General features: G+C 35.1%; 8 protein-coding genes and 1 pseudogene across 11 annotated transcripts; 5 read left to right on the forward strand and 4 right to left on the reverse strand.

Moving 5' to 3' along the window:
• Positions 1 to 8678: 8678 nt before the first annotated feature.
• Positions 8679 to 10893, forward strand: APK3 (adenosine-5'-phosphosulfate (APS) kinase 3). 4 transcript variants are annotated; one of them, XM_078962586.1, is made up of 8 exons: positions 8679 to 8998; positions 9222 to 9434; positions 9638 to 9770; positions 9844 to 9993; positions 10095 to 10213; positions 10318 to 10402; positions 10504 to 10550; positions 10620 to 10893. In XM_078962586.1, exons 3-8 carry the CDS (start codon positions 9644 to 9646, stop codon positions 10716 to 10718), a joined length of 627 nt encoding a protein of 208 aa, XP_078818712.1. In that variant the 5' UTR covers positions 8679 to 8998; positions 9222 to 9434; positions 9638 to 9643; the 3' UTR covers positions 10719 to 10893. The 4 variants fall into 4 exon arrangements, with proteins under 4 accessions (XP_078818712.1, XP_078818714.1, XP_078818713.1 ...); XM_078962588.1 differs by having other exon boundaries at positions 9229 to 9434; XM_078962587.1 differs by having other exon boundaries at positions 9324 to 9434.
• Positions 10894 to 12770: 1877 nt separating this feature from the next.
• LOC145001884 (norbelladine synthase-like) lies at positions 12771 to 13518 on the forward strand. The gene is made up of 2 exons (XM_078961217.1): positions 12771 to 12945; positions 13053 to 13518. The coding sequence occupies exons 1-2, from the start codon at positions 12771 to 12773 to the stop codon at positions 13343 to 13345; spliced, it is 468 nt and encodes a 155-aa protein (XP_078817343.1). The 3' UTR covers positions 13346 to 13518.
• Positions 13519 to 24608: 11090 nt separating this feature from the next.
• LOC145001939 (norbelladine synthase-like) lies at positions 24609 to 25357 on the forward strand. Its single transcript, XM_078961268.1, has 2 exons — positions 24609 to 24785; positions 24866 to 25357. Exons 1-2 carry the CDS (start codon positions 24611 to 24613, stop codon positions 25156 to 25158), a joined length of 468 nt encoding a protein of 155 aa, XP_078817394.1. The 5' UTR covers positions 24609 to 24610; the 3' UTR covers positions 25159 to 25357.
• A 3422-nt stretch (positions 25358 to 28779) lies between these two features.
• LOC145003391 (FMN binding protein) lies at positions 28780 to 31100 on the forward strand. The gene is made up of 11 exons (XM_078962519.1): positions 28780 to 29091; positions 29296 to 29352; positions 29472 to 29558; positions 29652 to 29750; positions 29836 to 29931; positions 30023 to 30088; positions 30167 to 30257; positions 30365 to 30432; positions 30516 to 30632; positions 30716 to 30780; positions 30865 to 31100. Exons 1-11 carry the CDS (start codon positions 28846 to 28848, stop codon positions 30908 to 30910), a joined length of 1038 nt encoding a protein of 345 aa, XP_078818645.1. The 5' UTR covers positions 28780 to 28845; the 3' UTR covers positions 30911 to 31100.
• Positions 31101 to 33207: 2107 nt separating this feature from the next.
• LOC145002475 (L-type lectin-domain containing receptor kinase VIII.1 pseudogene) lies at positions 33208 to 34173 on the reverse strand (annotated as a pseudogene).
• Positions 34174 to 37734: 3561 nt separating this feature from the next.
• On the reverse strand, positions 37735 to 40077 carry LOC145002042 (G-type lectin S-receptor-like serine/threonine-protein kinase SD2-5). Its single transcript, XM_078961353.1, has one exon. It carries the CDS (start codon positions 39799 to 39801, stop codon positions 37735 to 37737), a length of 2067 nt encoding a protein of 688 aa, XP_078817479.1. The 5' UTR covers positions 39802 to 40077.
• A 2531-nt stretch (positions 40078 to 42608) lies between these two features.
• LOC145002476 (uncharacterized) lies at positions 42609 to 43190 on the forward strand. Its single transcript, XM_078961739.1, has one exon. The coding sequence runs from the start codon at positions 42609 to 42611 to the stop codon at positions 43188 to 43190; it is 582 nt and encodes a 193-aa protein (XP_078817865.1).
• A 7507-nt stretch (positions 43191 to 50697) lies between these two features.
• Positions 50698 to 52999, reverse strand: LOC145001279 (uncharacterized). Its single transcript, XM_078960648.1, has 5 exons — positions 52813 to 52999; positions 52302 to 52694; positions 51678 to 51978; positions 51021 to 51098; positions 50698 to 50847 (listed from the first exon to the last, which is right to left on the reverse strand). The coding sequence occupies exons 2-5, from the start codon at positions 52553 to 52555 to the stop codon at positions 50797 to 50799; spliced, it is 684 nt and encodes a 227-aa protein (XP_078816774.1). The 5' UTR covers positions 52556 to 52694; positions 52813 to 52999; the 3' UTR covers positions 50698 to 50796.
• A 10938-nt stretch (positions 53000 to 63937) lies between these two features.
• LOC145003139 (uncharacterized) lies at positions 63938 to 65299 on the reverse strand. Its single transcript, XM_078962277.1, has 2 exons — positions 64459 to 65299; positions 63938 to 64152 (listed from the first exon to the last, which is right to left on the reverse strand). Exons 1-2 carry the CDS (start codon positions 65140 to 65142, stop codon positions 64045 to 64047), a joined length of 792 nt encoding a protein of 263 aa, XP_078818403.1. The 5' UTR covers positions 65143 to 65299; the 3' UTR covers positions 63938 to 64044.
• Positions 65300 to 71574: the final 6275 nt, after the last annotated feature.

The following is a 71574-nucleotide window of genomic DNA, read 5'->3' on the forward strand; positions in this document are numbered from 1 at the left end:
TCGTACTCCAGACAACAGAGCAGATTCAGCAGGTTAGGCAGAGGTTATTGACCGCCCAAAGCCGACAGAAGAGTTATGCGGACAGACGCCGGTCCGAGCTGGAATTCCATGTTGGCGACTTCATTCTCCTGAAGGTTTCTCCTTGGAAGGGAGTGATCCGGTTCAGAAAGAGGGGCAAGTTGGGGCCCCGGTTCATAGGTCCGTTTCGTGTAATTGCAAGGGTAGGTCGGGTAGCTTATCGGTTGGAGTTGCCAGCAGAGTTGGGACAGATTCACAATACCTTTCACGTATCACAGTCGAGGAAGTGTATAGACGATGAATCGGCGGTGGTTCCGTTAGAGGATATTCAGGTGGATGCGAGCCTGAATTACGCCGAGAGACCAGTAGCTATCAGGGATCGGAAGATCAAGGTTCTGCGGAACAAGGAGGTACCTCTGGTGTTGGTTCAGTGGCAACACCGGAAGGGATCGGAGATGACTTGGGAGCCGGAGCGTGAAATGCGGGAGCAACATCCGGAGTTATTCGCAGAGTGAGACTTCGAGGGCGAAGTCTAGTTCTAGTGGGGGAGAGTTGTAACAGCCCGGAATTTCAGGTATTGCTTTAAAACTATTTTTGGGGAATTTTTAGGAGGGGACTCGGCGAGTTGGTGCCTGACTCGCCGAGTAGGACCACGGACTTGGTCGCAGATTCGCGACTGGACTCGACGAGTCCATTAGGGACTCGGCGAGTCGACGTTGTTCAGCAGAAACCCTAGCCGTTTGATTCTAGATCGTATATAACGTCTTTAGGGCCGTCATTGCTCGTCTTTTGGCCGATTGAGGATAACCTAAACGTCTGTGGGCATCTGGAGCAGGAGTGAAGGCTAGTGGAAACTTGAAGGATTTGTTAGGCAAGAAGAGGCGAGGTTGTGGTCAAAGGAGGATCAAGAGGATTGAGCTCTAAAGGTTGGGGACACAGAGAACACGTTTTCCAGGTAATACTCGGACCATTTCTGTTGTTTTGGTGGTGTACACGAATCTAGGGTTTATGAGACCCATTTGGGGATTAGATAGATTATTATGTTGTTACCCAATCGTTTATACCCCAGTAATAGGATGCTTAGAGGTCCAGAAAGTCCCATGGGTGCATGTCTCGGGACCATGCGTATTTCAGGAGGCAGATGATCGACTGCATGGCATGGACTCACCGAGTCCAATGATCAGACTCGGCGAGTAGCTTGAAGATTTACTGGGACTCGCCGAGTTGTTCTTCAGACTTGGCGAGTAGTTGAGGATTTATTGGAACTCGTCGAGTTGTCTTCGGACTCGGCGAGTGGAGTCGGGGTGGCCCCGCGATTCTTCCACGAGGACCTCGTCGAGTCAAGAGGGATACTCGACGAGTAGAAAGGGGAACAACAGGGAAAGTTGGGGAGGACGTCTAGACTCGTCGAGTCGCCTTTGTACTCGACGAGTCCGGTCAAGTTGACCGTTGACCAGAGTTGACCTGCATGTAATTTCGTAGGGTCAGTTGTCTTGTTTGATAAGATTATTAATAAGGGTATATGGTATTATAGGGAGACTGCAGATCGGCGGATCGAGTGCGAGTGGTTTCAAGAGTTTATAGTTTACATACTACGAGGTGAGTCTTCTCACTATACTGTACCCGGAAGGGTGTCTATGTGTGACCGGAAGGTCGGATATGTTGTGTGTTATATATATATGCTATAATTGGAAAGGTAGTTGCTATGTATGCTATATATGTTCTATGGGCCGGAAGGCAAAGTATTATGTGACAGAAAGGTCAGGTATGATATATGATATATGTGCTATATGTGTTTAAGTAATTGTACTATGTGTTGCATATATTTATGGGCCGGAAGGCAATCTGTTACGGGCCGGAAGGCAATATATATTACAGGCCGGAAGGCAAAATGTTACGGGCCGGAAGGCAACATGTTATGGGCCGGAAGGCAAAATATTATGGGCCGGAAGGCAATTATCTCATGGGCCGGAAGGCGTTGTACTTTGGACCGGAAGGTCAGGGCCTGGAAAGGCGTATGTGTGTAAGTGTATACTGGGGAACTCACTAAGCATTTATGCTTACAAGTTGTTATGTATATGTTGCAGGTACTAGCGAGGACCGTGGGAAGGCGCCGGCATGATGCATACACACTGCTGCTATTTGAGATCTTGGGGATTTTACATATGTATTTGTTTTGAAACATAAAATAAATATTACTGGTTGAATGAAATCACTTTATTTTAAATGAAAATTTTATTTGAAAATTTGCGTTGTTACAATAGCACTTCTGAAATCCAACAACCCTATGCGGCCCTTTAAACCAGATTCCCTGTACCGCGAGTAGTTAAAAAGATATTATAACGACACTTATACAAGTCATAATAATAGCTCAAATATTTATTATAAATTTATAATAACAATACTAATTTTAAATATAAATTATATTTAAAATAGGTTAAGCATAACTTACTTACAAGGGGATTTTAGCTAGGAGTCGGGCTCTGCAGGGGCAGAACTTCGTCGCTGAATCTTTCTAAGAAAGATTTGTGTAGCGCTTCAACGCTCACCTTACTATACTAAAACTACAGAAAGAGAACTCGAATCACGAGGAACCGAAATGCTTGGGGGATAAGGAGAGAAAGACTCTTGAATGAAGAGAATGGTGCAAGAAATATGAGAGCTCAAGCCTCTTATTTATAGTAATTGAATTTACAAAAATTACCCTCCATAATTACTTAATGACCTTATACTTATATAAACAACTAAACACCATTTCATAATACTATTTTAAATAGATTTAACGATATTTGCTCTAAACTAATGTCGAAAGAACTCAAAACTAGTCTTATAATGACCACATTGTCGATACCTTTCTAATGATATATACATATGTATATATATGTGTACGTATATATGATTTATACTTTATTTTAATACGTAATATGCTATTATCATTTGTAACTCGTTCATACGAACTCCGTTTTTGACGTTATTTATATCCACGTGTAAGTGGAGACGTACTCTACAACTTTCGTTTAGACTCCATCAGCTAATTTTGACTTTATTTTTAAAGTTATATTTTTAACAGGCCGGGACAGGATTGGTCCGTTAAAATCTCATAACTTCTTTATCCGATGTCCATTTTCGTCTGTCTTTTTATCGTTACGCTACTATAACGAGATCTTCGATTCTCGTTTAGGTTGTGTCGGCTAAAAACCGCTCGATCTAATACTCGAACTTCGGGTTGTACACCGCTAAGCCAAAACTTCGAAAAATCATAACTTCCTCATAAGAAGTCAGTTTTGGGCGTTCTTTTTATGGACACTCTTAGGTTAACATATTCTAAGACTTTCATTTAGATTACTAAGGCTAAAAGAATTTCTCTCATAAATTCACTATTTACGTCTTCCGGTGTCGTGCCGGTTTTGCTGTAAAACTTCGACGGGCCATAACTTCTTCGTTATAACTCGGATTTCAACGCTCTTTATATGTACGGAAACCTTGTAACATATACTAAAACTTGGTTGAGATTATTTATTCTTAATAATCTTTTGTCGAAAAGTCGTTTTCAACCCCTATTGCCTCTAACTTGACTAGCTCGGATCTACGAACGTTACAACATGCGACTCGCCGAGTCCATTCGGTCCTTTTTCCCATAAAGACATATTTTGAGCCATGCAACAGCTCCAACTCATAGATCCAAGCTTCTAGGGCATGCTTATCACGTAAAGTTACAAACTTTACGTGCATGCATGGCTATAAAGGCCCTAAATGTCTATTTTAAGTTCTTAATGGAACTTCATGCTCAATAGGGACCTTAATCACAACCAAGAATGTGACTTTATGCTTCTAGAATCCAAGGAGGGTCTAGATCTGAAGTTACAACTTCAGATCTAGCCCATAGCTCATCATACCAACTTGAAAATCCATACAAAGCTCTAGAACTCAACAAAAGGGAAAAATGGAAGTAAGGATGGCACTTTGATACCTCTAAAGGATGTCAGCTGAGGTAATTACTGCTTCCCACTCCTTCCTTGCTTCAATTTCCTTTGAAATCTTAGCTTCCTTCCTCCAAGATTTTATTCTCCCAGCTTCAAACACCACACCAAAGCACACACACGAATTAGGGTTTTAAGGGGGCTCTCAAAGACTGTAAAGAGGCTAAAGGAGGCTAACGCTCCTTTAAATAGAGGTGAAAACCCCGGGATTTAGGGTTTCCACTGCCAGCTCCTACTCGCCGAGTCCCAGAATGGACTCGTCGAGTAGGTCACTTAACACGCGATCCTTCTCGCTGCTACTCGATGAGTAGGTCAACCAACTCGTCGAGTAGGGCCCTACCCAATAACTCATATTAAACAATACCTGAGAATCGAGGCGTTACATATATATATATATATATATATATATATATATATATATATATATATCTTCCTATTTATCTTTATATCCATGTAAAATGGTGACAAGTATTTTAAAATAATATCAATTTTATCAAAATATGAAACTTATCACCTATTCACATGGGTATTAAGATAAGTATGAATAAAAAATATGGGGATATTTAATTTCTCAAGTCATTTATAAGGAGTGTTTATTTAGCAACACTCTAATTTTTTTGAAACGATACTTTTATTTGTTAAGTTGTTACTAACCAAAAACAAACAAAAATCTAATGTGGTTTTCAAGTTATTGTTTGTTCGATTATTTATTATTTGAATACGAGTATTTTTGTAAATATTTTATAATTCTTTAAACACTCCTGATTTTTCTGATATATATTTCTTTCATTTAATCAATTAAAGTTTTGGAGTCTTAAGGTTTTCATGCTAGGCGCGACGAGCCTTTACAGGGCATATCATGCTTGGGCACAAAGTGCCTTAAGTTGTGCGTAACACGCCCATGTTGATGGTCCAAATCCCTAGACCATGAGATTTGGGCCCTATTTAAATGCACAACTCCCTAGGGTTTTTCCATTCATCTCAACCTCCATCTCCAGAGAATGTCATTTGTAAAACCTAGCCCCCTCTATCTTGTATCTTGAGTTTTGTGTATTTGATTCTTGGATTGTGAAGCTTAAAGGTGAAGTTTGAGCTTTGTGGTGCATAGATTCTTTCTCCAAAGAAGATCAAACTTTCTCTTGTGCTTTTGAACCTTTTGTAAGTCATAAAGTCTCTACTTTTATGCATTTCTCTTATAGTTCAAGGTTTTGGATGTCTTTGTGGTCATTTGGGTCATGTTTATGTTGGTTGTTCTTGGATTTTGAGGTACTCTGGAACTTTGTTTGATTTGATTATAATATGCCTATAGAAAAAGTCAACAACACACTTATAGTTGACTTTGACCGTTGACTTTTTTAAACCAATTTGACTTTTGGGTCAAACTTGTTGGGTTTGATCTTATATAATGAGGTTGGGCCTCTGTTGGATCGTAGGTGGTTTGTGTTAGCTGTTTATTCCTCTAAGATTGTGAGATTGCAATTGTTAGTATCGGATGAGTTTTTCACTATACTATGCAGGACATTAGATGTCAATATATGATAGATGTTTTTGTGACCTTTTGTATGAAAGACAATGATGATGCTATAACACTTGTATGAAAGACTATTGTGGGGCTATAACACTTGTAAGAAAGACTATGGTGGGGGCCATAACACTTATATGAAAGACTACGATAGGGGAATAACATTTTTATGAAAGACTATAGTGAGAGCATATCAAGAAAGAATGCAGTGAGACTATAACCATAGTTGCTAAAATCGCGATCCTGATCTTAGGATTGTACGATCCTACAATCCTAACTAGGTAAATCGATCCGATCTTACTAGGATCGTTTTTCGGTAAGATCGTAAGATTGAATTGCAAGATTGTAGGATAATGACTATTTTTTAAAACAAAATTCTAATATTTTTTCATGGACTAACCAAGTAGAATAACAATTTTGAAATTGTTTATCACTAAATGATGTATTAGATATGTATTTTTTTTATCTTTTAAACAATTTATTGTTAAGTGAATGGTTAACAGATGGGTAAAAATGTATCTTTTATGTATTAAAATGCTTTTGGTAGGGCCTTACAGTTCGATTATTATGATCATGATCTTGCAAAAAAAATGATCTTATATAAGATCCCGATCTCGATAACCTTGACTTTAACAATGGAAGTGAGTGTAAGACTATGATGAGATCATATCGTTCACATGTGTACGTGGTATTTTGAGGAACTCATTAAGCTTTATGTTTACTTGTTTAAGTTTAAATGAGTTCATGTTGCTTCGACAACAAATGGAAGGACATGTTTAATTGCATCGCATTCATGGACATATTTTGGAGATTTACGCTTATTTGATTTTATTATCTTATTATTACTTTGGTTTTGATTATGATTTGTCACAGTTGTTTATTGCTTGTTTGAGAATGAGATTTACATGCCTATAATGACAATTTTGGTTTGAAATTTGTGACGTTACAAAAATATCATTGTCTCATATTTTGTTATTGTTTTTTTTATAAGATATATCTTTATTGTTTTTAATATTTGTATATCAATATACTTTGTTATTTGTTTTTAATTTAATTTTAAGACATCAACTACTAGTTTTTAGATTTTGTTTGTAGTTTGTTATTAAACTTAATATTATATTAGCCTTAGATGTTATTATTAACAACCCGACTTGAAAAAAAAAACTATTTTGATCCATTTGTTTTGTTAGGTCAATTAGATTGGACATCCGTAAGGTAAGTTCCAATCATGAATTCACCATTGAAATTAATTGTATATTCCTAATTTATATTTACAAATTTACTAGTCCATCTCAATTATTTCAACCAAAGTTACCAAATATCTAGTTGAAAATCCATTAAATTTCAATTAATTTGAAAATTTTTAGATCCTAAATACTAATTTATATGGAGTTTGGATTTGGAATAACGACTTGAAAGGGTAACGAACTTTCGACTTTTGTCACATTTAGTCACTAAACTTTTTTTCGTTGTCTATTTGCCATTGAACTATTGAAACTGTTCACATTTTACCCTTATGACCGGCTGTTACCGGTCATAAGGGTAAAATGTGAACAATTTCAATAGTTTAGTGGCAAATAGATAACGAAAAAAAGTTTAGTGACTAAATGTGAACAAAATCAAAAGTTCATTTCCCTCTAAAAAGTTCAATGACTAAATGTGAACAAACTTCCTATTGTGTTATGTTTTAGCAAAATTATTTATTTTTGTTTAATTATAGCAACATTTGTTGATGAAGAAATCTATGAAATAAAAAAACAAAATGTAACATCCGGATTTCCAGGTATGTTTAAGTATTTTTCTTTTGAGTTAAGAAGAGAGAGAATCGACGAGTTGACGCCTCAACTCATCGAGTAAGGTCGCGACTGATGACTCGGATTAATGAATGGACTCGACAAGTCGGTGAGGCGACTCGACAAGTCGGTGAGGCGACTCGACGAGTCCGCGCTGTTGGCAGAAACCCTAAATCTTTGGGCTCGAGCCAGATTTAAAGGCACTTATGGCCTTCAATTGCGACTACCTTTCCCATAAGTGAGAACCCTAGCGAGCTTGAGTGTGTAGAGTGAGAGGAAGAGCTATCTTGAGCTTTTTGGTGTGATAGATATAGACCCTTCTAGGTCCAGAGAGCCGAGAATATGAAGCTTTAGTAGAGTAAACCTTGGGGTTCGAAGTTAGGAAGCATAACCTTAACCAGCAATGTGATGAAATAAAATGATGAGAGATAGGTGATGATAATTAGGTAAATAGATGATGATGAATATGTGATGTAGGATGAAAAAAGATACCATAACCTTAACCAACAATGTGGCGATGTAGTAATCTACCAGAGTATAGATGGCAACCACGAACTATTCTAGACAACCCAGTAGAAACACCAGCAGGCCCATAACCTGTAGGTGATGAATTATGATTTCAAGCGATGTTGTAACTACGTATTCATGCGATGATACTCTAACCCCTTACTATGAATTACGAGTTCAGACGATGTTGTAACTACATATTCATGGGATGTCACAAATTTCGCATGCCAAACCAATGGTCATAATTCACATCAGTGAGAATGGTTCATTTTTTTGTAAAACCAAAATCAGATTGGAAATTTTGATTTTTTATTTTGGAAAATGTCAAACCATTGGTTTTTTATTTCGGTTTTGTTTTTTTTATTTTTTTTAAATATATTTTCAAGGTTTTTTTTTTATTTTTTATTTTTTTATTTCATAGATTTCTTCATCGACAAATGTTGCTACAATTTAACAAAAATAAATAATTTGGTAAAACATAATACAAGAGGAAGTTTGTTCACATTTAGTCATTGAACTTTTTAGAAGGAAACGAACTTTCGATTTTGTTCATATTTAGTCACTAAACTTTTTTTCGTTATCTATTTGCCATTGAACTATTGAAATTGCTCACATTTTACCCTTATGACCGGCAACAGCCGGTCATAAGGGTAAAATGTGAATAGTTTCAATAGTTCAATGGCAAATAGATAATGAAAAAAAGTTTAGTGACTAAATGTGACAAAAATCGAAAATCCGTTACCCTTTCAAATCATTATCCCTTTGGATTTTGGCCTGCAGATATACAACCCACCGACACTATAGGCCCGGTTTTTTTGGTAGGATCTTGTCTCTCTAAGCCCAGAGGCGGAAATCACGGAACCTAGCGCGCATTTTAGAGCGGGAGTTGCAAAAACCAAGGCAAATGGCATACGCGTAGGATAGTGAAAGAGAGTGAGAGAGAAAGAGAGAGGTTTGGTCATGAAATTTAAGAGATCCTATTTTCCCCTAAAATGGTTATAAGTCTTGCTTGGATTCCAAATTCCACCGCACTCACAACCAACTCATAATAATACCTGCAAAAACGTCCATATTCATTCATCAATTGCATTAAAACCTCCGCAAATTAAATCATCTTCTTCGCATTCAACGACTTCGATTCTTCAGAACCACCTCATTCCGTCTCCTTCAACCCCAAGGTATTTTCTTCAACCATTTCTTTCTTCCTAGGAGCGAATTACTTTTATGTTACTGTGCTTGTTGTTACTTACAATTTTATTCGCATTTCGACATTTAACTGGAGATGAGGTGTTACCGGATTTCTGATCTCGGTATAATTTTTTCTAGTGAGTTGCTGCTAAAACTCTGAAGTCTGAAGTTTTGTTTTTACTTTTTATGTGTATTTTTTGGAATTAACGGAAGGATATAGCAAACTGGAAATGATACGTGTGAGAAAATTGCATGAAAGCTTGATCAAACGGTTTATTAGTGCATAATTGCTTTTATTCCGGTTGGAGGTTTCAGAATCTGGTTATCAAAGGAGGAATAAATTGTCAATCACAAAATCACCTTTGATTCTTCAAAGACTGTAACTATCAGTAAAAAGAAAACTTGCATCAACTCGAATAACTTTAGGTGTGAATCTTACCGATCCTCTTTTTCTGATGCTTAGATACATCGAGTTTCTTATCATATAGCGATTTACTTTGTGATCAGCTAATCAATTTCCATATCTGTTTGTGTAGTTTTGAACTACTACTTTAACCTATACTTCTTAATCTCTATTGGCTTCAAATCAAGAAAATATAGTAAATTTTACAAGGTTTTATTGGATTTAGGGATCTATGATGTCTGTGATGAGCAATCCAACAAACATTTTCTGGCATGAAAGCACAGTAGGGAAAACCGAAAGACAAAACCTAATCAACCAACAGGGATGTGTTGTATGGATCACAGGTCTCAGTGGATCAGGTATATGCTCAAACACCCAACTTTCCACTTCCATTTAATCATATTTTCATCATTATTTTTCAATATTTTGTAGGTAAAAGTACACTTGCATGCTCATTAAACAGAGAACTACACTCCAGAGGAAAACTTTCCTATGTTCTTGATGGTGATAATGTTAGACATGGATTAAACAAAAACCTTGGATTCTCACCCGAAGATAGAACTGAAAACATTCGTCGTGTTGGTATGCATTTACTAAACTTAATCTACAATAAACTGTTAGTTTCATACAAAAAGATTTAGTTAATTCTTTATTAAAGTTGTTGATTTTTTAATCATATTTAGGAGAAGTAGCTAAGCTATTTGCAGATGCTGGATTAATCTGTATAGCCAGTCTGATATCTCCTTACAGAAAAGATCGCGATGCATGTCGTGCAATGTTGACAGATGCAAATTTTATAGAGGCAATTCTTCTTTTCTGTGTGTTTTATATAAAACGAGTGTGTATTTTTAGGAAAAAAAAAAAAAAGAAGCTAAATTTTAAATTTGTCAATATGTATAAATTCAGGTGTTCATGAACATGTCTCTTGAAGTGTGTGAAAGAAGAGATCCTAAAGGCCTTTACAAGCTTGCAAGAGCTGGGAAGATTAAAGGTGTCATTTTTATTTGAAATTATTAATTCTTGTAAAGTATATATTTCTATTTTTTTGTATTTTGGGTTCTCTCTCATTCATGAAATCTTGACAAATTGCAGGCTTTACTGGGATTGATGATCCTTATGAACCACCTTTGAATTGTGAGGTACATTTTGCAAGGTCGTTTTCGTCATTTTTGTGTACATTGTGTAAAATTGGATGTTTTTTTTTGTAGATTATGATTGAAGAAAAAGATGGAGTTTGTCCTACACCATGTGATATGGCTGGACAAGTAGTTTCTTACTTGGATGAAAACGGGTTTCTTCATGCTTGAAAATGGGTGATCAACTTTGACTTGTTTGACCTGTTGATTTTCGGATGAATATTTTGAAGTTAAATATGTGAACCTTTAATCTTGTAGAAATGAAAACTTTAGGTTGACTAAAAATTGTCTAATTGCATATTTGATATGTTATAGTGTGTGATGTCATTAGTATTTGAATTATTTATACCAATTGTATAAAGTATAAACCATGTCAAATAAAAGGTATTGAAAGTCAATATTGTAATAATCTATACATGTATCTATGTCCATATTTGGGACACCTAGAAGATAGGGTAAAACTCGTTCCGAGTCAATTAAGTTCAAAGTCCAAAACACTTCTATTAAAATCTCGCATATGGCCTTTTGGCAAACCGGATAAATCCATAAATAGTCAACTTAAATAAATGATTTATTAAGGTTTTTATATAGATTGAGACATTCTAATCTATTTAAAAGGCAATTTAGTAAATTAATATATGAATCAAGTTATATTTAAAAAATAAATAATTGTTACCTGTGTTATTTTGGCTATTTGGTTCTTAATTTATAAACAATCAATCCCAAAATTCAAAATAATAATTTGATTTGTTAAAGAAAAATCTTAATATCCGAATTAAATAGTTAGATTGGACGATTGAGAAATATGCAAAGTTACGTGTTAATGGTAGGCCTGACAATTAGGTTGAGTTCAGGTTGGCGGGTCATGAGTTGGCGGGTTGGTGGGTTAGAATATATTGATCCAACCCATATAATATATGGGTTGGTGGGTTGGTGGGTCATGGGTTGATTGGTTGAAAACATCAACCCAATCCAACCCATATAACTTGTATAAGTATATGGGTTAGTGGGTCAGTGGGTCGAACCCAACTCGTATAGCCCATTTAATAAGCAATACATTTTAAAATGAAATTAAAAATTACAAATAAACTGAAGTTATAAAGCCTTAAATATTCAACATAAAGTCATAAATAAGAGTTACAACAACAAGTGGTGTGCGACAGCCGGAGGACGAGAAAACGAGTGGTGTGCATGCGATACTGTGACAGTCAGTGACTCGATGCCTCAATCGACGGAGACAGGAAACATAGAATCATGAGTTTGGAGATTGAAGACTGAATTTCTTTTTGATTAGGGGATTTTTAGGGGCTAAGTACATTAATTCGATACGAAAATGTTTTGCAGTTTTGGAATTCGAAAAAACAATTAAACGATAATCAAATATTCAAAACTGATAAATAATTAAATATATTTTTTAAACATTATATATATATATATATATATATATATATATATATATATATATATATATATATATATATATATATATATATATATATAAGCGGGTTGGCGAGTTGACTCGTGAACCCAAACAAATAACCAAACTCAACCCATGAAATAAACGGGTTGGCGGGTTGGTGAGCCAAAAATCTCAACCCAAACCTGTTTATTTTCGTGTTGGGTCAGTGTCGGGTTACTGGTTGGATCGAAGATTGCCAGCCCTAGTTAATGGATCAATGATATCAACCTATCCACATAATGTTAATGTTAATGTGTTTGTGTTTGTATTTAACATTTACATGCTATGATTTGTAATTGTATGTATACAAACATTGTATGCTCTATAGCTATACGGCATAAGTTATATTTTACGAAAATAAACCTTGTTTTCTAGAATTATGTTGAAATTTTTTTTTGAAGGTCTAGTGAAATAAATTAAAACATAATTAATCTTCTTCAGTAGTCATCAGATATTCCAATTCGATCCAACTTATTCTATTCACAAGTATCCATCGTTTTTATATAATAAAAACCGAACGATCTTTAGTACGATAATAACAATGGGAATTTATGACTTGTTCTAATGACGTTGAAAACAAAAATAAAATACGAACAAAATAAAGAAAAGCCAGCCAGCCAGCTTCAATAAATAAATAAAGAGAAAAAAACAAAATAAAACACTTAGGAATCTTTATAAAACGAATGATAAATCAAATTTAATTTATTCCATTTGTCGTATAAATTCAACCTCCGAAGAACACTTTACATCAACTAATAACAAAAATGTTCGGAACATTATCGGAAGAAGCAGAAGTAAAGGTTCCGGCAATCAAAGCCTGGGCGCTCTACGGCACCCTCGAGCTCGCAAAGGCCGCCGCCGGAAAAATGCTAGAGGCGGTTGATGTGGAAGAAGGCGACGGTGGCGCCGGTACCATTCTCAAGCTTACTTTACTTCCCGGTAAGTGATCATCGTCTAAAAAGACGATCATTCTTAACAAATAACAAACAACAGCTAATTGGAGTAAACGAAATCATGATTCATTAATAATACGATCTGAACTGCAGGGTTAGGGTTTAAGTATTACAAAGAGAAGTTTACGAAAGTGGATAACGAAAATAAGGTGAAGGAGACTGAAATAGTGGAGGGAGGATTTCTTGATATCGGATTTATTCTTTATAGGATTAGGATCGAGATCAAGGAGAATCCAAAAGACGACACTGGTTCATCGTGTGTGGTGAAGTTAACGCTTGAATATGAGGTTAAAGAAGAGGCTGCTGCTAATGCTTCTCTTGTCACCAATGCGCCTCTCCTTGCCCTTTTGAGCGTTGGAAGTGAGCATCTCTTGAAATCTAATTGAAGCAAAAAACGTTTGTTCTTGTGGTTTTATTTAACGTGATTATTAAGAATATGGGAAAATGTCATGTACGTCCTATGATTTGATTTCTCTTTTAGTCCCTAAACTATTTTGATGGTTTTATGAGGGAATAAACTGTGAATGTCTTTTTAGTCCCTATTTTGTAACATGTTATTATCGGGGTGGATTTTAATTAATGAAAAAAGTTAAATCAACTCTTCTTCCATCTTACAATAATTTTTCACTCAAAAACTCATCCATCAATGGTTGTCAGTGTTTTCTTTACTTCTGAAGTTCCTCTAAGAGCATCAACAATGAGGAGTTTAATGAAGAGTTGAATGAGATGTCATGTCTATTTATCATTCAATGGATATAACTCCATTATTGTGAAATGTCACATTGACATTCAATGGATTTGGAGTTCAATGACCATTGAACTCTTCAATGGGAAAAAGGAAAGTCTATAAATCTTTAAATAAATATTTTTTTAATATGCTCAATTGAACCTGTAGAGTTTAATGCATTGTGAGATAATAATAAATAGAGTTGTATAGAATAGTGAATAATGATGTGACACTCCATTGAACTCTATAGAGTTCAATGCATTGTGGATGCCCTAAGCCCTTGAATGTCATTCTCCCTTGATATCAATAATCCATCCTTCCAACAAACTTTTTCTTTTCAAGTTTTTGGAATGACCTTAACATGGTCATCGGTTTCCGTAGTCTTCGTCTTCTCCAAATCTGAATCCGTCGTCGACGGGCATAAAATCCCATCAATCTCGTGAATCGATATTAATTCTTCCACTGGTGGTTAATTTTGTCATGGATTCGTCATTTGATGCCTTGGCGCCAATGAGACTTTTATTTGAGAAAAAAAAAATGAGACTATGCCTTCGCCATAACACTGTCAATATGTATCCCTCGTATACTAATTTCCCCATTTTTATTGCCAAATTTGTGAGATTCACCAAAATGTAAGGTTGTCAGCCATCTAGTTATACCTTAACATGAAATCGAATTAAGGGTTTTTGGATGATGCAGAAGCGTATGGTTGAAGTCCTTGACCTGGATCTCGCCATTGATACGGTGGAAAGGGCCTCCGGAGCCGGGGGCAGAAGCCAGAGGCAACGAAGGACTAGGCGTCGTGACAGAGTATATCAGAAGAACAAGGGCTGAACCAACAGGAACATGAACAACTAGTGTTGGTTTTCTCAATCTATTCGCCCTGGGATCCACCTCCGGTGCTCCCTCCGGGGGGTATTGAAATCCTTCAAAGAAGCCTCCTTGAGCCGATATCGAGTTCTCATTTCCAGAAATTTCCTTCAACTTATGGTGGTGTTTATCTTGACACCGACGTGATAGTCTGAAAACTCTCCAAATTAAAGAACTCAAACAGAGCACAGTTGGTGATGTGGCAAGTTTGGTCAGCAATTTGGAAAAATTCAAAGTCAATTTAGGGAAATTGGTCGACAAATGTCAATATGGCAAAGGGTTAACCGAGTGACCCCTTCACTTTGGCCAAAAGGACTTAATAGACCCGACAAAAAGGACTTGGTTCCCTTATAAAGCCATCAAAATAGTTTAGGGACTAAAAGGGTAAACCCTAGAAACTTCATAGGACGTATGTGTCATTTTCCATTAAATAAAAGGTTGTTTTCTTAAGTAAATTGCTATGAGTGAATCGTTCGTATGAGTTTTGAATTGGGGAAGAAAGTTTTGTTAGAAAATGCCACCCAATGCCCGCTAGAAATAACATAATAACTAGTTGTGAGACTCATGCAATGTTTTAAAAACCGGTAGGTCGAACTGGGAACCGGGTGAGGGAGCGTTTCAATTATCACCGGTTTTATATTGGTTTCTGAACCGGATTGAACCGATCGTTTTTTAGAAAAACCCGGTTGAACCGGTTAAACCAAATAAATATACATGAAAAAGAACCATTTGCATAATAAACTTTGTTGATTTTTTTCAAATCTATTTAGTGTTTTTAAATAAAAACATATGGTAATATTATAAAAATTTTTGATGTGTTTGTATTCATCTAAAACTATATTTTGTTTCAGTATTATACTTTATTTTCTTTTTGACATATATGGACTGATGTAAAACACTAAAACTTATGGTTATATGTTATTTTAATTTATTTGGATTGATCTATAATTTATTTTTATATGTATTTTTAATGTTTGAACTTGTAAACATCAAACTCATGATTTATATATGTATGTATGTATAGAAAAATTAGAAAAAATATGGAAATTATAGAAACCGGTTAACCGACGGTCGAACCAGGAATCAATCACCATATCGGTTCAATTAAAAAACCAGTTTTTAAAACATTGGACCCATGTATTACATGAGTTAATTTAAAAAAATAAATAAATATGAAGGTCTAAATAATTGAGAACTTTGAATTTATAAGAAAATAAAAAAAATAATGAATTATTAAAATTGAAATGTTTTTTATCTTTTAAATTTAAATAAATAATTTAAATAAATAAACAAAAGAAACCAATAAACTTTGATTTAAAAATTTTGAAATTAGAAGATAAACTCATTAATGAAATTGATATCTATTTATTACTATATTTATTGCAGTTATTACATTATATGAAATTTAATAAAATAGAAAAACTAATAAAATGACATGTGAGAAAAAAATTAATTCAAAATTATCACAATTTGACATTTGTCAAAATGAAGAAGAGCATGTCATGTGGTAAAAAAATCTTTATTTATTAAAAATGATAAGTCCCAAACAAAAAGAAGAAGGGTATTTTAGTAATTTGGCATATATTATGTTGGTTATTAAGTCTCTCTCTCTTATTATTATTATTATTATTATTATTATTATTATTATTATTATTATTATTATTTTAACAACCGGTAAGTAGTTAAAAGTTAAATTCATCAAACTAGTTAATACATCAAGTTGATTAGAACCTGAAAAGATGTTTATCAAACGGGGCCTAAGGTCCCGTTTGATACGCATCCTTCCAGGTCCAAATAGATATTTCTGGCTGAATGTATCGGAAAGACTGTTTGATTTGCACAAAAGAAAGTGTCTTTCCCGGTAAGATATGTCTTTCCCAGAAAGCCCCAAAATCATATATTTCTGGCTGAATGGGCTGGAAAGACAATTATACACTAAACCCCGCATCTTTCTTTATTTATTGGATTATTAATTTTTTTAAATAAATTTTTAAAATTTTTTTTATTGAATTATTACTTTTTTTCATCATTCAACACAATCAATCAAATGTACAATCAAACAACATGGTTTCTTTCCCAGTCAGAAAACTTTCCTAGACAGCACTTTACCGGACAACACTTTCCCAGACAGAAACTATCAAACGGAACCTAAGTGGATTAGGACCTCCGTTAAATTGAATCCTCTTAAATCTGTCTCATCTCTTCCAAAGCTTAATAACATGGTGTCGGTGTATGGTTGATCCGTTCTTCATCTCATTTCATTCATCTTCTTCATGTAATCCTCACCATATCCGAGTCTGATTCAAATGATTCCATCTCTCAATGTTTAGGGTCCTATCTCATTGTATGTTATGATAATCCAAGCTCTGTGTTTTTTTCTAATGTCTTTAACAACGTCAGATTTACTTCATGGAAATGATCAATGATGATTTCTATATCTGCTAAAAACAAGCTTGAATTCGTTGATGGCACAATCATTCTGCCATATTCATGTCTTCTTCTTATTCCAATTGGTAACAAGCTAATCCAATAATGATAAGCTGAACCTTGAACACTTTAACCAAGATAATCATTGATAATGTTCTTTTCCTTCAAACCGCACATGAAATTTAAACATAGTCAAATTAGAGATACAAACAATCTGACGGTGCTTTAATTTATCAAATACAACAAAAATGGTATTCTCTATCTCAAGGATAGGATGATTTTTTTTTCGTATTTCACCAAACTAACTTGAATTTGGGACGAATTACACATGGTTCAAGCCTTCAAGGTATTCCTTCATGTTCATGTGGTGTTGTAGTGGGAATCCACAAGTATTTTGAAGACTCGTGTTTAATTCAACTTTTAATAGAATTAGATGTTTCCTATAAAATCATTCGAGGACAATTTTTCATGATTAAACCATGGACAAGTATTTCCACTACTTATTATTTAATTCTTCAATAAAAATACAAACATGCTATAACACTGATTATCAACACATAACACTGATGCTATTGCCAGATATGCTCTGGTAAAACTTTTAATTCTTCTAAGAAGCCTTTAACATGCAATCACTATAAAAATTCCGGACCGGTGGTTGTCGAGGCCAACAAATAAATAATCCTAAAAATTGCACAATAGTTAGTGTATAATGGTAAGGGTATCAAATCAACAAAGATTGGTTCAAATTAGGACTCTATAAATTCTCTTTGTAAAAACACTCGTAGAATGAAAATAAAAATAAAAATAAAAATAAAAATGAGAATTTTATCTTTTGGTTGCTTTAAAGAAACAAAGTTATACTAAAACTTGGAAATTGCAAGTAAAGAAGAAAAGTTTGATTTAAATCAATGGGGGAGAGATCAAATCAATAGGAGACAGATAGTTGACATTGGTACAATTGTTACTGTGCAAGATTTTTGATTTAATTTAATTTGGTTACAGTGACTTAAAAACTAAGTAACCCAGGCTTTTCTTAATTGGTACAATGGCTAGAGAAGCTTATAATATATTTTTTTTAGTTAAAGTCATACATCAATCAAACATATAATTGATGAAAATCAACTAGCATTAAGATTTAAAAACCAAGTCCAAAAGGAAATCAATATGCTTTCATTACCATTATGTAGGAATTAATTTCATGATTGAAATGAAATGAAAACAAACACATAAACCATTTGTTGTTTGCTAACAACACTTACTATATTAGAACATAAGTTATACTAAAGATAGGTTAGGTGTAGCTCACTTACAACGAGTTTTTCTCAAAACCGGGCTCCGCTGGAGCAGCGTTCCCAAGCCGAAAGACACTTCTTTTCGGAGCCGTCAAGTGCTCCGGGGCTTCCGCCTCGTGCTAGGGAGTTTTCCTATGCTCTAGGGGGGGGGGTGGAGAAAGAAGTGGGGAAAGGTGTGAGGAAATGGCAATGCCCGACACCTCTATTTATAGGCTTCCTAGAGTGTCACCACCTCATGGTACCTCTCACCACGTCGTGGTGTTGCGTAGGCTCCAAGGCTTCACTTGGTGCTGACACGTGGCGCCGAACACAGGGGGTAAAACAACCGATTTTCAAAAATTCATAACTTTTGCATACGAGCTCCGTTTTCGACGTTCTTTATATCCGCGCGTAGGTAAAAATAAGATACACAACTTTCATTTTGACTCCGTCGGCTAATACTCGACCGATCTTAAATTTAATGGTAGGAGAAGATTATACTGTTAAATTTCTGTGTAAAATTCATAACTTCTACACACGGACTCTGTTTTCATCTGTCTTTTTTATCGTTGAGTTCCTATTATTGAGATCTTCAACTCTCATTTAGTTCGCTTAGGCCAAAAACTGCTTGAACGAAAATTCGAGTTTCGGATCGTGTACTGCTATGCTAAATCTTAGAAAATTCATGACTTCCTCATATGAAGTCAAATTTGGGCGTTCTTTTTTTGTATGATCTCGGTTTAACGTATACTACAACTTTTGTATAGATCACTAAGGCTAAAAAGTCTTATATCGTAAATCCACTATTTACAATCACTCCCTTCCTATAACGTGCCTCGCCCCTACTATGTTAATATTGAGATATGGATATCCACACTCAGCTAGTGATGAGATACGGGACCTCGCCTGCACTTACCTCCCTACCAGGCACATACAAGTATCACAGAAACAACAAGTATAATCTAACATAAAACATATGAACCTTCATCAGGATTGCCCCAACATCAGACTTCCAGTTCGGAAACATATTATCATCTAACATACTTTGGGCTTGCCCAGACATCGGACCCCAGGTCCGGAAGCTATCATACCTACACATGTTAGAATCACAAAAACTTCTAGCATTCTAACATTCCTTGGGCCTCGCCCGACATCAAGTCGTAACCTGAAACATATACAATAAGTTCCTAGGACTAACCCCCGGGTCTTCCTATGATGCAAAAACATAATGGGTCTGCATTGGTGCTTTAGACCCATACACCCAGTGAGGAGACTCACCTCGCACCGCTGGAGACTAGTTGAACACTTCTGACTGCTAACCGACAAATCCTGAATTGCTGATCCTTCGGCTCCCCGAACTATCAATACCCAAAATGACATTTAGACTACAATACCCTCAAAAACCAAACCAGGTCAAACTTGGTCAAAGTCAACGCTCCGAGTTGACTCAACTCGCCGAGTTGACCCACCAACTCGTCGAGTCCTATAATCCACACGAAACTCTAGACTTCGATCCTACTCGTCGAGTCTTCCTTGTGCTCGTCGAGTTCACCTTCAAACACATCGGGACCCTTGTTCAACTGACTCACCGATTCCACCTTTAAACTCGTCGAGTCCATCTTTATAAGTTATGGATATTTCCTTTGACTCGCCGAGTTCATCCTTGAACTCATCAACTACGATGATCTTCAAGTCCATAATGAACCCAATTGGTCGAGTCCTCTACCAACTCAACACACACCCGCTATCAGTAAGGTTTTGGGCAAGAAAACGACCTCAATCGCCGAGTCCAAAGAGCAACTCGTTGATTCCTCCTAAGTCCAAATCTATTCAGACGATTTTAGTCAGACACAAAGCATTCAAGACCCAGATCTAACCTTCTAGGGTCGAAATAACACGCAAAGCCTCTACCTTTACATCCATGCATGGCCTTTTTTTGCTCAAAAGGCCATAACAACCTCTTAAACTTTGCATGGGGAGTTCCAATGGCATAAAGTTTGCACCTTTATGCCTTAACCACCCTAAATACTTCCAGACCTGAAAGGATCTTGCTTGGGCACGTCCAAATCCCAAAAGCAACCATTCTTGGACCAAAATCTTCATAAAAAGGGGAAAAGAACAGATCTAAAGAACTAATGATCAAGTTAGAGACTTGATTACCAGAAAATGATAAGATTGAGAAGCTGGATCCATAAGCCTTTCCTTGAGCCTTCAAGTTTTCTCTTCTTCTTCTAGCCTCGAAGAACACCAAAACACTCAAGAACGGCTCACACACTCACCAAATGATCTAGGGTTTCGTGGGTTAAGTTCTGGACAATGGATGCTGGGAATGGAACCAAGAAGAGGAGAATAAGATGCTTAAATAGGGTGCCAATTCCCAAATTTAGGGTTTCCCAAACCCTAACCAACTTGCCGAGTCAATCATCCGACTCGTCGAGTAGGTCACTTAACCCGCGACACGGAATGCGCTCCTACTCGTTGAGTCACCATACCTACTCGACGAGTTGCTTCCTGATTTTGAGGTTTTCCTTTCCTTTCTAGGTCTTCTGGATTCGAGGTGTTACAACTCTCCCCTACTTAAACTAGACTTCATCCTCGAAGTTTGCTTCGGGCTAACAACCCAACAACCTCCCACGACATTTCTAATCGTCGCATACCTTTCCTGCTCGGCCCAATCCTTGAAAAATATCATCTTGAGAACAATCCAAACACTACAACTCTTGAGTACAACACTCTTAGTCAACTGGTACTCCTTCTGGTACTTTCCGAGCACTTACACTTGACAACCAAGAGGTTCACCCCTTTACCCTGCGTTGGCACTGGCTTCCCAAGGCAACTCGCCATAGGCAACATCCTTTCCATCAATATCAAACCTTCTGCTGACATAGCAATCCCAGCCACCATACCAATACTTACTGAATAATTTCACTTACTATGCTCCCAAGCTGAAAATCCCACATGGCTTGTGAATCAGATAATCCTTCGAGTAAAAGATTCCTCTCTGTAACGGTTAAGACTAAGACAAGTGCTACGTAACAACATTAAATCAATCACTCTGAGATTATATAATCCCGTCGTGAGTGGCTTAGCATTTCCTAATCGGCTCAGTGCTCTACGCACTAATTCCCTTATCACCATTCCTGCCTGAAATCCTGCTAACACTCATCCGCCTTCCGAGTGAACCAAGACCACCCCGGTCCCAACTAATCTGCCATTTCCAAAATATCGGTCCCTCACCAGTGACTGAATGCAAGAACAATCCCTCAGTTGCTCTCAGCGACTTCAAAAGATACCACGACTACCTAAACTACTCTACTTACCTAGCCACTCTGGCTCTAAAAGGTCTGGGATCCTCGATCCCTTACCTTGACCCTAAGGTAACTACCATGTCCCACCTAGTGCTATAGGTACACGGGCCTCACCCACGGGTTTCACCCAAACTACACTTCGGAGCGGCCTCCCCCACAGGTCTCACCTATCCAGGGTTATGTAGGCTCACCTAGGAAATATGACCATTGGTGGCGATCGGAACTGGCGTTGTTATTGCTACTTTTTTATGTGTTTGTTCGATCGCCACTATTTGTAGTAAAACTAACTAGAAACTTAAGCTTGAGCTTTATAGTTGATTTGGGACGTTAATGGTTAATCGACTTAAAAATGTAATCAATGGATATTTTTATATGATCAAATTAAGGCTGAGATCTCTGACGATGGTGGTCATGTACAGAGGAGAAGCATATGAGATGAAAGAAAGAATGGGAGAAGAAGGGTGGGGGTTGGGATCGAGGTTGACATTTTTCTTATTTTTCTATAATTAACTTAAAAATGGATAAAAGAAATAGAAATAGATATGAAAGGGAAAATGATTTATAAGGGTAAGAATGTTTAAAAACATCTAAAAAATACCATCGAAGTTTAACATATTTAAAAAAATATAAGCGACAAAAGCTCTCTAGGGTTCTTAACCATCCTCTATTCAAATTGTTTTTTACATCCGCTCAATTTTCCATTCCTCCTGAGCCTTGGCGACATCGATTTTTACATCAATTTTCCCTGCAGCCTCCACTGTGAAATGGAACCACTTCCAAATCAGGAAGGATTTGTTTCTTTTCTTCTCTTGGTTCAAGGTTTTTTTTTCAACAACAACAATGGTAAGCGGTTACGAGGGGGAGATAGATGGAGACTGGGATGTGGATGAAGATGGAGATGGGAGATGGTTCAAGGTTTTTATTGTTGATGTTCTACTTGTAGGTAAATACAAAACAAACAACAAGAAGATCACATAGTGGGGGTGATTTTGGATATGGAATCATATTCATGGGTTGGAAAGATTGTTTGTAGTTGTATCACTATGGCCATATCTTAATTTTACGTGGTTAATAGACACTTCCAAACAATGATATACCCATGGAACCACTACATGCTTTATTTGCTGCTATTGGCAAGTCTGTAGTTATTGATTTATAAATGTACGAACAATGGTTAGTCTCATGGGTGTTAAAAGAAAATGGACATAGATAGCATGGGATATTATCTTTTTATTAAGATAATATATGTTTTAGATCTTGTTTGGTCATATGAAAGCATATTAGGTCGTTGGAGACTGGGATGTGGATGAAGATGGAGATGGGAGATGGTTCAAGGTTTTTATTGTTGATGTTCTACTTGTAGGTAAATACAAAACAAACAACAAGAAGATCACATAGTGGGGGTGATTTTGGATATGGAATCATATTCATGGGTTGGAAAGATTGTTTGTAGTTGTATCACTATGGCCATATCTTAATTTTACGTGGTTAATAGACACTTCCAAACAATGATATACCCATGGAACCACTACATGCTTTATTTGCTGCTATTGGCAAGTTTGTAGTTATTGATTTATAAATGTACGAACAATGGTTAGTCTCATGGTTGTTAAAAGAAAATGGACATAGATAGCATGGGATATTATCTTTTTATTAAGATAATATATGTTTTAGATCTTGTTTGGTCATATGAAAGCATATTAGGTCGTTCCAAACATATTTGGGTTAGGACGAAAGAGAAAAAAAAGATCCTTACACAAATTTCAATAACTCTTTTATAATAATTCAATAACTAAAAGAAAATTATTTATACTAACTTTTAAATATAACATTTTCGATTATAAAAATCCATATATTTAAAGAAAAATATTTCTTCTAGTTTTTTGAGATGCAAAATTGCTAATGAAATCTTCAAGAGCGATATTGTCTAACATATAATTAATAATGTCCATAAAATTTTTCCCTTTAAAAGATAAGTCCTGGACGGTCTCCCATATCGTCCAGCCTCTGGAACGACCTGATCATCGAGAAGAGAGAAAGAAGATTATTTTATTGGCTTCCCATATTCAACAATTTATTTTATCGTCGATAAAAGAGAAAGAAGATTATCATATTGGCTTCTCATATTCAATAATTCATTTGTCCATGGGTTTTTAAGGCACAAAAGCTTTAAAGCAAAGTGTCTATGACTGTCAAAATTTAAAGCAAAAACACAAAATTACACCAAATCTACTTCATGATCTGTAAACTTTTTTTAGGAGACCAATAAATGGTAAAGAGAGGTTTTGTGAGAGCGTACTCCTAGCCAGCATGTACTCCTTCTCCCTACATGTCAACATTTTAAAACTCAATGCTCTCCTCACAACATTACTCTCCCTTATTAAGCCAAGTGAGCAATTATTAAGCCGGGTCAACAATTAATCTACAAGTACAGGTTACCACTCGGTGATACTTGAACAAAACATAAATTTCAATGGTTTTTTTTTTTTTTTTTGTACAAAGCTCTTACTTGAATGATATTTTTTAAACATGTCAAACTTTGATGGTAATTTTTGAATGTTTTTCAAACAAACTTACACTTATAAGTCATTTTCATAGATATAAAAGTGCAAAATAGTCTCTTTAAATGGAGGGATGGATGCTGTAAATTTTTTAAACTATATCAACTTTTCAAAGGTTGTACTATACCTGAAATTTTAAACAAACCACATATATCATTTTGCAATTTACTCTTTAACCGGATCCATCCCAATTAGTCCGATTAGTTGATCCATCACATTATCCATTATATCACTTTTGATCACTTCAAGATTTTTCACATGTGAAAATATTCACCAAATTGATCAATATTCTCCAACGTCCTTAGAAAAAAAGAGTAAACAAAAGAAAGCCAGTCCCACAACGAATTTGAAAAACATAAAAAGACAATTTATACAGTTAGGAATCCTTGGAAAACAAAAACAAAACAAATTTATTCCACTTAATTTTTCTTTCTTTCTGTATAAATTCAAACTCCGATGAGCATTTGTCACCAAGCAGCATATAAAAATGTTTGGAACCTTATCGGAAGAGACAGAAGTGAAGGTGCCGGCAAGCAAAGCCTGGAAGCTCTACGGCACCCTCGAGCTCGCAAAGGTGGCCGCCGGAAAAGTTCTTGAGGCGATTGATGTTGTTGAAGGCGACGGTGGCGTTGGGACGATTCTCAAGGTCACTGTAAAACGCGGTAAACGTCCCAATCATCTAAAAAGTTGATCACTTTTAGCAAATAAATAAATTATTAATAAGATGAAGTGATATTTTCAGGGTCAGACACCAAGTATTACAAAGAGAAATTTACGAAAATCGATAACCAGAACATGGTTAAGGAGGGTGAAGTGGTGGAAGGAGCATTTCTGGATATGGGATTTACTTTTTACAGGATCAAGATCGAGATCAAAGAGAATCCAAATGATGACACAGGTTTGTCTTGTCTTGTAAAATTGTCGGTTGAATACGAGGTTAAAGAAGAGGCTGCTGCTAATGCTTGTGTTGTCACCAATGAGCCTCTTCTCGCCATTATGAGTGTTGCAAACGAGCATCTCTTGAAATCCAGTTGACGCGAGAGATGTTGATGAATACGTTGCTTTTTCTATCAAATTTGGTACGTTTGAAGTGATCCTACAAGTTTTTGATTTGTTGAATAAAGACTTTGTTAAAAGTTACAGTAGATTAGTGTTTTATTCTCGGTTCATACGATACAAGAACAATCATAGAGTGGTGCTGTGGTGTAATTTTGTTTGGATAATTAACTTTCTCGCTCGATTCTATTTAATGTTTATATATAGTTTGTGATTAATTAAAAAGAATTAAAATTTTCTATACTCATATGGTGAGAGTGAGACACTTCGTATGAACCAGTGAGCGAGCTTTTGCTTAGAGACGTGGTAATAGAATAAAAGATACAACAATCTAATCCTACATAATACATCCAACCCAAATAAATGGAACCATGAGTCGGCGATTTTGGGCCGCAAAACGAAGCATGAGGTGGCGGCACAGGGAAAAGGTGTGGGAAAAGAGAGGGTGACTAAGCTTAAGCAGGCATTGAGGTGGTGCGGAGCTGACGCTGTATAAGTTAAGAATGGGCAGCGGCAGTTCTTATTTGTTAAGGGGCTCAGCTAACTCAACCTTTGAGTTTTAATCAATACTTTTAATGATTCTTATTATGGTTTTATAAAAAAAAAAAAAAAAAAAAAAAAAAAAAAAAAAAAAAAAAAAATTGTAATTAATCCTTGATATAGATGTTTGCAATGGATGTGTTGGATTTGAAATATAATGTTTCTATCTTAAACAATTTTATATATAAAATAAAATATTTTTCTACTTTAAATTATTTATAAACAACTTTACAAATATATAATTTATTAATATTCTGAATTAAAAACAATAATAACAAATATGAAATGACCATATACAAAGTAAAATTATACAAACACACATTCATGATTTTAATGTTAAAAATATCATGGCCTTCACATCCACCTCCACCCCTTAAACAATGTTATTAATATTATTATTTTCATTTAAATGCATTTATATGTATTATTAACAATATTAAAATTAACAAGTTCAAAAAATAATATTCTTATTTATATTTTTAATAATACTAATAGTAATAGTAATAGTGGTTTCGTTTACAGAAAAGTCATAATAGTTTTGTTTACAGAAAAGTCTCAAAATTTTAGGTTAGTTTACGAAATAGTCTCAAATTAATTTGTACCGGTTTCAACCGGTCAAAAACGATAAAAATGTAAATTTTTGCAGGTTTTTAGGATTTTTTTTCGTTCAAAAAAATATCTTGGAACTAAAATGTAACTTTTCCGTAAATATTAGAACTTTTCTGACAATTTCCCTAAGTTAAAATCATATAAGTTAATATCACTACCGACAATCTTCCCACTGGTTGATGGAAGCGGCTTACCGACGTGTACAACAATTCACATTGTTGTCAAAATTATGTGATTTTTGTCCAAAAAAAATTTATGGTGTATAGTAGTTTAATTTTGGATATTTTAGCGATCTTTAAGCACAATGTCCAATAAAGAGGTTTTCCATCGGCCGATGTTCTTGACCTGTAAAATAATTATATTCATTTTTGTCGGAGGCTCGTCGGAGAAGACGACCGGAGAGTTGTTGGAGATAAGAAATTGTCGGAAACCTCTAATAGCTGGTTTCAATGGTTTTTGTGAACACCTACAACAAGTTCAATGGTAAATGAGATACAAAAAAATAAAAAATAAAAAATAAAAAAATAAAAAAGGAAGGAAAGTGACCAAATGAGTACAAAGGCAATAGTTAATTACCCTCATAAGTTATTTTTCCGTCTTTTTATTAGACTATCCGAAATACTAGACACTTCCTCCAGCAACGAGGCGGCAGAGGAGAAACTCATGGCACTTCTAAACGTCATGGCATGTGTCTTGATTGCGCCTGAGAATCGACTGGTGATGAAGGAAGTGTTGAGGATGATTAGGGAAACAAGAGTTTTAATTGAATTTCATTCGTGAATTTGAGAAAAGTTCGTTTGAAAAACTCATTTTTGTCGGAGGCTCGTCGGAGAAGACGATAAGAGAGTTACCGGAGATAAAAAAATTGTTGGAAACCTTCAATAGTCGGTTTCATTGGTTCCTGTGAACACCTACAACAAGTTCAATGGTAAATAAGATAAAAAAAATAATAATAATAAATAAATAAATAAAATAAAAGTGATCAAATGAGTACTAAGACAACAATTAATTATCTTCCTAAGTCATTTTCCCTGAAAAGACACACCAAGTATCAATTTAAAGGTGAGATTGTATGCATATAATTTTATATTGTGTTGTGGGGAAGAAAGATTAGGATGGAAAAAATATATGATATTGTTTTTTATGACAAAAAAAAATGGGAAAATGACTCTTGAGGGTAATTAACTTTTGCGTTTGTACTCATTTGGTCTCTTTTCTATTTTTTGTATTCAATATACCATCGAACTTGTTGTTGGTGTTTACCATAGCCCTTTTGACCGGCTTTTGACCTGTGATAGCCGGTCAAAGGGTTATGGTGAACACAAACAACAAGTTCGATGGTATATTGAGTACAAAAAAAAGGAAAGGGACCAAATGAGAACAAACGCAACAGTTGGTTACCCTCCTGATTCATTTTCTCTTTACTCATTTACAACAAATCCCACATCATCTCCTACTAATATTAATGACTTTATGAGATTCATTCTTGCTTCTCTTCAAAACATAACCTACAAAAGGACATTATTCATACATGTACAACTTTGTAATGCACTTGAATATTTATTAGGGGAATCTTGACTAAGCAGACGCATTTCATGACTACATTTACATTTCCAATCAAATGATTTATCGTATCATGGATTCTAGACAAGTCTACAAACGAGTGGAATCACAAGTGCTGTGATTTTGGAGTTTACTTAGCTTTAAGATCAAACTCATGGGATAAGATAAAACATCAATATGTACAATATTATGGTGATGTGTCTACAAAAACAGCATGATATTGTACATATTGATGTTGTATCTTATCCCATGAGTTCGATCTTAAAGCTAAGTAAACTCCAAAATCACAGCACTTGTGATTCCACTCGTTTGTAGACTTGTCTAGAATCCATGATACGATAAATCATTTGATTGCAAATGTAAATGTAGTCATGAAATGCGCCTACTTATTCAAGATTCCCCTAATAAATATTCAAGTGTATTACAAAGTTGTACATGTATGAATAATGTCATTTCGTAGGTTATGTTTTGAAGAGAAGCAAGAATAAATCTCATAAAGTCATTAATATTAGTAGGAGATGATGTGAGATTTGTTGTAAATGAGTAAAGAGAAAATGAATCAGGAGGGTAACCAACTGTTGCGTTTGTTCTCATTTGGTCCCTTTCCTTTTTTTTGTACTCAATATACCATCGAACTTGTTGTTTGTGTTCACCATAACCCTTTGACCGGCTATCACAGATCAAAAGCCGATCAAAAGGGCTATGGTAAACACTAACAACAAGTTCGATGGTATACTGAATACAAAAAAAAAAAAAAGAGACCAAATGAGTACAAACTCAAAAGTTAATTACCCTCAAGAATCATTTTCCCTATATAAAACGCAAAAATAACTTAATAAGATTTTTGTGTTATTAAACGTTTACAGTTTTCCTTCAATTTTATTATTTTAAGAAGATATTATTGATAAAAAAAGAAAAGGAACGGGAAGTGTGTGAGGGAGAGAATTGGGGAAGATGAAGATTCTGGTGGCACCTTCCACTCTTCGATGCTCAATCTCCTCAACAACTTCACTCGTTCATACTTTTGATTCTAATCGATTATTGATCAACAAAAATGGCCGAATTAGTAGCAGCTGCGGAATCACGCCACAACTTTTTCCTCACTCCAAATCTCTCTCCCTCTTCTCCGCAACCTCCACCAATCGCCGCCATCTTCATCCTATCTCCGCCATGGCTTCATCCACTCAAGCCCCTTCGCAGGTTTCGATTCACATACATCTTGATTAGCTTCATCATATTTATATTCTTTTTCATTTTACTGGTTGACTTGATAATAATTTTTTGCATCCTCCATATGAAAAAATTGTATCACATTGGAAGTTTCGATGTTGTGTATAAATGAAACGAGTGAGATTTACGATCAGTTTTCCTAACTATGATTGTCATTGCTGTTTGATTTGTCAGAGTGCTTCATCTGGTGATTCTACTGCTGACGTCTTTCAACTCATTAAAGCTCATCAGGTACTCCTAATCTCCTATGAAACAATTTCGTGTATATGTCTCTTCCATTTCTATTCATTTTTTCAAAAAATACAACTGTGTGTCTGTTTGTTTAATATGCGTTTCATTTGCCATTGAAGGAAAAAGCTGCTAGACTTCCTCCCATTGAAGAGGTCAAAACTCTCCTTCATTACAGCATGCGTGGAGTCCTTTCCACCTTTTCCCAGGTCCTGCCATTATAATTCCAAATTTGTTAGATATGATCTTTTGTAGAACATCCTGTTTTACATACATGTATGGATCAATGGTTGATTTTGCAGAAACATGATGGCTATCCATCAGGATCAATGGTTGATTTTGCATGTGATGCCAATGGATTCCCCATATTAGCAGTCAGCAGTTTAGCAGTTCATACCAAGGTTTTCAAAAATGACTCAAATTTAAACTCCTACAGATACAATGAATATTCCCCTTCACATGATTGATGTTAGCTGCTTTTTGCAGGATCTCATAGCTAACCCTAAATGCTCATTGCTTGTGGCTAAAGATCCAGAAGATAGAACAGATTTAGTTATAACCATACATGGTGATACTGTTTCTGTAAGCCCCCACTTTCTCAAAATTTTATAATTCCTTTTACTAAATTCATTATTAACATTCATAATTTCATATATCTTATACAAATTTAAAGGTTCCTAATGAGGAAAGAGGTGCTATACGCACTGCATACTTAGAAAGACACCCTGATGCATTTTGGGTAAACTTTCATAACCTAATACATTAATTACCTCATTTGACTTTTTTATGTTGACTTATTGACTTGGCTATGGTCAAGGTTGACTTTGGCGACTTCCAATTCTTGCGAATTGAACCGAAAGCCGTGCGATTTGTTTCTGGTGTTGCTACAGCTTTGTTAGGATCAGGAGGTTTGTTTATTTACTTTTTGAATTTACTTATAAAATTAAAACCTTTTTTTTTTTCTCTTTGATGATGATTAATTGATTATGATGTATTATGCAACCATTAATATCAGAATTCACAAATGAGGAGTTTAAGGCAGCAAAAGTGGATCCAATCTATAAGTTCTCTAAACCTGTCACGGTTTGTTCATTTCAAGATTTTTTTTCTTTTTTTCATTATTAGTATATTTTTTATTAATCAATATATAATGTGACATTTTGCAGTCTCACATGAATAAAGACCATTCAGATGATACAAAACTCATGGTTCAGCACTCATTATCAGTTCCAGTGGACTTTGCATACATGTTGGATCTTGATAGCCTTGGTTTTAATGTAAAGGTGATGTTGAATTGTTAATTCTCTTTTTTTACTCGTAATAGCAATGTATTTTTATTTTATTTTACTTATATCTATATACATAGGCTGGGTATCAAGGGAGAAACTTTAAGCTTCGGATTCCATTCCCTAGGCGTGCTGAAAATAGAAAGTGAGTTTCAAAATATCTTTTTAAAATTTGTTGTTTGAGTCGAATTCTTTTATGTTTTATGTTTTTTTTTTAAAACTTTTTTAGGGATGTGAAGACACTCATAGTTGAAATGCTTCAAGCTGCTCAGTGAACGGATCATAGTAAGTGGATTCGTTGTTTGATGCAAAAGATGAATGATGTAAAGATGGTAAAGAAGACAATAATTGTTTAGGTTATAGAAATATGGATCAAAAGATTCTGTTTTGGTGAAAACAAGAAACTCTTGATTTGAATTTATTTAAAGTTATTTCAACCAAGAGGTACTTTTGGCTTGTTTGTAATTCTTGTTTTCATATTCGACAGAGAATTTTAACTTTTTTTTTTTTTTTTTTTTTTTAATAAAATGGTGTGTTGACACTTTACCATCCCAACTAATTCACTACAAAACAGATTTATTGCCATATGTTATGTTATTCTTTTTTGTTTTGCAAGATCATTATGATCTAGTCTCCATATATGCAAACAAAATTTGTTTGAATGGTACCTATTCTAAATTGATGTTGACTAAGACACCGATGATGGAATCAAATTTAACTTCTTTAATAAGTAGTAACAATAATTTTTGTGGATGCAATCTGCGACAGTTAGGAATGAAACATGTTAAGCAGAAAAACCATCCATCAAAGTGCTCCGTGGTCCAAAAGCAACCCCTATCGATAGTTTTGAACACACATAAATTACAAGATACGGAGAAAAATAAAGAGCATACAGGAATTTAATTTGCATGGTTCATATAACGAACTAGAGAGCTTTTTTATTAATTTTAAAATATAGGGTTTGCAAGTGCACACAACCAGATATATTTATATAGAAAAATTTGGGCCTAATATAAATGGGCCAAGCCCACAAATAACAAGGTAGCCGACCTTCAAAAGTCTTTTTATGAGTATCCTTCTAAAAAACTGCAACATCCTTATTTTACGATTAATTATGATTGTTTGTTAAAATAAATAAATTAAATAATTAAATAATAAAGTAATAAGCGAAATAGAGAAATGAAAAGAATACAAATAATATATATATATATATCAGTTTGAAAATCTAGCATAATAGAAATGTTTTAAGAATGTTTCAGGTTTGTTTTGGTCATTAGATTACTAGTTCAATTTCATTATCCTCAAATATTGCTTGATTTGAAGTTTAAATGTTGTTTAAAAGCTCCAGATCTCTAACAATAGCGGAATCCGCATTTAATCTTGTTTTCATTAAATAGGTGTTGTTTGTAATCCCATTTTAGTGTTTTTAAACTATGTTTAAGCTAAGAAATCCATAATTTGTTAGTAGTTTCATTTATAGATCTATTTTGGGAGTTTAATGATGGTGATGCAAGCATTATCTATAACTTAAACACACTTTTGATCTGTTAACCTCTTTGAAATTTCATAAGTTTAATTCACTAGGTCAAATTGAAAGACAATTTGTGATGATCTAGGTTTATAAAATGAATGAAGAGAATTTAAAGTTTATATGATGATCTCATGATTGATTGCTCATGAGATCGTCACTCTTGTGTCATATATCCTTGTACAATAATGTTTTCAAAGATTTAATAACGCACTTAAGTTGTTATTTTTAGGGGTAGAATTGATATGGTACCGATTCTTTTTTCTTTAAACTGTGTATTGTACCAGCTATAGTTAACATAAAAAATTGCTATTAGTACCATACCAAGTATACTTGATACAAATATATTTGACTACCAATAAGATTGGATGGTACAAATTGGTAATGATATATACCAACTTATTTTAGTTTCCTATTGTAAGATTTAAAAATAAACAAAGACATTGGATAATTTTATCGTTTAGTAAAGAAATTTGTACATAGTTCTTTTAATTTACAAAGGAATTTTATTGAAGTAAAGCTAAAGTAACGTTTTAATTTTGTTCTTTAACATGTTAATAGACTAATGCGACCAAATGACTTATATAATGTTCTTAAAACTGTAAATACTAAACACAATTAACAATTGAAATATATGATTTATTTTGCATATATATATATATATATATATATATATATATATATATATATATATATATATATATATATATATATATATATATATATATATATAGAGAGAGAGAGAGAGAGAGAGAGAGAGAGACAAAACTTCAAAAATGGTCCCTATGGTTTTCAAAAATATCAAGTTTAGTCCCTAAGTTCAAAAAACCTCACAGATGGTCCCTGTGGTTTCAAAACTTTTAACATTTGGTCCTTCCGACTAACTCCGTTAGCTTTTGGCCATTAAGTCAGGGGCATTTTTGGCATTTCACTACACAGGGACCATTTATGAGGTTTTGCAATTACTTTTTTTAAATAAATAAATAAATAGTATTTAATATGCAAGGGTCCCACCCCATCTCTCTCTCTCTCTCTCTCTCTCTCTCAGAGAGACCATTTAAACATCACCACCTCACCTCCTTTTCTCTTCCTCCAGAAACAAGGACAACCAAGGACTGCCACCCTCAACCACCCACTGGTGACCCCCACCGGCAGCGGTGAGTTAACGGGGTTAGCAGTGGGGTTCATGAAGGTGGTGGTTGGTGGTGGATTTAGACTGGGTTTTGTAATTGTACCTTGATCATCGAAAGAAGAGGTGAAACTCCACCATTCAATCGAGTGGACTTCTGTGCTTCCCTGAGTTAACCCGAAAAATCCGACAAACATAAACTCATTTACATATCGATTGAGATTGGTGGTGATTGATAAGAGAGGTGATTTGGGTTTTGTGTTGGAATACGAAATAGAGATGTTGAGTTGTTGAGTTGAACTTGAATAATCTATCCACGAATTGACTTGAGTGCCACTTCGTAAATTGACTTCAATGGAGTCCAAATCGGCAACTTGGGAAGAAACCATGGAGTCAAGATCCAAACCCACATGATTCCCATTAACATCTTTGAACTCGACGTCCATTAGAGTATCAAACTCAACAGCAACAGCGCCGGTAGGAATACCCAAATACGCATCAACGTCGTCAACATCTTCATCGTTCGACGATACGACAAAAGCCAAACCACCTCTAATCGAACCCGGATTCAAATTAACAATCGAGAATGAAAAATACGTTGAGAAACTCGTCGAATTAGGGCTCCTAGGTCGCCGGAATCTAACGGGCTTGTTGTACAAAACCTTGTCGACACCAAAGTTAAGGACGGGGAGATCTCGGGTGAGTCTGACACTGTTGTTGAACAAGTGAGCGTCACCGAGGAACTTCAACCTTGTGAGAGTAAGTGTTTGGAAGTCAAATGTGGTGGTTCCGGTGTCTGCATTGTCGGAAAAACAGAAGAAAAGCAGAGAGTAAAACAGAATGAAAAGGGTGTTTGTGCTGGAAATTGAAGAAGAAGACATTGTTTGTGAGCTAGATCTGAGGAACTTCCATGGAGAATTCTTGAGACTACAGATGAACTCGATCAATCAATCACGAGATTACATCACAGTTGTGGAGAGAGAGAGAGAGAGAAGATGGTGTGTGTGTGTGTGAGAGAGAAGGGGTGGGACCCTTTAATATTAAATAATTATATATATATATATATATATATATATATATATATAAAATAAGATAAAACTTCATAAATGGTCCATGTGGAAGTGAAATGACTGAATTGCCTTTCAATTAACTGCCATAAGCTAACGGAGTTAGCCGGAATGACCAAATGTTAAAAGTTTTGAAACCACGGGGACCATTTGTGAGGTTTTTTAAACTTAGGGACTAAACTTGATATTTTCGAAAACCACAGGGACCATTTTTGAAGTTTTGTCATATATATATATATATATATATATATATATATATATATATATATATATATATATATATATATATATATATATAGAGAGAGAGAGAGAGAAAGAGAGAGAGAGAGAGAGAGAGAGAGAGAGAGAGAGAAATTTCATAATTAAAACTAAACTAAAACATTATAAAATAAAAATTTAAGAGGATTCTTGAACACTTAGAAGATTGTATTCAAGATGGTGTGATTTTCTCTTTACATTTAATGAATATTTATACTACATGACATCCTATTCACACATCACCAAAATAGTAATTCAATAGGTAAAGGAAATTATTCAAATGGGTGAAAATTGTTCATTTAAATGCATTGTCTAACTCAATAATTTAATGTAATTTATAACACTCCCCCTTGGATGACAATTTTTCTAATCTGAGTTCAACCTTGAAGTATTGTCTCATTAAAAACCTTGCTAAAGAAAATTCAGTGGGAAAATTAAGATTTATTAGTGATTTCAATGTCATTATACTGATTGATCTACTTACGAGAGTGATGTCTAAGCTGGATTTAGTGAGATGTTTAAAGTGAGATTTTCAAACAGTATATTCTGTATACCAAACAGACCCACCTCTTATATGATCATACTCGGTTGTTCATTATTTGATAGATCTTGATGTAGACATTGAGATTATTGAGGAATCTAGACTATCATTAGTCATAAGGAATACCAGACTAAGACTTAGTAATAATCTACCTAGGTCATGTCAAGGGTAAGAGTCAAGGTGTTAGGCGAAGCTCTGCCCAAACCATCAGTCATCCACTCCATTTTATCAGGTGAGTGCATAGTTACTTTCAGCTTACACATAGATATAAAGTATCTATTAAATGATATATGTGCTTGCTATCTGTGTATTTGATATTTGTGTTATAACATGATTTTACTTATTTAAATTAATTTATCATATTCATATTGGGTAGTAAAGGGTTTTTGGGAAAATAAAATAATTATGAGAGGTCACACATTGTATTACCAGGACCAATCATCTATAAAAGTATAAGTGACAACCACTGACTATTCTAGGTAGTCAGGTGGAACACTAGTAAGTTAATTTTTGAAAATAAGAATTTAACGTGCGTTTTAGCATTTACACAACAGACGATTAATGTAATTTACTCAATAATTTATTAATATATAATTAAAAAAGTTAAACAATTAGTAATCTAATAAAATAATATTTATTAATATATAATAATCCAATAAAAATAAATTAAAAAAAAAAGAATTAATATTAAATAATTCAATAAAGTTAAATAAAAAAGTTAGAGAAATGGTCCCTATGATTTGGTAAAAAGACACAATTGCAAAAGAAATGATTTGTAGGATAAAATTTTCATTTTAAAAAAATTAACAACCAAACTGTTAAATTTAACGATATGAAACAAAACCATACAAGGTATCCAAAATTGAAGCACTGATACACTATCATAGGTTTTTGGATTAAAACCACATATTTTTAACAACCATGATTTGACCATTTTTGCAATTATATATATATATATATATATATATATATATATATATATATATATATATATATATATATATATATATATATATATCTTTTGAAATATTTATATTGCTTTGAAGATATAAAACAAAAACATGTATTTTTTTTCTTTTAACTTTTCATAATGAAAATCAAATTAACCAAACTTTTCAAGACCACTATTGTAAATAATACGGCCGCCTCCCTCTTCTGATCCACGTATATTTTTCGGGATGCAGATCAGCACTTAGCAAACCGACAGTGTTGATAATTTTGAAACTTTGCACTGTATCCTTGGCTTTTGGATTCTTTTGTAATTGAACCTGCAACTCTTCCCACCAGAGTATCCGTATCGTTCGACCTGATATAGGAAACCCGAAACCCTCGTATCATCTGGTCAGCTAACCTGGACTATAGTAGGCCCATGTGCACTGCTGAATCTCGAGGCAACCGGATAATCGGTTATCAGAACGCTCCGCTTCCATAAAACCCAACAATGTAAGTTCACTTCCATATCTGCCCCCAAATTTCTCGTCCAACGACAAGTGGAGAACAATTCGAGTGGCAACTTGAAACAATTCTTGGTGCGTGGATTGGAAACTTGGTCAATTGCCAATGAGATAATAAAAATTAAGTTACAACAATTTTGTCCCACAATTGGAATTGTAGGTGTAAGATGTCCATAGTTAATTTGTAAGCAAAAGAGGAATGTTGAGATGAAGGAATATTATTTAGATCAGGTTCATGAAATGCCCTCTAGGCTTTTGTATGAAAAATTAAAAACTGTCATGGAGAACTTTAGTAAAGAGCTTTGGGAGGGGAGGAGTAAGATAAGTTTTGTAAGGGACTCTAGAGGTTGACTCGATGATTGCGTTGCACACATTAAAGAAACCATTCCTAGCTAAAGTTGAATCTGTTGGAAACATTCACTATTTGTGTTTTGTTCTTGGAAATCACGAATTGTCAAGAGGAACGAATTGTTATATCTGTGGATCTATCATGGAGATCCAGAACACTAACTTGAAAAGGGAATATAGAAAGAAAATTATTCTTAGTATATATAGCCAAAGGTTACAGGGTCTTCAGGGGAATGATACAAATTACCATTGATATACATCTATAAAAAATATGATATTCTAAATATTCTAAATTTCTAATATAATAAAAATAAATATTTTCATGTTTTTTTTTCTTCAATTTAGTGGAAATAAAGAGGTTTACGAGCTTTAAAAGCAAGTGGTTTTTTGGACATTATCAACCAGTACAGCTCAAATTTTAGGTGAATGCAAATTATTATTAAAACTATTAAATGATAAGTATTGAACTAGAGCTCCAACAACAATGAAATATACGAGCCCAAACACAAACATGTTATTATTAATCGAGGTTGAGCCAAATACCAGTTAAATGACTCAAACCCAAGCTGGAACATAGTTACTAAAAATTAAATCTCACCCACAATTAACATGTTTGATGAATAACCCTAGACACAACATAAAGAGATGGATATCCATTCTATTTGATAGGGAAGAAAATGCAATCATGAGTATCACTTTAATTGTTGTTGAAGAAAGAAAAGACACACACATATATAGAAATTAGGAATGATAACATAAGAACCTCAGGACATCTCACCTCGGGCCGGATAGAATGGAAGGTAACACTGGTTTTGAGCTTTTCTCATGTTTGTCTGTTATTTTCTGCAGTTTTGGATACAAGAAGTTGTAGTCCAAGTTGGATTCAATATTTGTTACTCCCTCTAATACCTTAACCACCGATGACATTGAAGGCCTTTTCGTAAAATCTGTCTGTAGACACCATGAAGCCATTTTCATCATCTCCATGACCTCTGTAGCATATACCTGCATGTCTTGGCTGTACCTGTCAACTATACTTAACAAAGTCCCTTGTTCCCAACAACTTTGAAAGACACGTAGTAAGTGCCAACTTTCTTCCGGCTGAGATCTATCAAAATTCTTCCTTCCACATAAGATCTCCAAAAGAAGGATCCCAAAGCTATATACATCCACCTTTTCAGTGATAATTGAACCCAGCCATTCTGGAGCCAGATAGCCAGGGGTTCCTCTCATTGTAGTTATCATTTGGCTTTGATCTCTATCGATGAGTTTGGACAACCCAAAGTCAGATACTTTGGCATTGAAATCGACATCGAGGAGTATGTTTTGAGGTTTAATATCGAGGTGAATGATTTTTTGCCTACAATCTTGATGGAGATATGCTAAACCTTTAGCAATATCAAGAATGATCTTCCTTCTACAATCCCACGTGAGTACATGCTTTCGGTCTCCATAGTAGATCCATTGGTCTAATGATCCGTTATTCATGAATTCGTATACGAGAAACCGCTGTGAACTCCAAGCACAAAATCCTCTAAGGCGAACTAGATTCACATGGTGAATGCTGCCAATGGACTCAACTTCAGCCAGGAATGATTTCTTCACCTGCACAAGACCATGAAGACATTTTACTGCAATCCTCGAGCCATCTTTGATAGTCCCTTCAAACACCGATCCAAATCCTCCTTCGCCAAGCTTTGTACTGAAATTCTCTGTTGCTATTTTTAGTTCTTCATAGGAAAACCGAGTAGGCATTCCTGGTAGTTGATCTAAATACTCTTCATCTATTTCAGTTTTCTTTTTATTTTTTTGGAGTGTGAACATAGTAAAACCTGCAAACACAACAAGCACTAAACTTGCAATTGTGGCGCCTAGAATTGTTGCAACATGATTTCTTCTCTTTGAGGTCTGGACTTTTATAAAAGCTGAAGAATTGAGATTTACATCAACTTCTGTCAGTGTAAAAAGCTCAGAAGGTAAATAACAAGTCCCACTTGAAGAATTCGAACCGTAGTTGAATATAGCAGCTTTCCATGAGCAGGTGTTGAGACACGCTTCTTTGCAAATCTCCTTATCGACATCCTCCATGTCGGCAGCGCTATACGTGAAGTACGTAACGTACATGAGCTCAATGAAATATTGATGTTGGGTGGCATTACATGTGAGAGGAGTAACATGAGAGCAACCCATGTTGGGTTGGCTCTCATTCACTGCTTTAAAAGAGTCTGTCCCGGGACAACTACATGATTGATTATGATTAGCCGAGCAAATAGCCTTTCTCCCACAAACCAAAGGATAAAAACAGTCTCCAAGAGGACCAGTTAGTAGATCGACCACAACCACCCCTACTCCTCCTGATGGTTTCCAGCCAAATGCTTTCAAATGCCCATCTGGCATGAGTTTCACATACTGAAGTGGGAAGCCTGGAGCGAATGCTTGAGGCATGGGAATCACATTGTCAGGATAAGTTTGCCCAGCAGCAGAAGAAATGAAGAAAAACAAACCCCCATGGAGCTCAACATGACTGAATCCTTTATTTGGATTTTTTCCATTTACCAAGTAACAGTAATAGACTTGAGGTGGGTTTGGGTTTGATTCAACATAAGCAAACAGACCTTTATTGGTGACTTGTAGAGAGTATAAGTCTTTTTGAGACGTCCAGTCAGATGATGAAACACTAGGTATGAGCTTCTGTCCTTGAAGTAGTTTTTGCCCATCTACCAAACAGTCTGTTGGGTTATCAAAAGATTGCCAAACCATCGAGTCTAGGTAATTATGTATTAACAGATTTCCGTTATCACTTAGCGTCATTGTATATTGTCGACTGCCTTCAGTACTCATAATGTTTGCAGTCCAAACAATGCTTCCGTCGATGTCCTCTAACACCAATCCTCCAGCTTCAGTGAAACTCAGTATTGCACCCAGACTAACCGGATTGTCTCGGTTGGCTGACCAAATGACCGCCGGATTGGCTGCGGTGGGACCTGCTGCAGGGTTAACCCCCCCAGTTTTTGATGGTTTGATAATTATGGCAAAGAGGTAGGATGTGCATGTTCCATTACAGAAGAAGCCACAAGCGAATCTGTCTTCTTCAAGGAGAATGGCTCTGATTCTTGAGCCATCTTCAAAATAGGTTGACTGGATAAATGATTCATCGTTTGTCCAACTTTTGACACTATATATAGCAACTGTATTGGAGTATCGGGAATCAATGGATGAGTAATCTGCTCTTACCCCGGTACCAAAAAGTTGGTAAGATGATGAGAAGATGAGAAACAAGGCGAACAAAAAGCTCAACAGCCATGGTGCCCTCATCACTATTAATCAACACACAAGACGGAGAACCTATTAAAATGAACAAATGATATAAATATCTAATCTAGCATTAATCAGATGAATGCATGTTTCAAGAACTCAAGTCAATGCTATAGTTGACTCATTTGAGGACTATTCCACCCTTACTAAATCTTCTCGTATCATCCGTATTTCCAGAATGCCAGCTATACATTTTCTTCAGGTCGCCAAATATGAATTACAAAAAGTATATAAAGTCAAATCTCAAAATATTTCTTATCAAGGAATAGTCCACAATTAATCATGGGCCGCTCATTCAGTCGCATTGAATATTGGAAAGCCGAAAAATACTTCTTAACCAATTCCGAACGTACGTGGAATATGGTATGAAACCTTTATTAAAGGCCATAAGAGCTAGCAATTATGTCTAAGTTAAAATTCTGACCCATAATTTTGGTATTATTTTAAAGGAAGATGTGCACAACAATTTTTCCCATGCACAACAATTAATGCTTTAAAATATTGTATTGTACAACTTTATAATGCATAATTGATTGGGCAAAATCCGACTAATATAAAAAGTCAACTTCTAATATGGGAAGTTATTTTATTGTTGCGATGTAGATGACCAAGATGTGAGATGCACATGTGCATTTAATCCTTTCTCAAAAGAATTTTGTAAACACTACACGAATATGGGTTACACCTAATTTGGATGTAACCATTAAGCCATTAGGAAAATTCAATCCGGTGAAGAGATTCATAGATTGTTGAGAGATTTGCAGCTATTCAAGGATCAGGCCAATTAAAGACAAAATGAGAGTTTTCTACAACCACACCATAGTAATTCAGGCAGACACCTCCACGTAGGGGTGTAAGTGAGCCGAGCTACTCGTGAGCTACTCGGGATCGACTCGTTAAAAGCTCGACTCAAGATCGAATTAAACGAGCCCGAGCCGAGCTCAAGCCTAAATATGAGGCTCGTTTATTAAATGAGCTCGAGCCGAGCTTCAATTAATGGGCTCGTGAGCCTAAACGAGCTTAAACGAGCCTATATATATATACACACACACGCACACATACATACATACACACACACACACACATATATATATATATACACACACACACACACATAGAGGCTCGTTTAGGTTCGATTAGGCTCGCGAACCCACTAAATTATTCATGAGCCGAGCTCGAGCTTCATTTTAAGGCTCGAATCGAGCTCGAGCTTGAGCTCGAGCTTCCTCAAATTAAACGAGCCGAGCTCGAGCTTTGTCAGGCTCGGGCTCGGCTCGGCTCGTTTACACCCCTACCTCCACGCATAAAATAACATGCATCTCTGATTATCTTTATGTCAACATCCAACCTCCGGTTATTATATCGCAACTACACTCTTTCTGTACTGTTTTAAATTGACTCAGTATGTTAGCAATCGCTTACAACTTCTGTGTTAAATTACCTACGAGATCAACTCATAAAGCATTATTATTATATACAACAAAATCATCCTTGTCTTGAGACAACACCAATACTAGAGCCTCACATAAGGCTTGTTTAAGATACTAAACTATTACGTGTTGTACCTTCAATCATTCAAATTTTCCAGTCTTCCTCGTTAACTCAGTCAATGTCACTACATCGGAACTATTCTCAATAAATCATCGAAAATGACCAATTTATTTGAGAAGTCTTGGAAGGGTTTTTTGATGTATCTTACCACATTACTGCTTCAAACCCTGCAATATTCGCTTTAACACTCTCCCCTGTTAGCAATGTGTCCAAGGAATTGGATTTATCTAAATCAAAATTTCGGTTTTAGAGAATTTTGCACTCGATCTCTCCTTTCGGATGAATCTACAAACAGTTACAACGGATTTAATATTCATCTCAATGCATGTATTTAGCCAATCCACAAACAACGGAACATTCATGGTCCATACGACTTAATTAACATTCATGGTCCATACGACTTAATTAACATTCATAACTCCCATACGACTTAATTAACATTCATAACTCCCATACAGATGGTCGCCATTTCTTTCATCTACCTTTCGTTCTTTTCTTTTATCTTACCTTTCTTTCTTCTAATGGAACTTATTTTATACCGTTTAGATTATCTAGGAATCTGTGTAGTATTTATCTTTTATATGGATGATAATTATCTTTTCCTTGAAGTGAGTTAGGTTTGTTATCTTTGTTTGGGTCACGTATAAAAGGTCATTCCCCTGTAACTTTTATGAGATAGATAAAACAATTGATAAGCTCCTTGATTCATCTCTTCCACTGTCAATTTTATTATGGTATCAGAGCGTACGATCTAGAAGAAACCCTAAAATCCGTCATAGATCATGGCGGGAGACAAACCGACAGGTTCAGGAAAAGAAACCAGTGGGGAGACGATTGATGTCAACTCGTCATACTATATTCACCCGTCTGATTATCCCAAACAGATGCAAGTGAATGATGTCTTGAACGATCACAATTACAACGAATGGAAACAAGAGATGACCAATTTCTTGTTGGCGAAAAACAAGATGGGACTAATCGACGGAACCATCGAGAAACCAGGAGCCGAATCACCGATGTCTCTTGCATGGGTGAGGGCTGACGCTATGATAAAAGGGTGGCTGACGACTACAATGGAGCGAGAAATAAGGACTAGTGTGAGGTATGCGAAGACCTCGTCGGAAATATGGAGAGATTTGGAGGAACGTTTCGAGGATGGAGCCCCACGAGCATACGAGCTTAAGCAGACCCTAAACGCCATAAGACAAGGAGGTACGACTGTTTTTAATTACTATACCAAGTTGAGATCGATTTGGGATGAGTTGCAACTCGTTCTCCCGACTCCTCGTTGTGCCTGTGAAGGATGTAAATGCAATATTGGAAAAATTGTTGAACAACCTGAAAGAAAAGGAAAGGACATATGACTTTCTTATGGGTCTGGATGACGATTTTTCGGTGATTCGTACCCAGATCTTAGCGATGAAACCCACACCCCCGTTAAGCACTGTTTACCACCTTCTCGCTGAAGATGAGCAGCAACGAGCAATAACAACAGGGTCAAAGAGGCCGAATGCCGAAGCGACTGCATTTCAAGTTAATCACTCAAACCGCAAGGTTGCTCAACAAAATCAAGGGAGGCAGCAATATCAGTCATCACAGTCATCACGACAGCCTTCTGACAAAGGAACTTCAAAATATCAAAAATCAGAAAATGATAAAAAGCAGTATTGTACCTTCTGTTCGAAAGAAGGACATAACAGAGATGGGTGTTTTAAGATAATCGGCTATCCCGACTGGTGGCCCGGAAAGAAAGACAAACCACGAACCAAGGCAGCATGTGTTGAGCTTGGGCCTAGCCCCATCGTCAGGTTTGACTGACGAGCAATATCACTTGTTCGTGAACCATTTTAAGGAGGAAAACGTTGTGGACAGTAAAAACACTCAACCAATGGCACATATGGCAGGTAAAATTGATTCTAATTGCGAATGGGTTGTGGATTCAGGTGCTACTGAACACATCACCCATCGAATCGCTTTTTTAGAAAATGTCACTAAAAACCCGAAAGAGACACCTGTTGTCATTCCTAATGGTGAAAAGGTGTCTGTTGAGGGAGAAGGTATTCATTTTTTGCCGGGTGGTATTAAAATAAATCGTGTTTTACACGTTCCAGATTTCAATTATAACCTTTTGTCGGTTGGGAGACTTACAAATAGCCTAAATTGTGCCGTTACTTTTTTTCCACGATTTTTTGTGATACAGGATCTGTCAACGAAGCACTTGATTGGTGCGGGTAACTTTTCAGAAGGGTTGTACCGGATGGGGGAGGCAAAGAAGCATCAAGCTCTTATGGTCAACTTTGAAGTTTGGCACAAGCGACTTGGACATCCCTCAAATAAGAAGATTTCTACTTTAGATTTTATTAAAGATGTCTCAAATAAGACTACGAATTGTGATGCCTGTTACAAAGCAAAACACACAAGACTACCTTTTCCACTTAGTACAATAAAGACGATTTCTTGTTTCGAATTAATTCATTGTGATTTGTGGGGAAAATATAGAACTCCTTCATTGAATAAAGCTTTTTACTTTTTAACCATAGTGGATGATTTTAGTCGTGCAGTGTGGACTTTTCTTCTTAAACACAAAGATGAAGCTAGTACATGTCTAATAGACTTTTGCAGAATGATCAAAACCCAGTTTAATAAACAAATAAAACGCATACGTTGCGACAACGGGGGAGAATTTGTATCTAATGCCATGCGAGAATTTTATGCAAAGGAAGGGATGGTTCTTGAAACGTCGTGCCCTTACACTCCACAACAAAATGGAGTTGTGGAGCGTAAACATCGTCATCTTCTCGAGACGGCGCGAGCTCTCAGGTTTGAGGCAAATTTACCAAAGCATTTTGGGGAGAGTGTATTTTAACTGCTACTTTTGTCATCAATAGAATGCCATCAAAGGTCTTGAATGGGTTGACACCTTATGAGATTCTTTATGGTCAAAAGCCTAGCTATGATAATATGCGAGTATTTGGATGTTTAGCATATTATCGTAGCACAGAAACTGGAGGAGATAAGTTCGAGCCTCGTGGGAGACCGGGAATATTTGTGGGGTATTTACAGGGTGTTAAGGACTATAAGATTTATGATTTGGAAAGCCATAAAATCATCATATCTAGAGACGTTCGTTTTTTGGAGGATACATTTCCCATGAGCAATTTAGATTATGATGTGGAGTCTGAAGAATGTACTTTTGAAGCAGGCTGCAGGACGCATGAACCCAGCCCGACATACAACAGCGGTCCCATTGTGGAGGAGCCAGCGGATCAACAGGTGGGCATTCTGCCTTCGCTGGAGTCAATGCACGAGCCCGATACAGCGCCCTCAGCCCATAATACTCCATCAGTCCAAGATACCTCTCAAGCCCATGATAACGAAAATGACACAGAGTTAAATATTGAAAGTTCTGCCTGCCCAGATAGAACGGCTCGCCTCGACAGAATCAAAAATACACCAGCTCGGTTCAAGGATTACAACGTGACACTGCCCCCATCCGTTAACCACTCACAAAGTACTCCCACTCAAGTCGCTTCCACAGTACATCCTCTCACTAACTATGTTTCATATGAAAAATTTTCTAACTCTCATAAAGCTTTTCTAGTGGCCATTGTGGCACACAATGAGCCCAAAACTTTCAAACAGGCTTCTCGTGATCCAGAATGGAGAATGGCCATGCACAAAGAAATAAAAGCTCTTGAGTTGAATGATACGTGGGCGGTAACATATTTACCAAAAGGTAAACGCGCCATAGATTCCAAATGGGTGTACAAAATCAAGTACAAGCCTAACGGAGAAGTTGAAAGGTACAAAGCAAGGCTCGTGGCTAAGGGCTATACACAAATGGAAGGAGTAGATTTTCACGACACTTTTGCACCTGTGGCTAAATTGGTTACAGTCCGTGTCCTTTTAACAATTGCCATCAAGAATGATTGGATAATTAATCAGCTAGATGTGAATAATGCCTTTCTACACGGAGACCTTGAGGAAGAGGTTTATATGAAAATGCCTCAAGGGTTCGGACAGAAAAATGACAACCGAGTTTGCAGACTCAAAAAGTCCATATATGGACTCAAACAAGCCTCTAGAAATTGGTTCTACAAGTTTACCGCTGCTTTACAAATTCTTGGTTTCGCTCCATCTCATGCGGATCCTTCGTTGTTCATCTTCAAAAGTGGAACTATTTTTGTTGCAGCTTTGATCTATGTTGATGATGTCATTGTTGTGGGCAATGATAGTAGAAAAATTGAAGAAACGAAACAATATCTTGATGAACAGTTTAGTATTAAGGATCTTGGAGATCTTAAATACTTTCTTGGCATCGAAGTGGCTCGAACAAAAGAAGGTCTTGTCCTAAGTCAACGCAAGTATTCTATCGATATTCTTGAGGATGCAGGTTTACTTGGTTGTCGTCCTAGCCGGTTCCCTATGGAACAACATTTAAAATTAGATAAAGGTGATGAAGAAGAACGTGTGGATGTAGGCAGGTATAGGCGTTTGGTTGGACGATTACTTTATTTACAAGCTACTCGCCCAAACCTTTCTTATTCAGTGAGCATACTCAGTCAATTTGTTTCTGACCCACGACAAAGTCATTGGGATGCTGCCATGCGTGTGCTACGTTATCTGAAGTTTACGTTGGGGCAGGGAATTCTTCTATCTAAAGAAGAGGGAAATGATATCATGGCTTATAGTGATTCGGACTGGCTGGGATATCCGTTCTCGAGCAGGTCAAGAACGGGTTATTTATTGTTACTGGGTGGCGCTCCTGTTTCTTGGAAGTCGAAGAAACAGTCTGTGGTATCTCGTTCGTCTGCAGAGGCTGAATACCGAGCTATGGCCACCACCGTTAGTGAAGTGTTGTGGATGCGATGGTTGTTGTCTGAGCTTGGATTTCCTGTTCTTTCACCTACCAAGCTTTTTTGTGACAATCAGTCAGCTCGCCACATTGCTCATAATCCAGTTTTCCATGAGCGTACCAAACATGTGGAAATGGATTGCTACTTTGTTCAAGAAAGAGTCGAGTCTAAAGAGATTGAACCAGTTGCCATTCATACAACAAATCAGTTAGCAGACCTTCTTACTAAACCACTTGGATCTGAAAGACTTCAAGCCTTGGATGTCAAGTTGGGCATTCGTAATCTACATGCTCCAACTTGAGGGGGAGTAATGGAACTTATTTTATACCGTTTAGATTATCTAGGAATCTGTGTAGTATTTATCTTTTATATGGATGATAATTATCTTTTCCTTGAAGTGAGTTAGGTTTGTTATCTTTGTTTGGGTCACGTATAAAAGGTCATTCCCCTGTAACTTTTATGAGATAGATAAAACAATTAATAAGCTCCTTGATTCATCTCTTCCACTCAATTTTATTATCTTCACTAATCTGATCGTATCCGGTTTACTTCTCCCCTTTCTCATGCTTTCCATAAACCTCTTGTCGAGCACTGCTTCTCACAAACGAATTTCAGCCTCCGCGAACCCTAAATCGGCATCTCAGTCAACAGAGTCGATCCCTGTTGCTCTATCGGATAAGGGATAGATGTGCTGAGGTTATCGGCTCAATTGTTGAAATTGCAGACGAAGAAAGATCGATTGCCGCGTTCTCCGTCGCTGTGACCACCACCACCACCAGCGGTCATTCGAGATTTTGGACCAGCACAATCGACGAAGTTTTCGAGAGTTGTTAATCTGTAAAGTCAAAGAAGCCGGCCTGTTATTTGATTTTATCTGATTCTGTAGCCAAAATCGTTGAACAGACGAATTTGCTTCAATTATAGGTATTTCTATTCAATTATGAGTTTCGATTTTACCCTATTTATCCATATAACACATTTCCGAGTGGTTAACCCCTATTTGGTGTGATGCTGCTACTTTGATTATCCATCGAACTATCGGGAGTCTACAATGAAAGTGGCTTGTTTAAGTATATAAAACTTAGGTTAGGAATCTAAAAGCATGTGCAATGCAGCTTATTTGGTTTTAGATTTATTATTCTTAAAGCTATTTATCGCCATATATCTTATAAGTACAAAATGGACTCAAAAGTATTTTGGGATTTTGACTTTGAAATTGGATAATTGCTATTATCCAATTATATTCAAAGGTGTAACTGTGGGTTTACATACCAGTCTTATTCTCTTCTTCTGAAGCAGAACATTACTATTTTGAAATGTACTCAGGATTGAAGCTTACTTAGTGAAGACTTAGCTTGGATATTTGGAAGGCTACATATTGAATAATGGTTTCTTTTGACTTATGTTTTAATATAATTGTACACTCTAATATAAGTAAAATTTCAAACTTGACATACTTTTATTTAAGTTCTCCAATCGTAACATTAGTTTGATACGATTGCATAGTTTATACAAAAATTAAACATGAAAAATATTAATCTAATTTCTGGATTAGGAATATTTAACGAAAATCAAATTGAATTCTCGAGAGTTTAATTTCATCGCTACAAAAATTAAACATAAAAAATATTAATTTAATTTCTGGATCAGGAATATTTAACGAAAATCAAATTGAATTCTCCTGAGTTTAATTCCATCACTACAAAAATTAAACATGAAAAAAACAATTAGTTTAATTTTTGGATCATGAATATTTAACGAAAATCAAATTGAATTCTCCTGAGTTTAACTCCACCGCTACAAAAATTTTAAAAATTGTTAATTTAATTTCTAAATCAGGAATATTTAACAAAAATTCTCCTAGCTTAACCAAATCAAATTATCCAAAATCCAAATAACTTAAAACCTCAATTGTTGTTTTTTTTCCTACAAATCCTTTTACCAAATTAAATAATGACATTTATTGTATTTAATATTACATATGTCATTATTTAATTTGATAGAATGATTTGAAGAAACAAAAAGTAAAAAAAAAAATTAATTTCTCTTTTATTAAACATCCTTAACCAAGATCAATGATGTATTCTAACTATTTAGTTTAACTTTTTATTTGTTAATAAAATTTACTTACATACTATTAGATATTTGATTCCGTTTTCCCTTAAAGTTATGTCATACAAAATGTTATATCTTAAAGATCAAAATATGTAAACACAGTTATATTAATCAAAATAACTTTTTGATTATTGTGAGAATATAACTCAAAAACTCACGGTGTTTACAATGTTTTCCAATGGTCATAGCTCGACCTAAAAGAATGTATATATAATCCTAACTACCGACTTGTAATTAGATTACAATTAGAAAACTAGAAACCGACTTGTTTATGATTTCCTAAAAACTAGGTTGGTCTCCAAGTCCTACTCGACTTAGGATTCCAACAATCACCCCCGAATCTGTAAGTCCTTCTAGAGAATTCTTCAACCCCGTTTCGTTTTTTAAAAAACGGATTCGTCGTTGTCGTCACGTTCCGAAAAATCACCTTCTTGTAATTTTTGGAGTCGTTCCGGACATTCAGAAGCAAAGTGACCAGGTTTGTCACACCAAAAACAAATCACCTTAGATCAGTCTTTTTCCCTATTTTTCCGATTCTTATCACAACAAAAAATTACAATTTTTGCGATTGTTGGAATTGGACTGAGATAAATCAGAATTAGAATTGGGCTCCCCACCTTGGGCCTGTTTTGTTTTAAACCCACCATTCAACCCGGTTCCCTGGTTAAACCCACTTGACCCATCATTCCCTTTCCAGTTCCCTTTTCTTTTTCCGTCTCGCTGATGCCCCGATGATCCACCATAGCCAGACGACGCTGATTTCGTGAGCATCACTCTCGCCTGACCTCCTCCGTCTTCCTCTTTTTCTTTTATTCTTTCTTCGTACGCCTTGAGTCGTCCCACTACATCTTCAAAGCCAACAGATTTCAAGTCCAACACCTATTCAAGGGAGGCAACGATCTGGATGAACTTAGATCGGGGCAGAGTTTTGAGGAACTTCTTTACCAACTTCGATTCATCAATGGTTTCTTCAAGGACTGCTAATTTGGACGCGATTCCAGATAGCTTTCTAGCATAGCTATCAATTGTTTCAGACTCCTGCATCTTCAATCGATCAAATTTTGCATTAAGGGTTTGCAATCGAGCCTCTCTCACACGATCAGCACCTACATATCTCACCTTAATTGCTTCCCGGAGTCCCTTGGCAGATTCCACATCTCCGATTTGCATGATTAGATCCTTCGGGATTGCCTGATATAAAAATCCAATTGCAAGGTAATCTTTCTTTTCATTCTCATCTGTTCCAGGATCTATTACAATCCATGCCTTATGGATTCTAAGAACTACATTCATCCTTAGTGACCAGACCTTATAATTTGTTGGGTTCAACATAGGACACACTACAATGGTTGACCCAATCTCCTTCACTCTCACCGGAGGAGGCTATGCACCATCTTCACCATCCGACATGTTGACCTAGCTTGTCAACAGGTAACAAAATCGATCTCACAGCCTTCCATTCCTTGGCTCTGATACCAATTAAAGATCAAAATATGTAAACACAGATATATTAATCAAAATAACTCTTTGATTAGAATATCACTCAAAACTCAGATGTTTACAATGTTTTCCAATAATCATAGTTCCACCTAAAACAATGTATATATAATCCTAGTTACCGACTTATAATTAGATTACAATTAGGAAACTAGAAACCCACTTATTTATGATTTCCTAAAAATTAGATTGGTTTTACAATTCTAATCTAATTGACCAATTTTTTTTTAAAAAAATTTAACCTTCAAAACACTTTTCACTTTACTTATCAATTAAAATGAATATTTTTTAGATGACAAATTAATTAATAAAACATCTATCAAGTCAAACGTTGAATACTTGAATCATGTAAAAAACAACATGAGTAGCACATCTTGTCGTGGAGATTTGAGACATTATAAAAGAAAAAAAAAACATCATAAATTTCATTTGAGATTTAAAATTAAAACAAAAGATATACAAAAATTCATCCAAAACAACCACATAATCAATATACAACATATCATTCTGAATCACTATCCATACTTCCCATAGCCTTCAATCCCGTTGGTTTCTGCATTCAATCCACACACCACTATTAAAGACAAAAATAAATCAAAAAGAATTTGAGATTCGTTTTCATTTTTAATCATTATTGTATTATCTTTATAACATTAGTTTTATAAAACAATCGAATACAAAAATATGTAAATTCATTGAAGAAGAGAAGAATATTCGTAGACATACCTTCTTCGTACTCTTCTTTTCTCTGACCTCGTATCTCTCTTGGCACATATCGGTCAACCATGCCCCTGGACTCACCAACTGCTCCATCCAACCATTACAATAATAGCAGGGGCAAATTAGTAAAAAATAAGATCGATATTGTCAAAAAAAAGTCAACAAAATATTGGTGTAAATAAAATAAAGCCATTTATTTAAAAAAGAAAAAGAATCTTTTCCCACAAATGGCCGAAACTTTACTCAATCATGCAGTAGCAAGTTGTACCACTTGCAACAAAAGTAAAGATTTTTATAAATCACAGGACAAATTAATAAAAAAAAAAAAAATTGTTAAAATAATATATACTTTTTAAAAATAAGCCCATTTACAAGGTTTCGTGAGGACAAATTAGTAAAACTAATTTTAGCAAGGGCAATTTGGTAAAAGCGTAACAGGCAAATAATTATATTTTTAGAGATATGGAGATGAAAAGAAAATAATCGAGGGGAAAATCTTTTTCAAGAAAAAAAAAATAAACAAAAAATGCAATAATCACTTGTACATGTTGCATTACAAGTTGTACGTTGTTTATTTATTAAAAAAAAACACAGAGAGAAAGTGAGATTAGTATGTGTTCTGTGTATGAAGAAGAAAGATGGATCTGTCGAAATGTTACTTACAAGTAAAGTTCGTTGGATGATTTTGGCCCTTTTCTTAGGTCTATGAGGAAGCTTACAACCTTTCATCGCCATGAAATCTTCTTCTTTCTCCTTGCTTGTTAACGCTATATACAGTTTTGGCCATACATGTTTGCTTTTACAACAACCTTCATCTACTCCTCCGCCGCCGTCTAGGGAGGAGACCTTCGGTTTCTCAACCATCCCCGCCACCGCACACCCTCTCGTCGTATACTTATCCTCTTTATCCGACGAAGATTTCCGGTTGCTTTCCGATTTTAGAGTCTTCGATGCCTCAGCCGTCCTGTATCCCAACAAATCACAAAGTTAGTAATCGATTTAACAAACACATAAATGAAATTTTAAATATCTCTAGTTTCAACACCAACAAAATTTCCAGAAAAGTAAATTCTGGGAGAATCGTTCTTGTTTTAAACGTGATGATGTAAGAAATAAGAAATCCACATTTGATCTCAGTGATTTTTCTGAAAATTTCTGATGTTGTAGATTTTAGAGGATGCAGACATCAAATCCATAAGGAATATTCTGCAAATTTTGAGAAACTTTATCGTGCCTGCTGAAGATTTTCAGATGTGTTGTAGGAGATAAATCGGCAAGATGTTTTACCTTGTGAGACGGGTGGATGGTGGTTGGAGAGATGGTTCTCTATTCTCATTATCGGAACTAAAAGTAACAAAATGAGAGTTGATTTTCCGGCGAATCCTACGGCGGCCGGAAACGGCAAACGATGTGTCGGTCGTATCATCTGGTTCTCTCACTCTCACACATCTAAGTCTCTTCTTATTACCCCATCTTAAAAACAAATCTGTTGTAGTTTCTGCTTGTTGTTTACATCCTCCTCTTTTATCTATTTTCTCCATCAATCAAAAGAACTTTTTTCTAAAATCCAAAATTCTCAGGAATACGAGCTCTAGATTACAGATTCATATAGAAAATACAAAGATCTGCTCGATTGTTCTTCAAAAATGTAGATAAATTGTGCTCCGTGCGAACCTAAATCTGCAAATCGTCAGAAATAACAGTCAAAACGGGTTAAATCGAAGAACATGTCACTTATCAAAGATCTGATTGTTAGAAACTCATTTGATTTGGGGTTGAGATAAGAAAAAAAACTTACAGAAACGCCTACGATACCCAAAGCAACAATTCAACAACTTTATCTCATACAGAAAAGGAATAACACGTAGTTTTTGATGAATTTTCGAAGATGAGGAATTATATGAATTTTTGTGGGATAATCAAAATCGCCTCCTTCGGGTACTTGATTTCTGAAGAAGAAATGGGTTTCATCTTCTTCTTCCTTGGCTTCCTTTGCAATTTATATATCTTGCACTCTGCCGTGATATAAGTTCTGATGTGTGGTGACCCTTGGATTTGAATCAACGGTTGACGATGATCAACACATCTTCGGCTTAAAAACTGAAGGCTTCATAAGATATTTCCTCTTTTTCTATCTGGGCTTTCCTCACTTCACTTTTCACTATTACATAATACCTAATGCAAAGCCCACAAACAATACTCCAAGCCCATAGAGAAGATGTGTCGGGCCTACACAGACCCTTGAGATGGGCCTAAATCGGGTTATAGATTATGGGTCATGAGCTAACGTTCACACTTCACACAACAACAAATGAGACGAGAGGGGTAATATTATTGTCTTCTGTGTAAGTGTGTCCCTTAGTTTAATGTTTGTTAACTTACGTTAATCAATTAATGTTTTTTTAATTTATGCTAACTAATTTAATTAAATGTTATATTTGTAGTTTTGCTTTGAAATTTATCACTTATGTCTGTAAATGGATTGATATTTGATTATGAAATGAAATATTTTCTCATTGCATGTATTTATTCCTTAAGGTCAGCAATTTGAAGCAATGACCCTCTAAAAATTGAAGTTCAAGTTCAAATCTATTTGTGAACTCGATTTATAGCTAGTCTTTGATATAATTTAGAATTCATATGAAACAAATTAGTTATTGTGATTAAATAAAAGTACTAAATGTAATGCAAAATCGACCAACCGCTCATGTCATCTTACCATGGTATTTTTTATGTTTGTTGTTAGATGTTTTCTGCAGCTATTAGCATCTTTATTTCATATTTTGCATTTCAATTACATGCATTTCATTATTTTTGGGACTTATGTGCAAATTCAGTGGAACTGTATTTTTGGTGTTTTGTAATGGCATTTGAGGCTTTTAGCATGATTCATGGCCTACCAAAAAGCTCTCATTTACTTCGAGAAAAAAATAGATCTAGAATGAAAGCTAGAAATTGTGAAAAATACAATTGTAATCAGAAGGTTACACATGTCATGTAAAAATGCATTGGTATTTTATATTGTCGTGTAAATTGAGATTTGACCCAAAAATGTAGTGTACTTTGGATTTTAAACGAGTAATATGTTTTGTGTTGTAATTTCAAACAATTCGTCTGAATGGTCCTCAACAATATAATAATGGGTAGTTTTTCAATTCGGCAAAAGTTGCTTGGATGTTATTTGTTGGGTACATTTTATGCGTTGTCTCCCATGTTTTATATACCTTTTATCATCATTTTATATACATAATCATGCATTGTAAACATCTTGGAATTCTACACATAATGTTATGTTTTAGTTTACTTTGGGTTTTATGGATTGATCTTTAGGATTTCACGATGCAAGGAGTTGAGATCAGAAGCTTGGACTTCAGGATACTAGACAAAGAGAAGTGAATAAAAAGTTTGGATGACTAAGGGAAGAAAAAAACTTAAGTAAAAACAAGTGTTGTTTATTTATTTTGAATCAAAATGTTTGCGGTCTGCGGACTATTTCTGTAGACCTCTGCAGTAAAAGATGTGAACCAAATGTCTACAGTATGAAAAAAGAAGATTGTTTTTTAAACATCTGTAAACTACTAATATAAACTAAAATCTAAATAAATTGATTTTTTTTAAACTTCAAAGTGGGTTTTTAATAATTTTAGGATTTTGTTATAAATAATTAATAAATGTAGATCAACTTTATGTATTATTATATAAAAAATAAACATAAAATAGTACGAATTAACGTATATATTTGATAAAATCAACAAATTTGGTCGTAAAGTTATACCTAAACATTGTAATTAGGAATCAAAGAATTTGATATATAAATGGATGTAAATAAACTTCGACTTTTCCAACTAAATCAATTAAAAGCGTACATTAAATATTTTCCCCAAGAAATTGATGATATTGTATTAAATAATGTTTTATAACATTTGACACAAAAATATAAGAATATACTACGATTTTTTTTCATATTTATATAAACAACTTCAACGACCGTTATTATAATAAATCTTTATTTATAAATTTGTCAAAAATATCATGTTTGTGTCGTCGAACGTTTTTTTTAAGTATTGTAACTTTTTTTTCATATTTTTTATCATTAATAAAGTTGAAATAAATATAAATTAAAAAAAAAACTAAAAAAATAAAGATATATGTATTTTTTAGGCTAGAAAATGTTTGAAGATGTTACAAGACTCTAGTCCACATTTGCGCCAAGAAGAGAGCACGCAGACATTTTTAGATCTGCAGTCTTCAAAAAAACAAACAGTGTCCAAAGGCTAATGTCTACGTGTGGTCTGTGCGGTTCAAAAAGAAGATGTCAAGAAGATCTGCAAACAAAAAACAAACAACAACTTAAAAATATTTTTGAACAAAAATATGGACACATTACTTAAATACTAAAGAAAATGTTGTTGAAAAACCTTAAGGGTCATGTTTTCTATGGGATGAGTGAATTTGGAGCCTAACTCAATAAATAATAAGAAAACATATTCAATTGTTTATTGATTCAAAAATAATTGTAATAGTTATAAGTAGAAACTTACTTAAAACACACATATCACTAACAAAATCCGAGAACATTGGGTTGAGTCAAGTTCAAAATGAATAATCGAAAATCATCAAGTGTGTTTCATGTGTGGTTTTCGTTATTATTTACATGATTTTTGCGTGTTTGGTTTAACTTTGGTTCAAAGTAATTTTTTATTTTTATTTAGATGAATATCATATCACTGATGGGTTTTCTTATATAGAGTTTTGAATTTTGATCAACTAATATTATATTTTTTCTATATTTTGTGATGTTGTAGAAGTCGTTATTCGATACTCATTCAATCGATTGGGGAGCATAGAGTATTCGCCTTATACGGGGAGTACCCAAATATGGTATTTTATAATGAAATTAATTTTGAGGAAATTATATATATATATATATATATATATATATATATATATATATATATATATATATATATATATATATATATATATATCATAAGTTTATCAAAATTCATAACAAAATATGTAAAATATCAATAAAAAAGAACATATGTTCTAATGTTAAACTAGTTCAAAAAAAATAAACATTAAAATCATAAAATTTTTGAATATGACAATGAGAGAGGAAATCATTTACAATACATTTATGTGGAACCTTACTTTAGTTTTAGGGTTTATATCTTAGATAAAGTATAAATATACATATCAATGTTAAAATTCCTGAGACTTCTCTTACACCAAAGGCAGTGGAGCTCCTCAACAGATTCCAACGGGTCATGCACTCTAATGTTATATCTCCTAGATCCACTGATGTTGTGTTTAAAAGGATTAGTTTTGCCATCCAGAAAGGGCTTGCGGCGCAACTTGTTTCCCGTTTTCCTTCCATTGATATGAATTGAACTATATTATGCTTACCATCATATATATTAATAGAAAATGTTGATTGTGTCCCACCATCCACCACTTGGTGGGATGCCGAAGGTAACTTGTATCTTTTTCTTCGAATTGCATGAAATTAATATGAAAATGTCTTGTAGTTATATGAAAATAAGATAATTTGTAAAGACAAACTTATACTAAATAAGAGAAACCACATATTAAGAAACCAATTATGTTGTTTAAGATTATGACATCATAAATCCCCCGGAAGGATTTGAACTTTTCTTTTCTAAAGTTAAGATCTCTTGCGTGCAAATATCTTTTAGATTTTCATTGATTTCTGTCATACTACTTGTATTTCATTAGAGTATTCTTTGTCATGTCGATTCCAATAGTCTCTAGTCTCTTGGTGGTTAATAATATTGGCTTATTAATCTTATCAGCGTTCAATATAAGATAATCGCAAAATTATTAACTATTCGATTTATGTAGGAAGTTGGCGCAATAGTTAGTTTGGAACAGCCGATGTTTGTTAAAGTGCACCAGATTCCTGATGACCCTTTAATGGTAAATGAGATTTTAGATTGATATAATAAGAAAAAGAAGAAGATTATGGTGTTCAAATTTGAATTTAATAAAGCTTATGATTCTCTAAGTTTGTATTTTATGAAAAAAAAATATGCAATTCATGTGCTTTGACTCAAATGGATCTCTTGGACTTGAACTTGTCTTCATTTAGCAAGATATTAAATTCTTGTGAATGTTAGTGTATCTAAGGATTTTTCAATTAAAAGGGAATGATGCATGCTGACCTATTGTCACATTTCCTTTTTATCATATACATGGAAGGATTGCATGTAACTATTGAAGACGTGGTGTAACATCCCAAAATTTAAAGCCAAAAATTTTTGTTTTAAAGTAAGTAACGTATAAAATCATTTACCAAAACATAGTCGATAACATATCAAACCATAAAACCATAATGGTAACGTCTCAAAATCCTATCATTAAGTAGTAATAAAATCAGAGTACAATCCCTTGAATCACAAAATGCGGAAATTTGATGTGCGTGTGATGTGCAGCTACCGCGCCGACTCCTTCCTCTTTGCTGAAGAGGTACCTGAAACAAAACTAAAAACTGTAAGCACGAAGCTTAGTTAGTTCCCCCATCATACCACATATCATACATAACACATACTACCAGGCATATCTGGGTGCTCGACCTACCCTGCTAAGCATACCAGAGTGCTCAACCTACCCCTGCTAGGCATACCGGGGTGCCTAACCTCCCTCTGTCAGACACACTGGGGTGCCTGACCTACCCCTCCGGTTTATCTCAACCAGTTACGAGGACTATTTTACCACTACCACTACCACATAAAACATAGCATAACATACTGTCAGGCATATCGGGGTGCCTAACCTACCCCTCGACTATAATATCCAGATATAGAGACTATTCCCCCTACTTTACTATCACATAGCATCATATAACCATAACAGATAGTGACATGTCAGATGAATATCACAAAGACAAACATCTCAACTATAACCCCTACTAGTGGGTCGGCCTTGGTGCCTTAGACCCACCTCTACTGGAAAGTAACTCACCTCGTAAACTACGTGTCGAATCTTGTGGAGGTAATCTCTAATAGCGGCTCTGATGACTCTCGGCTATCATAGACACATAACACTCAATCAGAGTCTATAAACTTATTTAGAGTAAAGTGACCATTTTACCCTTCGATCCAATTGGGACATAATTAAGTCTTAATTCTAGCTTATTAAGCCCAACACTCTTATAGCCCATTAAGGATTCCCTAAGGACCCACTAATTGTCAAATTTCTGAATTGGGCCTTATTCCTCCATACAGGCCCAAAATGCCAAGTCCACTATAATAATTCTCAAGGGCTCAATATTGGCCCAAAAAGGCCCAATACTCAAGTTCCAGATTCCTAAGTCCAAAATGATACTTTACAGTGGGCCATGTGGCTCAAAAGTCTAGGGCCATTCTCTTAAACCCCAAAAGCCCAATTTTCCCAATTTGCATGCATACGCACGGCGTACCTGGCACGTACACCCAATGTACGCTGGCCTTGACCAAAACAGGGAGTTGACCTAGTACTCGCGGCATACCAGGGAGTACGCCCAGTGTACTGGTCAGCTTCCTTAAGGCTTCATTTGTGACTTAATCCATTAAGTCTATACATCCAGAATGTAGATCCATGTACCTTAAGACATCCTAAGCCATAAAGTCACAAACTTTATGTTCTTGCATGCGTAGTTGAGGTCAAAACATGATTTTAGTCCATCTAACAAGCTTCAAGACTAACTAGCACTTGCATGGTTGTTGCTTAACCATCAAGATCTTATTTTTGTGACCTTATATGCCTCCAAGAGTCCAAAAGGACAACTCTTAAACTCTGAAACCATTAATACTCAAGCACTCTCAACAATGGGGTCTAAAGGTGACATAAAACCCCAAAATAAACAAATCTAAGCATACAATGGCCAAGAAAGGAACTTGATACCTCAAAAGAGCAGAAATGATGCCAATCCTCTGGATCTACAAGCTCTTGGTGGATCCTTGCTTCTTCTTTAAGCTCCTTTCTTCTTTTCTCACTAATACAACACACAAACACTCTTAAAAAGGCTTCAAGAACACAAATGCACACAAAATGGGCTAGGGTTTTTCATGGTGTCTGGTTAAGGATGAAGGGGGGCTGAACCAACAGGGGTTATGTTCCTTATATAGGGGGTAAACCCTAAATTTTAGGGTTTAAGAAGTTGCATACGTATGTTGGGTGTACATGCATGGCATCTGCGGTTCCTTCTCATGAGTACGTTGGGCGTTCATGGCAATGTACTCCCTACTTACACGTTTTCCTCAGCCCATTCGCAAGGCCCAAAGGCTAAGGCCCAACCAAACAGTTCCATTATTTAATTATGATAATTACTCATTATGCCTGGAAAATTTTTGGATGTTACACGTGGCACAACAAATTTTTTTACGGGTAAAGGTTAGATCCGGAAATCCAAGTGTGTCGAATTTTCTCTATACCGATGACATGTGATTGTCGGTATGCCTCTATTACATGGTATAGACTATAGAAACTTTTGTTTATGTACCTCGGCAACCATATGGGGTCTAATATGTCTAAGGTGCAAGGTTGGAAAATTTTCATTGATAGATGTTAGAAAAGGTTTTTTAATTAGATGGTAAACACTTTGTCTATAGGTGGTAAATCGATGTTACTTAAATCGTTATTGGGATATCCAGAAATATATTTTATGTTAATCATCCTTATGTATTGTTTCTAAGGTTCTTGAGAGTCTTCAAGAGAAGTTTTTGTGGGGTGGGGAAGGTGACGATTTTAACTTGATTTAGGTGAAATGGGATGTTATTCTATCTTCTAAAGAAAATGATAGTTTAGACATTGGCAGCTTAGTGGCGTTTAACCATGCTCTTTTGCAAAAATAGAGATGTTGCTTTGTTATAAAAGAAAAGTTTCTATGGGTGCAAGTTATAGAGGTCGATTTATATGGATTCTGCAGGGCTCCGACTTGGAGATGTATCGATATGTAAGAGTAGATTATTGATGCTTAAAACAAAATGTACAACAAGGGAATTATTGCAAATAGTACTCTTAAAAAGAGGGTGAGAGATGGGGCAAAAACTTTGTTTTGGAAGGAGGTTTAGATTGGAAAAACATCTTCTTCTTTTTTCACAGGTCATTTGCTCGTGAAAGAGAGAGCAATTGTTTTCTTTTTCATCAGCAAATGAATGATGGATGGTTGTGGAACTAGTAAAGGATGATTTAAGGAGGTGAAGAATCGACTAAATTTATGGGCATATACATTTGATTGAAGATATGTAATTTTTCAATCGAGGAGATATATGGGTTTGGGATTTGGATATTTATGTGGAGTACACGTTTGGTGTCATGAGAAAGTGCACCGATGAATTTTTGTTCCTAAATGAAACCTTCATTCTTAGAAAATTAAATATTTTTGTTAGGATAGTGATCTGTTTTTTGAACCAACAATCTAATTTACTCCTAAGCTAACAACACATATTCCACCTATATCCACGACGAGACTTGAACCCTCGACCTCAAAGAGGGAGGGCACCACCTGATACCACTGGGCTACAAGCCCGAATAGACATCCCACAAGTTGTCCTCGATTATAGAGATGTTGACGTCCCTATGGTGTTGTGTACCATATGTTCGAATAATTAGATGGAAGACTGTGATCATTTGTTTTTGAAGTGTAAAGTAACAGCTACAACTTGAAGCGTGACTTTTGTTTGGCTACATATTCAAACCCCATTTTTTTCTCGATTATGGAAGTTCTCCCTTAGGGGGTGTTTGGATTAGCTTTTCAGTTTATTGCTTATAGCTTATTTGTGGTGGGAATAAGCAATAAGAAATAAGCATGGGGAGAGATGTTTATTAAAATTAGCTTATTTAGCTTAATAAGTTGGATTTTATCCAAACACGAAAATTAGCTTATTGTGGGAATAAGCAATAAGCACCTCTTTTTCTCCTGTCCAAACACCCCCTTAGATATCTTCTATTCACCTAAAAAGTGGTCATTGAAGTTATGTGTTTCATGACTTTGTCAATCATCTGGGAATATTAATATTATATTGTCTTTGGAGGTAAAAACTAAAAAGGAAAACAAAGAAAGGAAAATATTGTCATTTCCATGTTATTTTATGGTTTGGTAGTAGAAACAAAAACTTGTTATTAATTATGTTATATGGCTTCAAAATCTAATCAATGTTTAAAAAATCATATTTTTAGTTGAATCGATCTGATGATCAGTTTCCTATTCGACGGTCGTTTCAATTGGTTCAACCTTCAATTCAATTAAGAATGTTTCTACATTTGGTGGTAGTGTACATCGGCTTTCGAGTTGTGTACACTCTGAAAATGTTCAGTTTGCTTTGGAAATCAGATTTTGTTTAACAGGCTAAGTAAAATTCAACTATACAAATCCAATAAACCGGTTCAAACAGTTTTTTTACGGGTTTAACCTGGTTTTTGAAGAAATCATCTGGTTCGATCTGGTTTAGAAATTGACATAAAATCGATATTGATTAAACCGCTCTCGTCCGCGGTCTAACCGGACCATTTTTTAAAACATTGAATCTAATTAATACTTTGTAGTTGTTTTTTTGGCGTCATATCCTAGCTGTTTCAGTTGTTGAAAAAACAAATGATGTCATCTTTAAATGTGATATGCATTTAAATTACATAGGAAAAAAAAACTCAAAAGCATTAAATAAATGTGCCATGCATTTAAAATCACAAAGAAAAACTCAAATCTATTATATAAATCTTAGAAATGAAACGATCTATAGTCTAGACCCTATACTCTAGAGGGCTTAAAGAATAGTAAACAATTGGGATGATGACTTGAAAGGTAACGAACTTTCGACGTTTGTCATATTTAGTCACTAAACTTTTTTTCGTTATCTATTTGCCATTGAACTATTGAAACTGTTCAAATTTTACCCTTATGACCGGCTGTTGCCGGTCGTAAGGGTAAAATGTGAACAGTTTCAATAGTTTAGTGGCAAATAGATAACGAAAAAAAGTTTAGTGACTAAATATGAACAAAATCGAAACTTCGTTTCCCTCTAAAAAGTTCAATAACTAAATGTGAACAAACTTTCTCTTGTATTATGTTTTAGCAAATTATTTATTTTTGTTAAATTGTAGCAACATTTGTTGATGAAGAAATCTATGAAAAAAAAAAACAGAACCCTGAAAATATATTTAAAAAAAACAAAAAACCAAAACCGAAATAAAAAACCAATGGTTTGACATTTTCCAAAATAAAAAATCAAAATTTCCAATCAGATTTTGGTTTTACAAAAAAATGAACCATTCTCACTGATGTGAATTGTGACCATGAGTTTGGCATGCGGAATTTGTGACATCCCATGAATATGTAGTTACAACATCATCTGAACTCGTAATTCATAGTAAGGGGTTAGAGTATCATCGCATGAATACGTAGTTACAACATCGCCTGAACTCGTAATTCATCACCTACAGGTTATGGGCCTGCTGGTGTTTCCACTGGGTTGTCTAGAATAGTCCGTGGTCGCCATCTATACTCTGGTAGATGACTACATCGCCACATTGTCAGTTAAGGTTATGGTATTTCCTTTCATCCTACATCACATATTCATCATCATCTATTTACCTAATTATCATCACCTTTCTATCATCACATATCTCTCATCATTTTATTTCATCACACACCAACTATTTCATCTACCCATGTTTCATCCGCAACATATTTATAGATATAAAATAAATATACCGTTTAAATCTTTTAAAACATGTATAAAATCGTTCATCCAGCATAGACAACAAGTATTCAAATAATATGCACAAATAGCACATAATTTATATAAAATACTTCATATCTATGTGTAAGATGAAAATAACTATATATACCATAAAAATCCCATAAATGCTTCCTAACTTCGAACCCCAAGGTTTACTCTACTAAAGCTTCATATTCTCGGCTCTCTGGACCTAGAAGGGTCCAGATCTATCACACCAAAAAGCTCAAGATAGCTCTTCCTTTCACTCTACACACTCAAGCTCGCTAGGGTTCTCACTTATGGGAAAAGTAGTTGCAATTGAAGGCCATAAGTGCCTTTAAATATGGCTCGGGCTCAAAGATTTAGGGTTTCTGCCAACAACGCGGACTCGTCGAGTCGCCTCATCAACTTGTCGAGTCCATTCATTAATCCGAGTCATCAGTCGCGACCTTACTCGACGAGTTGAGGCGTCAACTCGTCGAGTCTCTCTTCTTAACACAAAAGAAAATTACTTCAATTATGATACCTAGAAATCTGGATGTTACATTTTGTTTTTTTATTTCATAGATTTGTTCATCAACAAATGTTGCTACAATTAAACAAAAATAAATAATTTGCTAAAACATAATACAATAGGAAGTTTGTTCACATTTAGTCATTGAACTTTTTAGAGGGAAATGAACTTTCAATTTTGTTCACATTTAGTCACTAAACTTTTTTTCGTTATCTATTTGCCACTAAACTATTGAAACTGTTCACATTTTACCCTTATGACCGGTAACAGCCGGTCATAAGGGTAAAATATGAACAGTTTCAATAGTTCAATGGCAAATAGATAACGAAAAAAAGTTGAGTGACTAAATGTAACAAAATTCGAAAGTTCGTCACCCTTTCAAGTCATTATCCCTAAACAATCCCAAAAGTCTTCAAAGAGTTGGTAAATCAAACCGGATAAAGTTACACCGTTTAAGTGAATTTTATTATCTTATGATTTGCTACAATTTTATAATGATTTTACTGAAAAACAATTCAACTAAGATGGGATCAATTTATTTAGATGACATTTTTAAAATTACGATTTTAACAACCTTACAATCTTACATACAAGTCCTTTCTAATTCTGCAGCTTATAGTTAATTTTTGTTGTTCGTTTCTTGTCATGTTGACATCTCATCATAATATATGAAAATGTAGATGAAAGCGTTTAGATGCGAACTTCATATAATTACAAAAAATTTAGACTATTAAACAACGACGTATATTTATGTTACATTAAAGCAATTGCTTGTTATAAAGATGCTAATTTCAGTCTAGATACTTTCATAGTATCCACCATATGTGATTTGAGCCTTGACCAAAGGAATCCCTCTCATTGCTGACATTGCTTCATTTGCTTGTTGCACCACTTTCTTTATCCTCTATACATCCATATTTAGCGTCAATAATTAAAAAATATATTTGAAAATGATAATTTATAAGTAGAAAAATTAACTTTAATCAATTTTATGTATGTATTTTTAAGTCAATATGTCTATGGTAATACAACATAATTTTAAGTCAAATAAACACTACCTAGTCTCTTATTGGATCAACTTAATCAATTACCAATAACATGTACATATATATTTTATTTTTATGTACTTTTTTGTAGTCGGCTTCTCTTTAAAAACAGAAAGCAATTTAAGGCATGAAAATAATTATATAAAAAAAAAGGGTAGGCAAACCTTGTTGTCTGAATAGATTTGAATCTTAAGTTTTCCGTTTTGTTGTTTGTCCTTTCTTCCATTTCCTAACATGATGATACAAACAGTAGCTGCAACCATGCCAAGAGAACAAAAGGCACCAATACCACTTAAACCCCATTTCCAAAAATTCAACCTTTCGTTATTTTCATCCCAAGCAATGACTTCTTGCTTGATCATCTTTGATGGTGATGAACAATTGATCACACGATCATCACTTTTTTCCTCGTATTGAAAAGGACTTGTTTCAATATTACACATATCGGGTTCTCGAGAGCTCAATCTTGGAGAACCCATTTTCTTTTCGACAAATTGGTTTTCTTTCTTGAAGGAAACTTGAATGATCTGATCTTGATCCAACTCAAACTCAGGCTCAGGCTCATGCTCAGATGTTATTTCTTTAGACTCCTTGATCATAATTGGATCATGTCCATGATCCAATTGGGTTGGAATACTAAGTAATTGTTTTTCAAATCTTGGTTCGTCTTTCACAAAATCTTGGGAGTTTTGTGGGGTATCGAAGTACTTCGGTTTGAAAAGTTTTGCAGGATTCTTGATGTATTTTCTTGAAAAGTTTTTTTCATCACCATCTTCATTAGCTTCAAGAATCTCATCATAAGGAATGTTCACCCATCCTTCATCTTCAAGATCCATCTTTTTTGGCATCAACGTTGAAGTTTTCTTTCAAGAAGATTCCCAACAAGAAGTTGAAATTCCAATGGAATTGGTTGAATTATTGGAGGTGGCTTAGTGGGGAACTTTCACTTGGAGCATTATTAATATTGTCACCTCAAATAGTATCTTGTTGCTTTTGAATTGAAAAATGAATTTAACCTCAACATTTCTACATTTATGATGATGATGCATACCATATGGGCATCATTATCCACTCAAAACTTGACAAAATTGTTGTGGTCCATGGGACCTATATGATGTGACACAAACTAATTTGAAAATGGTTTGATATGCACCCCTTTGATATTTTATTGGGATTTTTCTAATATGGTTGGTTTACTATTCGCCCCTTTAATTAATAAGTATTAGATGTAACTTTGTATGTCTAAATATGTTATTATAAGTAAATAAAAACCTACCTCTATGGTGTCTATACACACACCGGCTCATAAAGAATTTGTACGTTTTGTATAATAGAATTTCGACAACAATTATTTAACATTGTTTGTTATATAGTATACATCAATATTAGATACTAGTTTATAACTCATAGGAACCACGGTTATAAAATTAATCAAACTTTTATAGTAAAAACTAAAAATTATTAATAAGTTATTTTAAATAAATTATTAATTTAAAAGATATTTTTTATTAGTTATGTGAAATTATAATCATTAATTCAAATAAATATATAAAATTAATTTTTAATATATATATATATATATATATTATTTGTGAATTAATGAAAATAATAATTTAAAATTTAAAATTTAAAATAGAATCACATTAATAAGGAGGTTTAATAAATTTACAATGAAAAACTAATAGATTGACAAGTGACAACACATTAATTAAAATGTCTAATATGGTAACACATGACAAAAGAACTACTCTTTTATTAGTATAGAGAATAGATGATAAAAGTTGTTTGCTACAAATGTATTGTTATAAATAAATGATTGATATTTATATTTCATGTTGGTTGTTTATTTTATCATTAAATCATGTTGACTCTTGACCAATCGTTATTATCCGGTGAATTCAAAAATTATATTAGAAGTGGTTTGTTTTTTTCAATTTATGATATTCTTATTTGAAAGTTTAGAGTTTAAACTTATTCTCACATTAATGTTCTAGATTAGATACAGTCATTAAGATTTGTTCTTGTACTGAAAACAAAAGGAGGGATAATAATAATAATAATAATAATATATATATATATATATATATATATATATATATATATATATATATATATATATATATATATATATATATATATATATATATATATATATATATATATATAAATAAGGGTTTTGATTTGCAAAAGGAGTATGTAAAAGAAAAGAGGAATATAGGTTTCTTGTGAGGGTGTGTTTGGTATAATCTTAGTAAATTCAAAAAAATATGTTTTATTTTCTATTTTTTAGGTAGCGTGTTAATAACAGCTACTATAGATGTTGTAATATCCATTTTATTTTTTAACCATCATATTTCTTTTTTCTAAAATAACCAATCATGCTTTCAAAATATTCCATTTCCATCGCCACTGCTACTTGACGCTGGTGTATTTTCAAATAATTCATCACGGACAACTATCTGATTTTTTTTTTAAGATTTGTTATTTTTATTTAAAAAGCTGAAAATATTTATTTTTATAATTTTTTTGCATGTGAATAAATATATCAGTTTTGCATGTGAAATATTTAATAAATCAAATTATATACATGTATCATACAACATAATGTTGTTGTCATCAAATTTCAATCATTTTTGTCAAAAACTTGTTTCAGACTCTTATGATCGGTAAAATTTTGAGAGTTTTAAGACGTACAAGTAGTATTCGTGCTTTTGCATAACAACTTCTTCATTTTTGAAAAACTCCTATATTGTTGTTCTGCACATTCATCCTTTGATGAGTCAATTTGGACACCTATTTGCTCATTATGTGGTCGCCCAAAAGTAGCATTTACTAAGTCAAAATTCACATGGAGAATATTTGTTATATAATCTTTCACTACTAAGATGATTCAATAAATGTCGATATTGATGTATGGTTTATATATAACAACAAGTTGTAACTTCTAAAATTATATGTTTTTATAAATAATAATAATAATAATAATAATAATAATAATAATAATAATAATAATAATAATAATAAATAAATAAATAACATAAATGGTCCCTCTGGATGGCAAAAAAGTATCACTATTATCCTAGAGGTGATCAAAATTGGGTATCCAAAATTTTGGATAATTGATATTGATATCTGAAACCTATACAAAATTTCGGATATGGATTCATATATTAATTGGACATCCAAAAATACTAAATTTTCAAGAAAAAAGAAACTTTTTATTTTCTCTTTAGTTAGACATTGTATACCATAAACCAATATTATTTTCATTTTTATTTTACTAATTAATCAATTATGTGAAATATATTAACTTACCGTAAACAAAAATATTTTGAATTATTTGTCGATCTTTCTTTAAATCGATATATATATATATATAATTTTTGTCTTGAACTAGCTAATTTTTGTTTGTTTTGTAACATTCCAAAAATGTTGATAAATTTTTTTTCATTTTTATATAAAACATTTCACAAAAACCACAAGATATGAACCATTGTTTTCAAATAAAAAAATCCATAGAATCAGAGTATCAAAACTCTCTCAAACATAAATTAGCAGGAGGATGTGTATGATGATGCATTTGCCTTGCTCCGATCATCTGAAGTACCTGAAAACATTGAAATCAACAACTGCAAGCCTAAATTTAGCGAGTTCCCTCAAAATACCCCACACATAACACAAATATAATGCATGCACACAAGGCCTACAACACAAGGTTGGACCGCCACCTGAGCCTACATCATAAAGTTGGACCGCTCCCAAGCCTACAACATAAGATGGACCATTCCCTTGGGCCTACAATATCAGTTGTATCGTCCGGGTATCTTGGACTTCAGCACAAAGAAGGACCGCCTCACCCCAACTATATGTCGACATATGCAAACAATAATCATTAACCAGAAAGTACGGGTAATCATACAAAATCTACCAATCAAGTAGATCACTACCGCATATCAACATCTTATACACAAGGATACATAACACAATCTAGTAGGTCGGCATTGGTGCCTTCGACCCACAAGTACAGTGAGGAAAACTCGTCTCATATATATGAAAACAACATTACCATACACAGATCCAGTAACCAACTCCACATGTTATTTATACAACAAACATGGGCTAATTCTCAAACTTCAGTCTAAAACCCTAAATTTGACCTAAAGTCAAACTAGGTCAAAGTCAACAATCAAAATTAATACTCCAAGGTCATTCAGCTAGCCGCCACGTCATGACCATCCATTGGTCACGTCGTGGAATAATAAGACGAAATAATCGTTGATCAACCCTCATCACGTCGTGACAACCCTGTAGGTCCCTCTTGGGCATGAAGCCCCATTAAGAGCTTAGATTTGGCATTTGGAGCATTTAAAGCCATGCATGCACGTAAAGTTTGCAACTTTACGTGACTAGCATGCCTTAGAAGCTTGGATCTGTGAGTTGGAGCTGCTATATGGCTCAAAATAGGTTTGAATGGAAAAAGGACTTAATAGACTCGGCGAGTCACATGAAGATGACCGTGGACTCGACGAGTTGGATGAACAACTCGGCGAGTCCGATGATGATTGCCATAGACTCGACAAGTTGAAGAACAACTCAGTGAGTCAGATGAGTTTTCTCATGGATATGTATGCGTGTGTATCTGTCGAGTTGCAAAGAGGGAACTCGACGGGTGGCCTTAAAGTTTGTCCGAGAATCGAAGGAACTCGACGAGTCACCCTAATGACTCAGTGAGTTGGAATGTGCTTCAAGGAACTCGGCGAGTAGCCGAGGGTACTCGGTGAGTCGAGGTCAACATGGATTGTTGACCTTGACTGAGGGCTTTGACTTTGATCAGGGGTTGACTAGTGGGTTATATAATACCTTATAAGGTTAAAGACTTACGAGCATATTGTGCTATAGGTGGTGGAGCCTATTTGAAGTGATCCGAGAGTTGGAGCTTACCTTCCGAGTCGACATCTGCGAGGTGAGTTATCCTCACTATATCGATAGGGTCTACGGCACCAAGGTCGACCCTTTAGTTGTTATTGTTATGGTATGTTATATGTGGTTATAATCTGTTAGATCGGAATCATGGTAGACAGTATGTTATGCTTTTATGATCCGTAGGGATTGGTATATTATTGACCTGCTAGGTCAGCACTCTAGTTACGAGAGAATTCTATGATTGATGACCAGTGATAAATATGCTTGATGTTTATATATGCTAGTATATGATAGTTATGCGTACATAGTATTTGCTTGTTGGTTGGGTTGAGGCGGACCTGCTTTGTGCTGTAGGCCAACACACCCTATGAGCGGTCCGGGGAGACTGTAGGCCCACGTGGCGAACCAGTCATGCCGAAGGCTCAGGATAGATCCAGATAGACTGTAGGCCCTATAGGGAAGTCCAGTCAGGCTAATGGCCCAATATGCATGTTGATTGATTGATTATTACTGATATGGTATTGTCAGTGTGGTATTGGTATTTTGGGGGTAACTCACTAAGCCCTCGGGCTTACAGTTTTCAGTTTATTGTTTCAGGTACTTCAGGAGATCATGGAAAGGTGAAGGCGTGATCGTACCGCTCCTCATCCTTATGTTATGATTTTTGGGACACTCTGATGGATAATGATTTGAAAACATTTTGTAAACAATGCTATTTGGTTTTTATTTATGATTGAAAAGTTTAAATTTGGCGTAAAATTTATGGATGTTACAAGTTGGTATCATAGCCTTGGTTTGAGTGAATTGGAGGAACACTCGTGTGAATCTAGTCTCAAATCAAGGAGATTTTTGGAAAGTAAGTTTTAAAATGGTTTTCAAAATAAAGGATGGAGGATGCAGAGGGTACAATCAGCCGGAGCCTGTAAGTACACCCCAAAATACCATGCAGTTATTTGATATTCTGATATGTTCGAACAACATGCTAGTGCTAGGCTAAGGATATTTAGGAATCGCATGATAGATTTTCCTGATTACATGATGCCTATTAGCCTAGGGTTTCTTGTACGTGAAATTGACATCATAACTGTAGATGTTTAGTGTATGCATCACGGATGTGCATAATAAAGACCTTATAGCCTGAGAATGTTGATTCGACCTTCGGGTAGGATTGGATATCCGAAAGTCTATTGGGTCCAGCGTTATGTGCAGCTAGCGTGCACTAGCGCTGCAGGGGATGATGGAAGTTTCATGGATGTGTGAGTCGTGATAAGTGGTGAGACTAGATGCGAGATATTTGGTATTCCCCTAGAAGTGAGGGTTGAGCGCATTTCATATGTTGATGATATTGTTAGGGCGTTTTGGTGATACTTGAGACAAATATGGGTAGGTGTGGAAGGTAGTATGGGCCCGTACTACTGAAAGCACAGGACCCATACGCATAGCAAGGAAATCACAACCCCTAGGGTTTGTGGGTTTTGGTCTCCCGACATTATGTTATTTATCTGATGACTTGTATATATATTTTAGTATGGTGGTGACGAGACGTGTTGCTTTGGGATCCGGATCAGGATCAGGATCGAGGTCGGGAGACGGAGGGTTGGAGGTGCCGGTAGCACCTGAGCTCGTGGTTCAGATAGGGACCGAGGAGTTGGATGCCAGGATCCGGGAGATCATGCACGATGAGATTGCTGCTGCATTCTGAGCGCATCTGCCAGAGATGTTTGGGTCGATTAAGACCGCGATGGTGGAGTACTTTGATGAGCGATATGCAGCTCTAGCAGAGACAGCTGCCGCTGCAGCCACTTCGGTTGTAACTGCGGCAGGGGTTGGAGGAGGAGCCGACATGGCTTTCTAGTACCGGAACTTCGATAATACGAAGCCCCCAATATTTGATGGTACACAGGATGCGATCAGGGTTATGCGGTGGTTGTCTGATGTAGAGGGTTGTTTCTTCATGTGCTCATGTCCTGCTGACCAGAAGGTCAGGTGTGCTCTGAACCTGCTTAGGCTCAGGGAAAAGGACTGGTGGAGATTGACGACAGGTTCATATTCTGATGATTAGCGGGCTGCTATTACTTGGGAGCAGTTTCGGGATATGTTTCGCACTCGCTACGTTCCGCGCTTGGAATGGGAGCGGCTTGCTCAGGAGTTTTTGACATTGAGACAGGATGGGGAGTCTGTGATGGAGATCACCCGGATGTTCACTGAGAGGGCTATGTTTTTCCTAGAGTTTGCATCAGAGCAGTCTTAGATGACTCGTTATCTGAGTATGCTCAAGACGGATATACGACAATTTGTGGCTACAGAACGTTGTGATACCCTCCTGGACCTTCAGGAATCCGTGAGGCGGAGTGAGT

This window comes from Lactuca saligna, chromosome 6 (genome assembly GCF_052625555.1).
Source record: "Lactuca saligna cultivar CGN05327 chromosome 6, ASM5262555v1, whole genome shotgun sequence".
In the NCBI taxonomy this organism is placed as follows: Eukaryota; Viridiplantae; Streptophyta; class Magnoliopsida; order Asterales; family Asteraceae; genus Lactuca; species Lactuca saligna.

What these genes read in the sequence shown, in the direction of transcription:
- APK3 (XM_078962586.1), top strand. Translation starts at nt 9,644, where the DNA reads ATGATGTCTGTGATGAGCAATCCAACAAACATTTTCTGGCATGAAAGC. An exon ending in TGAAAACATTCGTCGTGTTG is followed by an intron (nt 9,994 to 10,094) that starts GTATGCATTTAC and finishes AATCATATTTAG; the next exon opens with GAGAAGTAGCTAAGCTATTT. An exon ending in AACCACCTTTGAATTGTGAG is followed by an intron (nt 10,551 to 10,619) that starts GTACATTTTGCA and finishes TTTTTTTTGTAG; the next exon opens with ATTATGATTGAAGAAAAAGA.
- LOC145001884 (XM_078961217.1), top strand. Translation starts at nt 12,771, where the DNA reads ATGTTCGGAACATTATCGGAAGAAGCAGAAGTAAAGGTTCCGGCAATC. An exon ending in CAAGCTTACTTTACTTCCCG is followed by an intron (nt 12,946 to 13,052) that starts GTAAGTGATCAT and finishes TCTGAACTGCAG; the next exon opens with GGTTAGGGTTTAAGTATTAC.
- LOC145001939 (XM_078961268.1), top strand. Translation starts at nt 24,611, where the DNA reads ATGTTTGGAACCTTATCGGAAGAGACAGAAGTGAAGGTGCCGGCAAGC. An exon ending in CAAGGTCACTGTAAAACGCG is followed by an intron (nt 24,786 to 24,865) that starts GTAAACGTCCCA and finishes TGATATTTTCAG; the next exon opens with GGTCAGACACCAAGTATTAC.
- LOC145003391 (XM_078962519.1), top strand. Translation starts at nt 28,846, where the DNA reads ATGAAGATTCTGGTGGCACCTTCCACTCTTCGATGCTCAATCTCCTCA. An exon ending in TCCTTTCCACCTTTTCCCAG is followed by an intron (nt 29,559 to 29,651) that starts GTCCTGCCATTA and finishes TTGATTTTGCAG; the next exon opens with AAACATGATGGCTATCCATC. An exon ending in AGGCGTGCTGAAAATAGAAA is followed by an intron (nt 30,781 to 30,864) that starts GTGAGTTTCAAA and finishes AAACTTTTTTAG; the next exon opens with GGATGTGAAGACACTCATAG.
- LOC145002042 (XM_078961353.1), bottom strand. Translation starts at nt 39,801, where the DNA reads ATGAGTACTGAAGGCAGTCGACAATATACAATGACGCTAAGTGATAAC.
- LOC145002476 (XM_078961739.1), top strand. Translation starts at nt 42,609, where the DNA reads ATGGCGGGAGACAAACCGACAGGTTCAGGAAAAGAAACCAGTGGGGAG.
- LOC145001279 (XM_078960648.1), bottom strand. Translation starts at nt 52,555, where the DNA reads ATGGAGAAAATAGATAAAAGAGGAGGATGTAAACAACAAGCAGAAACT. An exon ending in CCATCCACCCGTCTCACAAG is followed by an intron (nt 51,979 to 52,301) that starts GTAAAACATCTT and finishes GTTGGGATACAG; the next exon opens with GACGGCTGAGGCATCGAAGA. An exon ending in AAAAGAAGAGTACGAAGAAG is followed by an intron (nt 50,848 to 51,020) that starts GTATGTCTACGA and finishes GATTGAATGCAG; the next exon opens with AAACCAACGGGATTGAAGGC.
- LOC145003139 (XM_078962277.1), bottom strand. Translation starts at nt 65,142, where the DNA reads ATGCCAAAAAAGATGGATCTTGAAGATGAAGGATGGGTGAACATTCCT. An exon ending in AAATCTATTCAGACAACAAG is followed by an intron (nt 64,153 to 64,458) that starts GTTTGCCTACCC and finishes ATGGATGTATAG; the next exon opens with AGGATAAAGAAAGTGGTGCA.